Source organism: Camellia sinensis, chromosome 10, assembly GCF_055761805.1.
Source record: "Camellia sinensis isolate YWXY chromosome 10, ASM5576180v1, whole genome shotgun sequence".
Classification (NCBI taxonomy): Eukaryota; Viridiplantae; Streptophyta; class Magnoliopsida; order Ericales; family Theaceae; genus Camellia; species Camellia sinensis.
In genome coordinates, this window is record NC_138970.1 from 179,961,919 (window position 1) to 180,034,007 (window position 72,089).

General features: G+C 35.3%; 2 protein-coding genes and 2 long non-coding RNA genes across 53 annotated transcripts; 2 read left to right on the forward strand and 2 right to left on the reverse strand.

Annotated features, from left to right (window-relative positions):
• Positions 1-1,867: 1,867 nt before the first annotated feature.
• Positions 1,868-3,435, reverse strand: LOC145801459 (uncharacterized). The gene is made up of 2 exons (XR_014343004.1): positions 3,352-3,435; positions 1,868-2,400 (listed from the first exon to the last, which is right to left on the reverse strand). It is a non-coding gene; the product is annotated as an uncharacterized LOC145801459 (long non-coding RNA).
• A 15,397-nt stretch (positions 3,436-18,832) lies between these two features.
• LOC114277029 (uncharacterized) lies at positions 18,833-37,121 on the reverse strand. Of its 50 annotated transcripts, none has more exons than XM_082893036.1 (13): positions 36,782-37,091; positions 27,680-27,777; positions 26,114-26,150; positions 24,995-25,164; positions 24,858-24,877; positions 23,515-23,725; positions 23,182-23,247; positions 22,980-23,038; positions 22,570-22,850; positions 21,737-21,824; positions 21,476-21,630; positions 19,335-19,406; positions 18,833-19,250 (listed from the first exon to the last, which is right to left on the reverse strand). In XM_082893036.1, exons 10-13 carry the CDS (start codon positions 21,794-21,796, stop codon positions 19,160-19,162), a joined length of 378 nt encoding a protein of 125 aa, XP_082749162.1. In that variant the 5' UTR covers positions 21,797-21,824; positions 22,570-22,850; positions 22,980-23,038; positions 23,182-23,247; positions 23,515-23,725; positions 24,858-24,877; positions 24,995-25,164; positions 26,114-26,150; positions 27,680-27,777; positions 36,782-37,091; the 3' UTR covers positions 18,833-19,159. The 50 variants fall into 45 exon arrangements, 38 of the variants coding, with proteins under 38 accessions (XP_082749162.1, XP_082749165.1, XP_082749146.1 ...); XM_082893039.1 differs by lacking the exon at positions 22,980-23,038 and adding an exon at positions 29,922-29,956 and having other exon boundaries at positions 36,782-37,043; XM_082893020.1 differs by lacking the exon at positions 22,980-23,038 and adding an exon at positions 30,446-30,629 and having other exon boundaries at positions 21,737-21,835; positions 36,782-37,034.
• LOC145800915 (uncharacterized) lies at positions 31,238-33,230 on the forward strand. Its single transcript, XM_082890670.1, has 4 exons — positions 31,238-31,256; positions 32,439-32,527; positions 32,944-33,030; positions 33,111-33,230. The coding sequence occupies exons 1-4, from the start codon at positions 31,238-31,240 to the stop codon at positions 33,228-33,230; spliced, it is 315 nt and encodes a 104-aa protein (XP_082746796.1).
• LOC114255910 (uncharacterized) lies at positions 33,794-34,103 on the forward strand. Its single transcript, XR_003627009.2, has 2 exons — positions 33,794-33,931; positions 34,010-34,103. It is a non-coding gene; the product is annotated as an uncharacterized LOC114255910 (long non-coding RNA).
• Positions 37,122-72,089: the final 34,968 nt, after the last annotated feature.

A 72,089-nucleotide genomic window follows, 5' to 3' on the forward strand; every position in this document is an offset into this window, starting at 1 on the left:
TTTCATTCTCTCTCTACAAATCCCTCATGAGTTGGAAAGAGATTTATAGAGGGAAATGTAATAAAATCAATTAAATTTTTTGTTACTTTTCTTCTCTTTTTTCTTTCATTTTCTCTCTACAAATCCCTCATGAGTTGGAAAGAGATTTATAGAGGGAAATGTAAATAAAATCAACTAAATTTTTCTTTCTACAAATCCCGCATGAGTTGGAAGGAGATTTATAGAGGGAAATGTAAATAAAATCAACTAAATTTTTTGTTACTTTTCTTCCCTTTTTTCTTTCATTTTCTCTCTACAAATCCCTCATTGAATCTTAAATTCATAGGTTTGTTCAAAAAAAAAAAAGACAAAAAAAAAAACACTTAATAGTCTTATGTAATCTGGTTCATTTTCTCTCTACAATAAACCCTCCTTAAATTAATAGTCTTACGTAATCTGGTCCAACAAAACAAACGTGGCCTCCAATACTAAAAGCATTTCAGTGGATTGGAAACTTCAATCACATGAAACATTTCAACACTCTTTCATGTGATTGAAGTTTCCAATCCACTGAAATGTTTTTAATGTGTTGCATTGTAGTGTTACGTTATTAGAGTATTACATTGGAGTTTTATGTTTTTATTCATAATATAGGATTTGTTCTAGGAGGAGGAAAATTTGAAAACCTCTATAGTGCCAATTGTCCAAATGTGTAGTTTTACATTTGGAGGAATCCACTTTTATCCTTCAAAAATTAAACCCAAACGTATAATTAACTACCATTTTGTGTAATTTCCACTTTAATGAGACTTTTGAGTTCATAAAAAAAAATTAAAAGATTAAACAATTCACAATATTACATTTTAAGATTTATTGGTGTTTCATCTATAAATTTAATGATTAATATTATTTTTCAAATAATGATATTGTTGGAACGCACACAAATTTGCAAGCGAAATCCATAATTGGACGTGTAACACTTACCATGTACGTCCCTAATTGGCACTTTAGCCACATGAGTCAATATAGACATTTTCTTCTTTATATGTTTTCTTATTTGTTTTTAATTTTTTCCTAGCTTGAATAATTATACAAACAGAAAGTTTGCACACGACTTATACACAATGCGTTGGCATATTGTGGTCATTTTATTTTCTAATAAAAAATTCACTATTATCACTGTAATTTTGCAAATACAATTGATACATTATTTCAAAAAAAAAAAATTATTTATAAATCACTTTTCGAACATTTATTATCAACAGCAAAGTTAAGATTCTTCTAGAGAAACTAATATTCAACATACAATTATCTTGCTAGTAATTGGTGAGGATTTCATATGGGTTCCACATAAAGAGAGAGTGGAGCACAAATGTCACGTTTGGAACACAAATTATCTATCACGTGTTGTCTTATCTTATATTCTGTCTCATATTGTTGGGTGATCGAGGGTAAAGGTTATGTTATAACAAATTTAAATTTTAGAAACAAAACATTCAGAAACAAAATTATTTTTAGAGAAAAAATATTTTTATTATTAAAAATGTCATTGTTATATTTTTAGAAATAAAATTGGACATTTAGATATGAATTACTATCCGGACCAAAATTTATCTCAAAAAATAAACTTTTGTAATCAAATTATTTTGTCCTTGCATTCTCAAAATTGTCCCTATTTTTTTTATTCTTACTTTTTGACCTAACATTTTAGCAACTATATATGCTCGCCACAACAGGATTTGGTCTCTAAATTTTTTTTATAACAAAATTTTTACTTTTGAGAACAATTTTGAATCATAAAACTCTTAATTGTTGGAGTGTTAAAAATATTTTTGACAATGAAAAATATATAGAATGGGACAGAGATAATCTCATCACACCACAATCATTTTAAGAGAAAATTACAATTTAGTCTATTTGCCATAAATATTTATAAAATTATGAATGGTCAAATACTATGAAGAATCACCCAGATTAGTCTTTGAAAAAACAAAAGCAACACCAACTAACTAATTATTAGGAATAGTCAAAATCCAACTAACTAACTATTAGGAATACTCAAAATCTATCCAAAGAGAACGTAGATTCTGTTCTGTTCTTCTTTTAGTCTAACAACTGTGATCTTGGAATCTTCATCAGCTGAGGATATGTCTTCGCTGAATGTTTCCCAAGAGAGAAGCTCAGCATTGGTTGGCAACATTTGCATTTGGGATGTTTGAACTCCGACCTGCAACATTTGCATTTCTCATTCAAACAACCTTGGCGGTGTTGAAGACAACATTTTTGCAATTGGGAAGAATGCTGATGGACCAAGGCAGGAGATCATAGTGCGTGCCTCTAAATGTCACCCTTGAAGTTGTCTAAATGGTAGTTTGAAAGAAAAGCCGCACAATCTCCCGACTTGGAAGAGAATACATGTGCCTGAAAAAAATAAAAAACAGAAATCGTCCAATTATCAGAAATAGCAAAGCAATTTCAAGAAATAATTGGCAACTATAATTATTTTTCATTTTCGCACGATAAACTAAAGCTCGCTCGCATAGCTTAATACAGCTATGTAGTTCCTTCAAATGACCATACTTGGGTTGCCTAATCAAGCCTATCCATTTCGCACGATAAAATAATTTAGCTCTTTTTTTTTTGAAAATCTTTCAAAACAGAAAAAAAAAAAAAAAAAAAAGTTTAAATTCAACCAAACATGGTCTTAATCTTTGGCATTGTGGAAGACTATGGCATTGGTTGATACAATAATTGCATTCTGCAATTCCTACCAATTAAACACACTGTCAAACATATTCATTGATGATTATTATGATAAGAAATCTTTGAAGACCTTGGAGAGAAGATTTAAAATTTAAAAAAAAAATGTCAAAAAACTCAATCAAATCGGATCAACAAAATTACATTGCTAATCAATTGAAGACAGAGAACAACATGCATGACAAATATCAATTGAAGAGAGAGAGAACATACAAAGAAACAGGCTGTTGATCAGGAGTTTCAATTAACTGATCCATTAATTTAGCTCTTTTTTTTTTGAAAATCTTTCAAAACAGAAAAAAAAAAAAAAAAAAAAAGTTTAAATTCAACCAAACATGGTCTTAATCTTTGGCATTGTGGAAGACTATGGCATTGGTTGATACAATAATTGCATTCTGCAATTCCTACCAATTAAACACATTGTCAAACATATTCATTGATGATTATTATGATAAGAAATCTTTGAAGACCTTCGAGAGAAGATTTAAAATTTTAAAAAAAAATGTCAAAAAACTCAATCAGATCGGATCAACAAAATTACATTGCTAATCAATTGAAGACAGAGAACAACATGCATGACAAATATCAATTGAAGAGAGAGAGAGAACATACAAAGAAACAAGCTGTTGATCAGGAGTTTCAATTAACTGATCCATTACTCAAACACCCCCCCCCCCCCCCGCCCCCCCCCCCCCCCCCAACCCCCCGCCCCGCCCCCCAGCCCCCCCCCCCCCAACCCCCCCGCCCCGCCCCCCAACCCCCTCCCCTCACGTCACTCCCCTCCCCTCACTCCCCTCCCTCCCCCCTTCGGCCCGCCCTTCCCTCCCCTCGCTAAGAGTGATGTGGAGAAATGAAAGGTTCAACGAAGGTGCTTCAACGGGTGATCATCAAAGCACCTATGAGGTGGGTTTCAGAGAAAGAATAGGATTTACCGGTGGAATCGATGATGAGACAGGGTCTGTCTAGGAATTAAGAGAGGTTTTGGAAGCAGTAAATGTGGAGGTAGGTGGTTGGAGATGGGAATGTTAGGAAGCTTTGATTGGAAAACATGGGTTTCGGAAGATGAAGACGATTGGTGATGAGACAGGGTCTGTCTAAGAATTAAGAGAGGTTTTGGAAGCAGTAAATGTGGAGGTAGGTGGTTGGAGATGGGAATGTTAGGAAGCTTTGATTGGAAAACATGGGTTTCGGAAGATGAAGACGATTGGTTGTGCGGCGGAGGAGGAGAATGAGAAAGGTTTGGTTTTTGTGTTTCAGCAGAAGCTTTTCAACGAGAAGAAAAAGCAAGGAGAAGAAAAAGCGCGAAGAAAAGAAAAAGCGAGAAGAGAAGAAAAGCGAGACCGCTCCCTCCATCCCCCTCCGCTCGCCTCCCTCCCTCCCTCCCCTCCCCTCGCCTCCCTCCCTCCCCTCCCCTCCCCTCCCTCGGCATAGGTGGTGGTAGTGGTGTTGGTGGTGGTATAGGTGGTGGCGGGGGTATTGGTGGTGGTGGTGGTGGAATAGGGGAAGGTGTTGGTGGTGGTATAGGTGGTGGCGGGGGTATTGGTGGTGGTGGTGGAATAGGGGGAGCTGTTGGTGGTGTTGGAGGAGGTATTGGTGGTGGCGGTGGTGGGAGTATTGGTGGGGGCATAGGTGGTAGTGGTGGTGTTGGAGGAGGCGTTGGTGGTGGTATAGGTGGTGGTGGTCCCTCCCTCCCCTCCCCTCCCCTCCCCTCGCCTCCCTCCCTCCCCCTCCCCCTCCCCTCCCCTCCTCCCCCTCCCCCTCCCCCTCCCCCTCCCCTCCCCTCCCCTCCCTCGGTATAGGTGGTGGTAGTGGTGTTGGTGGTGGTATAGGTGGTGGCGGGGGTATTGGTGGTGGTGGTGGTGGTGGTGGAATAGGGGAAGGTGTTGGTGGTGGTATAGGTGGTGGTATAGGTGGTGGCGGGGGTATTGGTGGTGGTGGTGGAATAGGAGGAGCTGTTGGTGGTGGTGGTGGTGGTGTTGGAGGAGGTATTGGTGGTGGCGGTGGTGGGAGTATTGGTGGGGGCATAGGTGGTAGTGGTGGTGTTGGAGGAGGCGTTGGTGGTGGTATAGGTGGTGGTGGTGTTGGAGGAGGTATTGGTGGTGGCAGTGGGGGTATTGGTGGGGGCATAGGTGGCAGTGGTGGTGTTGGAGGAGGCGGTTGGTGGTGGCATAGGTACCGGCGGGGGTATCGGTGGCGGTGTAGGTAGTGGTGGTGCTATTGGAGGAGGTGGTGGTATAGGTGGTGTTGGAGGAGGTATTGGTGGTCTGCCCCTCCCCTCCCCTCCCCTATATATATATATATATATATGTGTATAGGCGGGAAGCTACGGAAATAAAACTCAGAAAAAAATAAATAAAGAAATAAATAAATTTCACTATTTAAAATTCCCTCCCTATGCTAACTATTCCTTTTTAACATTATTCCCTCCCTACGCTCAACTATTCATTTTTAACATTCTTTCTTTCTTTTTTGTTGGTGCTGGTGATGTTGGAGGAGGTATTTCTTTTTTTGTTTTCATTATTTCCTTTTAACGTTATTTCTTTTTTCCTCAGTCATTTTTTATTTTGATTCTTTTCCTTAATGGCTGTGGTGACCCACCATTCAAATTTATTTACTCTAAATGATTAAAATTAAAAATAATATTATTGATTTAGAATTTTTTTTATATAAATTAAATTTATTATAAATACGTCTCACACTACATCAAGTTAAATTTATATTAGGTACGTTTGAGAAGCCGATTGTGGGTTAATTTAGCCAAAACACGACAAAATTGGCTAAATTAGCCACAAGGCGACAAAATATGAATCAGCCTCCATTTGAACGGTAGCTCACATACAACAAGGGGTTAAATTACCAAAATGCCCCACGTTGGAAATGTTGAACCAATTAGTCACTACCGTCCACGTGTCCTACTCAGTTGCACTAAAGTATTACCTCAACCAGCCAAGTCATGTCAACAGCAAAAAGGAAAACGTTTTTTTAATATTTTTAAATATCTTAATTTCAAAATATTACAATTTGAATTTTTTAAATTTTAAAATTTTTTATAAAAAAAATTCAAACTCTATTTTATAAAAATATTTTTAAATATTTTAATTTTTTTGTTAGGTATTTGGTTATGATTTGAGTGTAGAGCTATGAAAGTAGTATGGAGTTTCAAATTATGTGTTTGGTTATAAGTTTTAAAAATAATTTCTTAATTAAGTTTTGTTTTATGTATTTAGTTACGATTTGAGTGTAGAGTTGTTTTTAAATTTAAAATATTAACATTTTAAATTATTTAAATTTTTTGAATATTTAAATTATTTAAATTTTTTTGTTAAAATAATTTTTTGAATATTTAAATTATTTAAATTTTTACGCTTTAAATTTTTTGAATATTTATTTTAAATTTTTGCTTATTAAATTTTTTAGATCATTTACATTATTTAAATATTTAAAATAAAAATAAAAATTAAATTAAAATTAAAATTAAATATTTAAAATTAAATTAAAATTAAATTATTTAAATTACACAGGACAATAAAATAAAACCTCACTTTTTATCATTTCACGGAAAATGGAAAAAAATAAAAAAATTTAAACAAAATATTACAAAAAACGTAAATTAAAGAACAAGAACTAATTTCAATGTATAAAAAAATAAAAATGACAAAAACATAAATTTAAAAAAAATTATAAAAATTAAGCAAAATACGTCAAATCAAAATCCAAAATAAACAACTAAACAAATAAATATTTTACCAAAATACCCCAAAATAAAACCCAAAAATAAAAAATAAAAAAATTTAAACAAAATATGCCAAATGCAAACCTAAAATAAAAAAAATAAAAAAAAAGGTTAGCAAAAAACGGCAACTCCAAACCGAAAATATATTAAAAAAAAATTAAAAAAGAACAACAACTATTTCGGACAGTTGGCTTGCTGACGTGGACGACATGGCCCTTGCAATTAAGGTAAATGTGTTTTGGGAAGGGCACTTTGGTAAATTAACAGGAACACACCTCACCAAAAAGTCAAAAAGTCAAAAAAGTCAAAAAATCCTTCCCAAACTAGGCTTTTTAGCCCCAGGCTAAAATAGCTAAAAAAGTCAAAAAGCCAAAAAGTCAACCCACTTCCCAAATGGAGGCATAGTCACTTTCTAAGTAAAATTTGTAAAAAAATCTTCAAAAAGAATCACACAATTATTGGACATACATCCTTCATGTATTTTATATGTTAATGATTGGACATACTTCCTGTTCAAATAAAATTCATTCACAATGTAATTTACCAAACACATCAGAATATTAAAACCAAACATTTTTTAAGAAGATATGATAATATAAATTTGAATCTCAGTTACACACATTATAAACTTAACCAACATTAATGTTTCAAATATTCGTGTTCAGTTGCCGTCTTAGTTGGTACGTAATGTTCCCTCTTACAGCTGCCATTGCGGGGTCGAAGTCCCCTTCCTCAATCACATCGGTAACCTGTGTGTATTCATCGTGGTCGAGCATTTCGGGGGCCACATATTCGGTGCTGTTTGGGATAGCCAGCGTGACCTCATCAATTTCACTGTGTCAGAATATGAAGTTATGTAACGCCATCGACGCACATACAAAGGTCACTTGATTAGAGAAACTCAACTTCTGAATATTCCGCAATGCCTCCCACCTCAACTTCCACGCACCGAATGTCCGCTCAATACAACTACGCAATGACGAATGTACCTTATTGAACAGTTTGAACTCATTCTGTGGTGTTCGATTCCGATGAGCATTTTGGTGATACCTATACCCCTTGTATGGGGCTAGGTACCTTGTCTTGTTGCTATAGTCGCTGTCCACCAAATAGTATTTTCCTGCAACGAACACAAAGATGTTATTCACTGTTGCCTAGTTGGTGACCATTTGGTTGTCACTTTGCAGTTTATAACTACAAAACTCAAAATTACTGCCAATAAGACATCGTTCGAAAAGTGTTTTTTTTGTTTATAAATGGTTGTCACCTACAATAATTTTAGGAAAAATCGTAATGTCTAATCAAAAGTTTATATTGTTTTTAAACTGACATTTCAGATTGTTAGTAACAAATAATTTTTTTTCAAGTCAGTTTTTTGTTTCAAATAATTTTTCTTGCAAGTAATTGTTTTTCAATTAATTTTGATTTTCATATACTGATTTTCCACCTACAATTTTTTTGGGTGAAATAAATACAAGTGGCCATTCTGTTTTTTTTGTTTTTTTTCCAAAAAAATAAATTTGCTATTTTTGTATTACTAATTTTTTTTTTCTAATTTTGTTTTGAAATACTTTTTTTGTCAATACATTGTCTTGTCAAATACAACAATTTTGAATTACATTTCTGTTTTTTGTAAATAGTATTTTTAAATATTTTGTTTCGACGTAGAAATTTTTCAAATTAATTTATTTCATAAATTTGTTTATTTACAATTTTTTTAAAAATGATATTGTGTATGTTCGTAGTATCATGTGGACATGTTTGCATTATCACAATATTTTGAAAAATTATTATTTTTTAAAATCAATTACCAACTGTAAATAGTAATTTAGAAAGATTTTTGTGTTCAAGAGCAAGTTTGATGCCGTTTTTGTGTTCAAGAGCAAGTATGATGTCGTAATTTGTCTTCTATTATTTTAAAATTATACTACTTTGTTAAATGTTTAAAAATTTTACCAGGTGTGGGATGCGGGAAGCGATGTTTAGGCTCGGTTGTCACGTAGTGCAACACCCTACTATCGTGCATGTTCCCGTCCCAATCGGTTGACACAAAGGTGAAGCACAAATCAAAGTCGCATAGGGCCAGTATATTCTGTGTTGGCACGCCTTTCCGGCCATAGTACGAAATGGCGTACTCCATGCGAGACACAAGCCATCACATGTGTGCCGTCTAGTGCACCGATGCAGCCCTACGCAACACAACATTATTCAGAAAGTATAAATACAAAATTCAGGGTATATGTCGCCACTGTGATATTTAAAATTTTATGGAAAGTGTCACCTTGAATGGCCGGTACCGCCATTGCGGTTGTAAATGTGGGTGGCCCCCTTGTTGCACTTGCTCGGGCGTAAGACTCCTACTATGAACCGATGTGAACGGTATCATAGCTTGCAAAACCTCATGGAAATTGCGTGACAAAGTCTCCTTCGAGTGTTGGAACCGTTCTTGCAAATCTTTCCAATCCATTCCCTGCAATGCACAAATGAAAATGGCTACCTTCTCTTCCAGTGGAACGCCATGCTCCCGCTGTGGCAGTGTCAATCCAAAACTATGAAGCGTGTCGCATAACAACAAGAACACTGGTTTGGACATACTGACAGCATCTTCAAACTGGCCTTGGTGCCCGTTAAACAACTCATACATCCATAAACGTCCCGAAAGTATTGATGTATTTCGAGGGACTTTGTGATAATGGTTGTAATACTATCTAGCTGCATTGTTCCATGCCTCTATCAAGTTGTGATCAGTTTCGACCACCATTTCTTGCGCAATTTCACCGACAGCTTCCCGGGATGTAATACTTTGCACGTGACTATGACCATCGTCATTCGCCATTTCTAAAAAATGGAACGCAAAATATGCAAAAATAAAATGGGTGCTATGTACAAATTTAAGCACACAACTTCTGCAAAAACTATGGAAAATGAAAGAGTTTAAGGGAGATGGAGTGTGCGAGAGAACCACACTGTCAACATATGATTATATAGACATATCCATGATACGAGGAGAGATGAGCTTTGGTGGTGGTGGGTACACTTTCCTACATTTGAAGAAGTTCACTTGCTTGTGATAGTTGGGACAAGGACGGAGGGGCCTACGTCTATGATTCCCTCTTTTTTGGTTCACCCAAAAAAATTATTTGTGTTCAAGAAAGTGTATGTTGTGCATCCAAAAAAATAAAAGACACCTTGTTTTGGTATAATTTTTTTAAAAACAGTGTTCAGAAAATTCTATTTTGTTCCCATGCGTAATTTTTGTGTTATCTACCTTTTGTTCATATTTTATAGTCAAGTTTTTAAATTGATAGAACACGTGACATGAATTTACAAAAACAATAAGACAGTGTAACGGAAAAACGAAAATTGTATAAAAAATTAACACTAATCGAGAACAAAGTTATGCTTGAAAACAAAGGTTATGGCAAGAAGGAAAATTTTAAACTGCGAAAATAGGGAATCAAAGGAAAGTGTACGTGTGTCATCAACACAACAATGGGTTTCCTAATAAATTTTACAATTTTAACCGTTTCAGTAATTTTTAAAAAATAAGTACATATAATAATATTTATTTGTAATGATCATTGAAAAAATTTGCAGGACTCCAGCAGTGTGGCCAACTCTAGTTTTTTTGTTGTCTTTTTTTTTTTAATCTTTAATGATCTTTTTTTTAAAAATTATATCAAACTTTTTTTAAATTTTCAGCTCTGTTGCAAATGTGGAAAATAAAAAATAATAAAATATAAAAACGAAAAAAATCACAACAAAAAATGCTAAACAAAACAGAGGAGTTTGGCACACAATATTTTTTTGTTAGCTAAAAATGATGTGAAATGGATTTAAAAAATTTAACAAATCTTCTATCATAAGTAAAAAATCTACAAGAATATGTACAAACCTGTTGAAAGTATGCATGATGAAAAAAGTATTCACTGACAAAGCATTCATTGAAAAAAGTAGTAACACAGGTCAAGATTCCCATAATGAAATGTGCGGCATGCTGGGTTCTCTCAAGGCAATCTGCAACACCTACATCCATCTCTCTAAGGCTAGTATGTACTTTATTTGACACATCAAACCATCCCCCAACTAGAAGACAAACTACCAATTGCCACACTTTAATGTTTTCTGTATTTATAACCTATACCATTTGTCCTCCACAGCCCAATCCCGGGCTATAACCAGCAGTCCTCCACAAATAAAATTGAGGCAGAAAATCATGAAGTATATGAATGTCTACTACTCACTCACAACACCTAAAGATGCATACCAGAATTATAGGCATCAGATAATACAAAATACACAGCTGTGAATTCATTAATCACAGTTGTTCCAGAGTTTCATGCACAAATTGCTAATATAATTCATTAAAGATACAGGCATGAGATACACAGCTGTTTCAGAAAAGCATCCTTGTTGCATGTAATTCATTAATCCAACTGCTAATATAAATTATATGCATGAGATAATGCAAGCTACACACCTGTTTCAAGTGGCCAAAGATACACAAATTGCAAAATACACAGTTGTTCCATAATGCATAACTGTTCCATAATGCAAAATACACTAATTGCAACTCAAGAATAACCTATTTCACCAAATCAAGTACATGTTCCAAGTGGCCAAAGATACACAAATTTGAGGATACACAGCTGTTTCATAATGCACAGCTATTCCATAATGCGAAACACACAAAATTATGCAACTCGAGAATTTAGATAACTTGTTTCACCAAATCAAGTACATGTATCAAGTGGCCAAAGATACACAAATTGAAAAATTTGCAGCTGTTCCATAATGCACAGCTGTTCCATAATACAAATTACACAAATAGCAACTCAATAATTTAGATAACCTGTTTCACCAAAACAGCTACAAGCATGTACTTGATAATAACATCAACATCATCAAACAAACCAAGCGATAGATAAAGTCTTAAAAATTCCATGCACAATGTCACAGTTTTTGGGAAGGAAGAAAAAATGGCACACTGTTTGTTCGAAAGGAAAAAAAAAAACAACACACAAACAAGTTCCAGCATGACAGAATTACTGGACAGTCTCAGAACCAGCCACCACCCATTCCGGAGTTTGCTGCTGATTGGCAACCCATACTTTGGGACTTCTTCATTCGCAGCCAGCTAATGATAGCCTCGTCTGTCAAAATCCGCACCATTATGGCTTGATTTGCCAGGTTGTCCAGTACCATCAAACCAAAAACAATTAGCGGGTCTTGCGAATCCAGTCCTTCCAGCGAGTACAAGCTTCTCATACACTTGTCAATGAGGTCCTATGTCGAATCTCTATAATCATGACGCACGCAGACTTTTCATTTTGTAATTTAACTGAAGATGCAAGGTTTTCCATGCTACTCGCCAACAGCGAAGCTCCCTCACTCTGTCCTTTTTTTCGTTGTGGGAGTGTTGTGTGAATAAATTTGCGTTTGCTCTCGCCACTTGTTGGTGTGTCGTCAGCGTTAATTGCCGACGACGCAGCGTGTACGGTCGTCGGCGTGTCATCCTCTGGTGCAATAGGTTGGTGGACAGTGTCATCACGCTGTGCGGCAGGCTAGAAAGGGGGCAAACCGCTACTGTCCTCGCAATCTTCTTCATCCATCGGCGAAGTACCGTCATTGGTTGCAATAGGTTCGAACGTTGCACCTAGTGTCCATGCATATTTTCCGGTTGCCGTAGCGCCTTCGTACACCCTTCGTAGGAGGTCCATGTGCTCCAACGGTTTCGTTTTGAACTTGATTGCATTCTTGTTAACCAGGGAAAAAATGACATTAGCCTGTTTGTAACATAATTCAACAGGAACATAATTCAACTTCCTAAGTTTGAAATTAATGTAAAATGACAACAGCTTGTTTGTTTCATTTTCAAAATATTTTTTTCTCAAAAAATCAAAACAAGATTCATGGGGGGAGAGGAGGAGAAAAAGTAGTTATTTTGATTTTTATTTATGCTAACTGCTTCAGAACTTTCTATGAAATAGTTTTTCAAACATGATCAGTCAACTTTGCTTCCTAAGATTTTTCCAAAAATCAGTAAAACAAATTTTTTTAAGTCAATTATGGACTCTGCAATGTTTGAATTGGTGTTTGGAAAGTTGATAGTACAGCAGTTGCTTTTGTTCATCTTATTCAATATTTGAAATTATACATTAGCGGTTGGGGGGCAAGTTTAGCCCTCAAATTTTATATTCTCATGTCTCGTAATATTTATAGTCATTGAATTACATACAAATGTGAAGGTATGAATATTTGAAGACATAAATTAAGAACCGTGAATGTTTTTCAATAGAGAAATTGAAAATTTTAAAGATAAAAAGATGTTGGGTCTCATCAGTAGGTTTTGAAATATATTGAAAATTCAAATCATAAAGTTAGAAGATCATATCCTGAGAAGTTAAGAGTGATCCTACGTGTATAGAAAGAAATACATAGAGAAAGATCAAGGTATGACGTAGATTTTACGTGTAGAAGGAACTAAATTCAACATAAAATTGAGATACATATTGATTTTTTTTTTTTCGTGCACGTAGCATTGTTGGAAAAGTTAAGGTCAAGAACGTTAAATTAAATTTTTTGTCATCCAATTAATTCATGAAAGTGACATCATTTTAAGTAACAAATATTGTGTTCAAGATTATATAGTTTCGATTTGTGATGTAATTGTCATTGAGAGGTTGTCATTGTCATTTTTATTCAGGGTGTTCTTCTAAGAGATATCTCATTGCTAAGAACTTCAAACTAATACCCTTAACCATATCCATATCATCCACACCTAACACCACAATTTACTCCTCAAAGCTTTCTTCAATTCGCAAACTTTCTTCAATGTGTGGGGAAAGGACTTGATAGATTCAAGCTGACCCATATGAATCCCAGCAAAGAGGATCTTCATACTAACCGTTCTACCATAGTATTGTAACCCAACGTACCCCCTACTAGAATGATAATCCAAACCCAACATTCTACTATTTTCATTTCAACTCAATCAAAATATTTACAGCAGGTTGTTCAAGTCTACAACGATTTGATACCCATTCCAAGACCAATGAGTAGACTGTTCACGAGATGCTAAACCTTGCTATTAAATATAACAAGGCAATGCAAGAAGAGGATGAGTTGCCACCAGAAAAAAATGGAATTTGCGAATGTGGGAAGACAGGATGCCAAAAAACATCTCGAAGAACATGTCTCCAACTTGATGTCTTCAAACATAATTCAGACTTTGGGCACCATGGTCGACGTAGTTGTGTTCTAGGGTTCAGTGTTTGATTCTCCACAGGATTGCATTTTAGTGGCACTTAAAAAGTTGAAAACACTATGGGTATGATCAGAACTCCTTGAACTGCTACAAATGTTTCATTATTTACGTAGAATCATAGGTGGAACAAAGCTTATGTGGGTAAGAAATGCTATCATTAAATAGTTTTTGATCTTACTCAGTTGTCTCTTCTTGATTTGTTTTTCTAGTTAGGTTTGATTTGAATATTCTCCTAAGCTACATTCTGTTGAATGTTCTCTGTATATTCAATTGTGTATCAATACAATATGTACATCTAATATATATATAGCAATTCTTGACCTAATCCTAAACAGTAATAGGAAACAAGAATAATGCTTCTAATATCAATAATGCTTGAGGTCGCGAATACCATTTTAATTTTTTTTTTTTTTTTTTTTTTTGTGGCTGTGTTAGTCTGGTCTTTTTTTTATAAAATAAAAATATATATATAAAAAAAAAATTGCCTTTCTTTTCTTTTTGCAAAATTGGTTCTGTGAAGAAGTATACTGCAAAACTAGACATCACGTACTAACTGAACTTGTATAGTTTGATAAGGTGAGTGAGTTGGGTTGGACTGATTGAGTGATAAAAAATTTTAGCTCTCAACCAGTCCAACCCAACTCACTCATCTTATTAAACCACATAGGTTGAGTTGTTTTGTTTTTCTTCTATTTGTTGGGCTGTATTGGTTTTTTTTTTTTTAATGTAATTAAATTTTATTTGTTGGCCTGTGTTGGTTTGGTTGTTTTTTTTTAAGGTGGTTATGTGTAGGGGTGTGCCAAATAATTAGACATCCCGCACCAACTCATCGTATAAAATTAGATGAAATTAACAAATTTTAACCAGCAGCCTAACTGATCGGTCAATTAGGTTGGACTAGTTGAGCGATGAAATTGACTGATCAGTTAGATTGTTGGTTTTCGTTTTCTTAATTTCATATAATTTTGTACGATGAGTTGGTGTGAAATGTCAAATTTTTTGGCACAACACATAACCACTCTTAAAAAAAAATTTAAAAAAAAACTACAAAAAAAAGAAAAAGTAATTAACACAGCAACAATTTCCAAAAAAATAAAAATAAAAACAGGGGCAAGCCAAATTCGAGGCCTCTAGCATTGTCGTTCTAATATATCCATCATTATCATGTTGAATGTAAGTAAAAGTCATTGGAAATGTTACCTTTTCGTAATGCGCCCACCAGTCATCAGATGTTTGTATCAAACCCGTCGCTTCATTGTAACTTATGCCGATTGGCCCATGCCTGCTGTCCGTCAGTTTAGACCACGACTGCCAATCCTTTTTTAGCAACGCGTACTTGTTTTACAGTTGCTTGACGTCATGCACCTTATTTGTACGCTCCTGGAAGCCCTTGCAGACAGCTCTATATCTATGCATTGTCATTGTATGGAAGCTCCTCTTAAAACCAGCGTCCAACTCTTTGATAACAAGTTCCAAGAAAATCCGCACCGTGTCGAAGTCCCAAGCTGCTTTATGCACGCTTGCGGACTGCTGCTGCGTCTGTTTACTACCGCGCTTGTGCAAAGTTTTGAAAGGCGTCGACTGCGTTTGGGACTGCTCCATTTGTGTACTACAATGCAACAGCAATTCTGGTGTGCGTGGAAAAATTGAAAAAATGAAAAACAAATTGGGAAAAAATAAAAAACATAAAAACCATTCTCGAACGAAGCTAATTTAGACAGAAGGCCAAAAAATTAAACTACAAACGTTCTTCCGAAACTAACCTTAGATATTATATCCTTTTTTTGACTAAAATGTAAAAACAACAATAAAAAATGATAACAAAAAAATACCCAATTCAAGTACAGTTACATACAGACAAACATGAGCTATGTATGAGAAATTTATGACCCAACATCGATTGCAATGAAATTAAGGAAGAACACTCAATTGCAGACGAAATGAACAAGTCGTCCGATCAAATATCGAAGAAAAAAACACAGACATTGCAAAACAGAAAGTACGAAAAACTTTGGAGACAATAAAGATTCCAAGCTTCGAATAAGGGGAACTAGAAATGTAGGTCTTCAGGCCTCAAAAGTCATCCAGATGCCCTGGCCCAAAGCTTGTGCCAAGGAGGGTCGGACCATTCTCGCAACACTGACCACTTGCCATAGAAATTTTCACTCTCCAAACAACGATTTAGAAAATCACAGCTAGTGTACGTACACTGTATGGGTGTTAGTGTGTGCATACATATATATATAAACTACCCGTGGCTACAACTTAAGTTTATACATATATACACTACAAGAAAAAAGGGATATTGAGGCATTTTTTTAAACGTCACTGTTATTAGTATTTAACGACGTTTTATAAACGTCGCATATTCTATTAAACAAAACGGCACCGTTTTATAGTGGGAGGCATTTAAAAACGCCTCCAAATGCGGTAGCCACACGTGCCTCCTTTGTGAAACTTTATTTGAATCAGAACCCTCTCTAAGCATATTACACAATGATTTCGATCGAAGATTCAGAGCTCTCTCTCTCTCTCTCAACCCTTAAACGCACACATCTCTATCTCCCTCTCAACCCTCTCTAAGCTCCATCGACGATTCAGATCGAAGCTCCATCGAAGATTCATATCTAAGCTCTATTGAAGATTCAAATCGAAGCTCCATCGAAGGGATTTCGAAGCTGCACCAGCGAGGTAGCAAGCTCCACCATCTCATTTGCAAAGATTCAGAGATTCAGTGATTTCCAGAAGCTCAAATCTGAACTTTGAGCCCTCGATTACTCGTATTTCAAGCTCCAATGGCAGCGAATAGTCTACTTTGTTTCTGAACTTTAATCGGTACTCTCTCTCTCTCTCTCTCTCTCTCTCTCTCTCTCTTCTCGATTTGTTCATGTAGACAAATTGTCCTTTCATTTGACTGCATTTGTACATGCTGTTAGTCGGCTGTAGTTTCTCTCTAGCTCGAAACTGGTGTTTGATTTGGATGTCCCGTGGAGTTGAATATGTACATTTTGAGTTTTTGATCACATTAGTACTGTTTCAATATCAAGGAACTTATCATTCTTACTCCTTGGAATTATTGTTAGATGAATTTGATTCTTGGTGGTGGTGGTGGTGGTGGTGGTGGTTGAATTATTGAAACTTTCTAATATGCTATTACTGTTCTGCTCACCATTGGATTTGGCTTTTGGAAATCAGCTCATTGAAAGAAAATCAGGGAGGTCAACTATCTGTCGTAGCATTTGAGTTCACCGTTTGATGCATTGTCTAATCTGATGACTTATAGGTTGACCGATCCACAGCTGGAATTGTGACACCAAGAAATAACTAATACTGAAATATGCAAAACTTAATTGTTGCTATTTTAATTCAGTAGATTATGAGTTGATGGAATTTCTAGGTTGATTATTGATCTTTGAGCTAGTAATTCCAACTGCTAGAGGACTGGGGAATTTGATGGGATAACTAATTTGCGATATGGTTAAGTATTTAAAATGATTGAAGATAACAGTATTACTAACCTCAGTTGGTTAAAAATGTTTTAGCATATAGTATTTCTAACCCCTACACCAAGGTCACATAGACCAACTACAATCATTGCCATGATATTACACAAGGTTCTGAATGAGGTAATCTCTAAACATCCAATCACATTTTAGCTAACATCTAGTGTTCTTTGTGTCTTTGTATGAAAAAAAGAAAAAGAAAGTGAAGTATAGGTTCCTTGTTCGTGGAACTGTCGTTGATTGTTTGTGGAGCTGTCGTTGATTGCATTGGTTATTATTGATATGGGTAATTTCCTAGGTCCTTGTGGAACACTCATCTGGTAGTGATTGACTGAATGAAACGTACATCGATTACATTTTTTTTCCCTTCTTTTTTGCCCATAGTGGTCCTCATTTTGATTGGGTGTGTAAAACATTTAATTGAATGTGAATATTGGTGGTTGCTTGTGTTAATTAGTTAAGAGTACCATTTTTTCTCGAAGGAAAATCTTGCTACTTGCATCTTTGAATGTCTTATCAGCATGACTCCTGCAAATACTACTTAGATCCTAATTTTATCGGCAATGTCGGATCTAAAATTCTTCTTGGAAAGGTTGATTTAATTACAAATTTTATGTTGCATCTTTGGTGTTTCAGCTTATAAATCCTTAATTGTGTAAGCTTTTTACGATTTTCTGGCTTTATCTTGAGGACGATAATTACACTTCTTTTTTTGTACTTTGACATGGCCAAAAGAATAAACAAATCAGAAGAGGACATTCCTATGCCACCTCTATTTCAAAGTGCTGCTCTTTGGGGTATGTCTAATTGTTTATTCTCACTACAAGAAAAAATTGGTCGCTAAAAGTCTATTTTTGGTCGGCAAAAGTTATCCGCGACCAAATTTTTTGGTCGCTTCTTTGGTCGCCAATTGAGGGTCGGCAAAAGTAATTCGCGACCAAAATTTTGGTTGGTCGGCAAAAGTCAGATTTGCCGACTAAATTTTTGGTCGCGAAAATATATCATTACCGCGACTAATTCATTTAGTCGCTAAAACACTTTGGTCGCGAAAAGTGATGTTTTCCCGACCAAAAAGTTTGGTCGCCAATTATCACATTCAACGACCAAAAAGTTTGGTCGCCAATTGTGCCATTCCGCGACCAAAAATTTTGGTCGCCAATCATGACATTCCGCGACCAAAAAGTTTGGTCGCCAATTGTGACATTCCGCGACCAAAAATTTTGATCGCCAATCGTGACATTCCACGACCAAAAAGTTTGGTCGCCAATTGTGACATTCCACAACCAAAAAAGGTTTTGGTCGCCATTTGTTACTTTTCGCGACCAAAACTTTTGGTCGGCAAAAGTGAGTTTCCACGACCAAGAGCTATTTTGGTCGGCAATAGATGTATTTTTTGCGACCAAAACTCTTGGTCGGCAATTGTCATTTTTTGCGAAAAAAAATTATTTATTTGTCGCGACTAATAAATTGGTCGCCAAAGCAGGAAAACAATACACTTGTAATTCCTAATAATTTATTCAATCCATAATAAACCTATAATTTTAAAGCATCACTCAAATTAACTGAATCATTAACATTCGACACAATACATAATTCATTAACATTCGATTTATTAAATTTCTGTCAAACAACCAGACATTGTTCCAATTCAAACTGAAACAACCAGACATCCCCACCCCACCATGGTGTTCCACCAGACATTGTTCACACAAAATAATGACAACCAAAGAATCCAACAACACCTTTCTAAACTGTCAAACAACCTACTTCCAAAATTTCTTAAATTTCCCAAAACACTAGTGTACATTATATACATCCTATTTATAGAACTACATTCCAATTCAAACTGAAACACCCTAGTTTTAGCAAGAACAAAAAGAAACAATTCTACGAGTAAATAATATGTGGAAGCTTTGACTAAAACAAGAACTCTGTGTCAGAAACTTCAAGGACATTGTGGACGCCAATAGGATTCACACCTGGCCGGAAAGCATTTCCTTCAATATACCTGTGACAACATTTAATCAATTAGCATTTCACCTAGTGTTGGGTAATTGCAATTTGCTTGTACTGATTGAAGACAGAAACTCACATTTCTTTCAAGAAAGTGTGCTTATAGAATGCATCCGGGATGCTCCCAGTAAATTGATTATGATCCAGGTACCTGCAATGAAAGAAAGCTTAAGATGCTGTCCCATGCCTACCCAAAAAAAAGATGCTGTCCCAGATACACAAAAGCACAAAGATGCAAAAAAAGGGGAAAAGCAAATTAAAGAAGGGAAAAAAAAGGCATTAATTGTGATAAAAAAGTAACACTTTTTCCTTACTAATAACAAACAATGCTATGCTTCCTATAACAAAGATCTCATCCGTATGCTGTAGTATGCTAACAGTTTTTCATCAACAACAACAAATGAGTATATTTGCAGGTACATTAATAGGATTTTAATCAAATAATCGAAGTATTTGGTTGGTTACTACCCTTGTAGGGAAAAAACCTAAGAAATTTCATAGACAACACAAAGTCGAGTAAAGAATTACAATCTCTCTATCTTTCTGTTTTTCCTCTTTGACGTGCATGTTCAACACTTCATCAATGGCATCACAGGACAGAGACACATTTCAGTAGATCTATTGTGTAGTCAATAGCTTAAACATGCAATTAACAAATGATCTTCCTTGAAGAAAATTAACCTCATCAAATTTCTTTTCCCCTCACCTCTTAAAGTTTGAATGGTATCTTACTACAATACAAAAGAGGTACCAGGAACCATATATACAAACATCTCTCTGTTTGTTTCTCCAATAGCTGCTTAATTGTGTCACATCACTCTCTTTTTCATCTAATTCGTCCTTTGCTCTCATCATCTAATAAAATGCATGATAACTCTTTTCTCCTCACCAGGCAGATAGGTCGGATTTCAATATTTGATCTTTCACAACAACGAGACAAATATTTAATTTCAAAGAAACCAATTGAATGTGCTTAGGACATCTAACATGCATACCAATTGACGTTTCTACAATCAACAACAAAATTTTCCCAAAAAGAACACAAAAACAAGCTCCATCCTTGTTAGCTTTTCCCACATGATAATATTTCATAAGGTCAGGAGCCTTTGCAAAGTTTGATCAATTCAAAAACTCTTTGGCCAGCCTAACCAAGAGAGGCTTGTGAATATCTGAACATTTTTGGTCCACACAAAGATCTAGAACTGAGTTTGCTTATGGCCATACAAACATTAATTTGCAAGGAATGCTAAAACTCGAAAATTTGAAAAGATCTCTACTAGAACCATACGTGACAGTTTCAGCAGATCTATCAAATTCAATCTGTTGATTACAGAAGAGATGAATTCCCTTAGCTCTTTCATATGCAAGCAACAAATTACTTACAAGATGACGAGTTAGGATGAATAAACGATTAGCTATTCATGGAAAAGGATTGAGCTTTAAATGATGGGGACATGGAAGAGGGAACGTATTTGTTTATAGAAATAACAATGATGAGAAGGAGGAGACAGTGATTGTGGTAGTAGTGGTGGTGGTGGTGATATCATGATCTAATGAACTAAGCCATCGAAGGTAATGATTCAACAAAAATGTCACCCTTCTCAAAAAGTGGATGGATGTTAAGTAACTAATATTCACTAGAAATGTCATCTTTGTTCTATTAATTTAAAAGCCAATCTAATTGGCCAATAGACAATTCCTCAGTAATTCATAGAATGTCTAGAATAATTTGAAGAACCAAAAAAGTGGACCAATTTATTTTATCAAAAGCAGCTCATATTCTATAGGCTTTCTATTCTATGAAACTCATGACGAAAGAATCGTAATAACTTTAAGTTACAGCGATTGAGTTTGGTGTGTACTCTAAATCAAGTATATTTGGGTTTCAAATTACTCAAGTTGCCACCTTGTTACACAGCAACATGCAGACCACTAACAATCCCCAGACAAGGCAAGTTTTTTTCTTTTGAATTGGTATTGATTATTAAAAACATTTATGAAGCATTTGGACTACTAACAATCCCCAGACATCTATCCCTACAAACGTCAACAAGACTTAATGATCACAAGTATTTTATGCTTCACTGTTATATTATAAGAATCAAGACATTTGATTCTTCATTGTTAATGCCATAAAATCTAAACTCGACCATTCACAACTTTGTAGGGATACAGAAATGGCCATTAATGGATGAAATTATGCCTGACATGGTAACCAACCTGCGAGGATCGTAGACGGTAACAGTACAATCAGCTCCTCCCACTGCAATACTAGTTGAAGAACTACAGACTGCATAGAAGATATCTCCAACAGAACCATATATCCTATGCACACAACCACCATTTTCTTTCATTCTCAAGTCCCATATGGAAAGCTGCAGTAATTCAAAAAGATGGAAAAATGCCAAAATGGGTAAACAAAGAAATAAGCTCAAATGTTAATTTTTTTTTAAAAATGTATACAAAATGAAAAGGCAAAACCTGGCAGCCTTCTGTGACGGCTAATATAGAACTATCATTTCCACTACACAAACTCTGCATAAAGCTTAATGAAGATGGATACCATAATCTGCAACACAGCTACATCAATGGCAATCAATGTTCTGAAAAAACTTACATATTCAAGCAATTCATAGGCAATTCAATGACAAGGTTTTTAGAGAATCAGAAGCTTTGAGATTGACTAGTGTCAAGAAATATGAATCACCACTGCTAAAAATTTCACATTTGCTGGCGTTTAAAAAACGCCGCTATAGGTATAAAAAACGCTGCTAATTCTTTTTGCGGCGTTTAGTACAAACGTCGAAGACGCGACCGTCGCTATAACATTATGACACTTTAAAAACGTCGTTATATTAGTATAGACGGCGTTTTTAAAAACTCCGTTAAATGTGGTAAATAACAATAAAATGACGTCACTTAGTATTTAGAGACGTTTTAAAAACGCCGTAATAGATTTTTTATTATTTTAAAAATATAACCGTTGGTACTGTAGTGGCGTTTGGGAAAACGCCGTTATAGCTTCTTTTTTTTTTTTTTTGAAATTGTGCTAATTCTATTAGATTTAACTAAAAAAAATACCTATAATAAAGCTAAAAATAACAATAATATGGCTACAGCATTGCTGCTATTTCAATATATTAACTAAATTTACATAAACATTGCATAATTATTCTAAACCAAAATCAAGTAACAAACACAACCAAAAAATAAAAGGAAAAAAAATATTATATCACACAAATATAATGCAAATCTGTCAAATAACAAATTCAACGAGACCATGATTTCAAAAACTACAATTGCGGATGACACACCTTCAAGATCTCCATGTTAACACATTCAGTGGTTTTGGGTTGAATCTCAACTGGGTTGGGATGGATTTTCTCAATGTCGCACTCTGCCTCTTCCGTGGCATCACTGCTGTCTTCCGATGATGGGACATTGTTGCCAAAATCAATGATAGGTTAGTGGTTGTGGGTGGGATTTTCAGTGGAGAAGACACCAATGGATCTAAATCTGCAAACTTTGGCAAATTTGCAGACAATGTCTGATATATTTGAAGGTGGTTTTGTTGCATATTCCATTTCTTGACTCTCTGATGAAAAAAAAAAAAAAAAAAACCCACAAAAACAAACTGATATGGGAATGAATAAATAAAGGAACAGAGTTGATTTTTCTTCTTATAGAATAAAGTAGGAAAATCTTAGAAAAGTGATCTGAGTACAATAATATAGCATAGAGGAAACAAAAGCAGGGGGACAGAGAGGAGAAACACTGCGATTCCTGCAGAAATGCCAATGAGATAATGAACAAGGGTTTTAAAGAAAGAAAGACACTAGCTAGTTTGAGAATATCAAATTGTTTAGTACATAAACTATGAAATCCCTAAAAATAACAACTATACAATAAATGAAAAAATAATTTACCTGCAGAATGGTCTTTGCTGTCCATGGCACTGTCCAAGGTTCTGCACTAAAAACTGCATCTGCAGCCTGTAACATAAATGGCCGATTAACCACTAATTATGAAGGATTAATTGACAATGATTATGTCTCCAATTACTAAGCTCTTCTTAGAAACTATTTCTTCCACAAAAAATGTCTCCAGCAGTTAAACATGTTCATGTCTCTAATTACAAACATGTAAACCTACCATATTCCCTCTAGCAAAGAGAAATGAAAAGAACTGGGTTAAGAAAAAAAATACTTTAAATGGGGAAAAAAATTAAATTGATTTTGAGTTCCAAAACTAGGAATTACTGTGTATTTGGGGTTCGAATTTATAGGCGTCATTGGCATCTTGGCTAGGAGGGGATTCGGCAAGCCAACCCTACATGCCGCTCGAGCTCTGCCTCTGTTTTGCACTCAAGGCAGCTTGTTCAGAGGCAGCCTTTTGTCTTTGAAGAAGTTCAAGTTCTTTTTGTTAGGTCTCCATAGTTTGCAGCTTTTGCCGTAGCTCTGCCACATCAACCTGGTGAGATAGTAAGTGTTAGAACTAAACTTCTTTCCAATGAAGACATTTTAAAAGAAACCACCAAAATTAATCAGATATCATTCAAACCAACAAAATTAATTATTCAATACATAAATCAAAAGTTTGATGTTAGTATTAATTTGTGCTCCGTTAACATAATGAAGAAACCAAAAGTTTTTGCTCTCTTAAATCAATCAATAAAGACCAAACTATTATGCCTTCAAATGAAAGCAACCACAAAGAAAGTCAAATTTAAAAAAGGAAAAAAAGAAAAGAAAAGAGAGGGGTCATAGTAAACTGCACCAAACAGAGCCACCAACCTACTTGATTTCAACTAATGCATGCAAATACAAGAAAATATGCTGCCAAGAATATGCATGTAAATACAAATTTCAAGACAATAAACTTGTAGTTGTAGACATTCCAGTCCAAAGAACATAGAAGAAAACCATGTCATATGACTTCATGGTTTTAATTACACTAAAAAAATGGGATCTAAGTCTTGTAGACTTGTGTAATTATGTCAATGATCCAATTAAAACACTATAGACCATAAACAGAGAAATATATGGACCAAAAGTACATTTATATCTCCATAAAGCGATCAAATCTCATTGAAAGAAAACTGAGAAATTGAATCGCCAAGTTACCAACAAAAACATACAGTACACTTAATTGAAGATAATTGCATTTCAACAGTACACTTAATTGTCACTTGTAACCTTTAAGCAATGGATTGATATCTTTTTTTTCTTAAAGGAACTTAATTGTTTTATAATTTAGTGAATTGTTGATCAAAATTGGTAGGTATAATTCTTTGTATTTCATCTATTGCATGGAGAAAAGAGTAGAAATGGAGGAGAAGAGTAATGGGGAAGAATAAGTAGAAAAAGGCTATAAGAGAAGTAAGCAAAGCCATATTGTTTTTTATTACTCTTGTTTCACACTTTGATGGTCATTCTAGAAAAACAAAATGTATTATTTTCTTCATATCACTACACTAAAATTATTTCTGATATGAACATCAAAAGAAAAAAATTGAGTGTTTTTTCCATTCACAAATCCTATAGTGTAAAGTGTAAACATAATATGGCAGAGTTAAGTTGATCAAACAAATGCAGGACATTACCATTTGGGTGGCGTAGACAGCTGTGTATGAAAAGGAGAAAAGAAAAGAAAAGAAAAAGTCAATCGCATGGACAAGAACAAAGTGGAGGAGGGGAAATATGAGAAGCTACGATTGCAAATAGATCAATTAAGACAAACCTTAGAATAGATATCTCATTGAAGAAGTCTTCGATGTTCTCAACAGTTAAATCTTGTTCAAGAAAAACTTTAATGGCAACATCTGTCCCATTCCAAATGCCACAAAAAACTTCTCCAAAAAACCCTTGAAGATTCAGGAATTTTTTTTTTTTTTTCTGAAAGTCAAGTACCTAACACAAATGTCGCATTTTGATGTTTATAGGTTGCCAAAAATCTATTTATGGGGTTAATGTGGCAGCCGCCAGGCTGTCTTAATATATATGATGTACAAGTATTCTAGAATAAAAACATGGACAAAACTAGAATACAAACATGGACATAAATGTGAAGTTCTCCATTAAATTTACTTGGTATAGTATGATTACAACTTTATTAACAGAAGGTGATTTAAAATTGAAATGTGAAGTGGAAAGGTGGTCTTCGTAAAAATAATGCATGAGTTTCTAAAATGCATTTTTGTGTGCAATATGAAGTATAATGTAGTCTCATCAGTTGTACACTATACAATAATAACAAAAACAGTGTATTTAATATAAGTGTTTTCTCAAATTTTAGATTTTCTTTGTAGACTTTTGATAGGCAGTGCATACCAAATTTTTGAGTCTGATAAATAATGAATAAGTGGCATTTGAAGCACATACATGCTATTAGCAATGAACTGCTCACACTGGAGAACCAAAACAAAGTAAATAACATGATAGTATTTATAATCATTGAGAACACATATAAATGGTTGCTGTAGGTTTTAGCATGGAATATATCCAAGAAAAGCTATTCTTACTAGTATAACATATCATTTTCTTTGGGCCAAAACTTATTCTGTTTTCATAGCATTATCCAAAATGAACCACCTCATCTATAATGTACATTTCTGAATCATACTAGGAATTTAACATATATAGCAATGAACTGTTTAGGTGCATAGAAAACCAATCAATAATTTATAATTTGTTTAGGTGCATAGAAAACCACCTCATCTATAATGTACATTTCTTAATTTCTGTTTTCATAGTATTCAGTTTCAGCTTTAGGCACAAAGAGATGAGAAAGCGAGAAGGACTAATTGTCATAGTGTAAATTTATAATTTAAGGCATAAAACTCTTATATTGACAGCATACCTCTTCACAACCTGATTCCATCATCACTTTAATAGATCTGGTCACAAGTTAGACAGACAAAATAACATTCAGAAAAAAGGGGAGAAAAAACAAACCCCAAAAATAAATCCAATGCCCCGACAATTATCATAAATGTGCCCAAAAAATAAATCAACAGTAGCCGTCATGATATGTGAAACCTTCTCCAGTTCAAGTTTATTACCAATGATATCTTCAAAGGTGGTCAACAGTTTCAATGCCACAACTTTGTTGAACTTCCTAATTACAATATACTTCTAGGAACAACATGCCCAAAATTACCTGTACTTTACAGCAAAGGTGTTCTAACACCATGATGCTGCCATGGCATCAAAGAGGGAGGGGCAGGCTTGCAGGTTCAATTCTTAAAAGAAGAACCATGCAATACATACATACATACATAGACATGTACACACACGCACACAAAAGAGAAACACTTAGATCTTTTTGAAGAGAAAAAAATCATGCAAACATAGTTGCCCACATATAACAGATCTTGTCAGATAACCTCTCTGTGTCAACTCTTGACACCAAACCCCCTATATCCATAGCACAACCACCTTAACCATTTTATCACAAAATGCAACAAACAAATAGGAATATCAATATCTGAGAGTTCTGCAATATGTGCCACAACCTGCAAAGAAAATGCCTCACACAAAACAACAACCGATAGATAAACTGCAATAACTTATCTAATAAGGACAAAAAAAAAAAAAATAGCCCCATTTAGTAGCACTTATAGATCAACTTATTTAGCTTATTTGCTTAAAAAAAGTTGACTAATGGTGTTTGGTTGCAATATTACATTATATCTTTTATAAAAAAAAAAATTGAAAATTTCTTAAACTACAATTTGTAACTTTTTTTAATTACTTAAAACCCTTAGATTACGAAATGGTAATATGCTAATTTTTTTAGATTACCAGCAATTTGTAACTTTTATTTGGGCCCCAATATGGTAATTTGATTATAAGATGACTTGAATTGAAAGTTTCCCAGCCACGAATTATGACATGCTAATTTTTCAAAAAATCTCTAAACAAAAAAAAGAGAAATAAACTTTGAACCAACTCAATTGTTTTTCTCTAATTAACTCATTCCATTACAAAATTGCTGGCCTTATTAGTTTAGGCCTCCTTGAGATGATATTTGACGGATTATTCTAGCTCATTTTCAATCAAAGTTTGGGTTCAAAACAACAATGATACATCCCTCTAAAATTAGAGCTCTAATTGAGCTCTAGTGAGGTCAAAAGTCAAAAAAAAAAAAGAAAAAAAAGGCCAAACATCACATCAAATGGGCCTCACATACACATTAGAGCTATTAGAGCTCACAAATTAGAGCTCCAAAACATTTTTTGATTGAAGAAATAGAAGATAAACAAAAGAAGAATGGACAATGGAAACAACATAACTTAGCACACAGATATCAGCTACTTATGTTACTTCCAGCTTGTTAGTCATGGACAAACATCATGACTCTCTGACATTAACAAATTGTCATACCACATAAGTTGAAGTAATACATATGAAAGCGATTAGATACCATGGACCATTGACTTGGACTGAAGCAAAGCCCTGCCCAACCACGCTCTCCAACACCACAATCTTGAGGTGATACTGAAAATGTAAGCCTATCAACATCTGAAATAAGTAGGGAGAAGTGCAAATCAAACGTTAACCCAGAAAAGAAATCTGAGGGAAGCTACTAAGGCACAAAACTTTAGCTATTGTGTTGTAATTCAATTTCTAACATGGTACAGATGTCCATGAATATACATTAGATATTGAAAGATGAAGGTAATACAGGACAAAGGTAGTCGGCTTATTAGCTGTGTCCCTAGTGGACTAATGGAGACATATATTGAATGAGCATTACATTTCTTTTGAAAATGCAAAATAGTATAGGTAGAAAATCAATGCATTTAAAAATGTGGAGCACGTGGCTGTTACATAAAAGTATCAATTACAAACTCAGGCCCCTCCTAGGGGGAAGCAGAAAGTGTGACCCACCTTTAGACAGGTCTGCACTGTTAGATTTGTCTCCAAAATTCTATTGGAAATGAAACTAGGACTATTGGAAAGAAATATAATAAAATCACAGCCCAAAGGAATATACACAACCAAAAAGGAGGGTACCTTTACCACTAGTATCCAACTTAGAAACAATAAGGTGACCATAAGAGTCCACACTTCCCAAAATCAAGTAACAATAAGGTGCAAATATACTCAAATCAGTTAAAAACTCTAAAACAAAACCAAGATCATGTCTTTTTCTTTTCAGTTTGTTAGTTTCACGTGAATTTGAAATTTAATTCAGTACACATTTTAGAATCATGTTTATAATATCAACATATAGGCTATAGCAATAAGAATGAGTGACAATTGCTACCTGGAAAGATGACACTAATCTTAGGAATGATAAGACACTCAATTTGTTTCATTCTTCCAAGAATTGAGCATTGAACTCTGTTTTTAGCTTCAAGCCTTCTTTCCTAGTTTTACTCTACATTTACCATATCACTACATAATCAACCCAATTTCAAAATTTAAAAGAATTCAACCTCAATCATAACAAGTGTCTACAAGCATAATTGCTTAGTGAACCTTTGTATTGGTTGATACAAGCATACATGAAAATATAGACCATCAAACATGTATATAGATAATTGTGGCAAGATATATGCATTTAGCACTTGTCTAATTCCCCTATATAGCTTTTCAAATTCTAGATTTCAAGAAACAAACATGATGGTTTAAACACTGGTAAGATAGGCAATTTATGCCCTCTGAAGATAATACTAAAAATGATAATTATAATGAACAACTCACTCCACTCCTCATCACGGTGAAATCACACTAAAGTAGTAAAGTACTAGTATTTCAGCCTCTAGGCACTGTTATCTATTCTATGCTAATTAAAATTTCTACCAATTCTGTTCATGCAAAGTAATGATCCTAAACAAGACAACCCGAAGTCAGAACCAAAAGCGATCAATTCCTTGACCAGTGTTGTCACTTGTCAGAATGCAAATTTAGCATACTGCAGTCATCATCAATTCCTCAAGAGCTCAGTATCGAATAAAAGATCAAATTCCCAATCCACCAATCAGAGATTCCCATGTGGGTTTTGGATTTCAATTTGAAGATACCACCTTAACTCATAAGCTTAAGAAAAAACCCAAAAGAACTCCATATATACAATCAATTTGTCAAACCTCTTCAAACCTCTTAAAAAGAACATGATGGATTTGAAATCTGTCAAACCTGCGCTACAAAACATGAGAAAATTCCATATATACAGTTAACCAACAAGAGATTAAATTGTAAACAGGATGTTCCTTAGAACTCCTCATCTGCGGTATAAACAATTAAATATGACCAACTCATCTCAATTGTGTGCCTTAACAAAAATTTATCACTCAAGTATATAGAACCTCAAAAATTTAGCTGAAACGACAAAAATGGACATAAAAAGATTTATCACTCAAGTATATCACAAAAATTCCATTCTAAACACAAAAATTTATCACTCAAGTATATAGAACCTCAAAAATTTAGCTGAAACGACAAAAATGGACATAAAAAGATTTATCACTCAAGTATATCACAAAAATTCCATTCTAAACACAAAAATTTATCACTCAAGTATATAGAACCTTCGCCATATCCAAGTCTATCCTAGCCGACTCATTCAGCTGAAAAGATTTGATTCAGATTCAAAAACAATTGAACACGCTTGTATAATTACTAACATACATACATGCAGAGAAGACATAATTACCAACATTTACATAATAAATGCGGAGAGCCAATTACACACCTGCATATTTAAAAAATATAGCCATCAATTTAGTTGCTTTGTAATCAATATCTAAGTATATGATGCATAGACAATGTGAAGTATAATTGTGAGTTGTGGGAATGAAATAAAATCCATTTGTTCATTTTCTTTCCTCCTCTGGATTGAAAAAAAAAATCTAAACATCTTGAATTGTACAATAGAAATATATATCATTATCCTGTAACGGTTGGGAATGGTGGACTTATTTGTAGCATAGAAATATTATCCTGAACACTCACTATCTTTGAAGAACTGAGTGAAAGTGAACTGGATCAAGAAGCCCCAAATGGAAAAAAAAAAACACAAGCAACAAACAAACCATGAAACAAAAAATTGAGATGTGTGTAAAAAACAATTATATTATCAAGAGTTAAAAGAAATCAAACACACTGCAATTAAAGCACCAAAATGAAATCTTAGTGTGTTGAATCAAGCATAAATAAAATTCCAATCAAAGATCCACCATACCTCACAACAAGTTTGCAACATGTTGTAACATATTGTTTTCATGAACAGGGAGGGCATCAATCACTTCACATCTTTCTTCTTCAGCTTTGAATATTGCTCTGATAATGCTCGTGGGGCTCACAACACCAAATATTAATTCACATCATTTTTGCGTGAGAGATCTAAGAACTCACTCCTGCCCTGCCTTTTATACCAATACCACTATACCCACCAATTAGCAACCTAAATACATATATATATATATATATACACATATATATAGACATATGATTAATTTAGAGTCGAATTAGGATTCACAATTTTGATAAACTATATCAAAATTTTTGAGGGATTGTCTCGAATTAGATTGTCAGTCTCTTTTTTCACTCGTACGTACCAAGCTGTATTGAACCTAAATCTCAAAAAACATCGAAACCCAGAAGAGGTTATCAATACCAGAAACCTAAGAGCAGAGAATAAGATGACAAACCCAAAAGAACTCAATAAAAAATGGACCAAAAATGCAATCAAATTTCCCCCTCACCGCATTATATATATATATATATAGAGAGAGAGAGAGAGACAGAGACAGAGAGAGACCGAGGGCAAAGGCTAGAGAGGGAGAGAGTGAGAGAGAACCTGTGAGGATGCGGCGGCGGCGGCGGCGGCGGCGGCGGCGGCGCTAGCAGTGGCGTGCGACGCTGGTCAGCGATGAGGTGAGATTGGGTGAGGATCCCCCAGAAATGAGGAGTCCATTAGACAGAGGGCGAGGGCGAGGGCGAGGGCGATGGCGAAGTGCGACGGACGTTCGCAATGGTGGTAAGGGACATCGGTGAGCTAGACAGAGTGGGCACCGATTGAGAGAGAGAACACAGAGAGAGGGAGAGGGCGGATGAATATACTACACAGATACACAGAGAGCGAGTTGGAGACAGAGAGGAGATCAGGGCCTTTTTTTAAAAATTTTTTTCTGTTTTCCTTGTACAAAACGACGTCGTTTTGTAATTGGCGACCAAATTTTTTTTGTCGCCAAAAAATTCCATTTCCCCCCTCCATGTTTCAAATTTCCCTCCCCAACTTTTGGCGACCAAAACACCATATTAGTCGCAAAAAAGGTACCTTCGCCAACAAACTTTTTTAGTCGCCAAATCTCGATCAACGGCGACTAAAATATTAGTCGCTAAAAGTATTAATTTGGCGACTAATTTTTTTTGGTCGCCAAAATGTAACCTTTCGCGACCAAATTTGTTGTTGGTCGCCAAAAGCATACCAATTTCTGCGACTAACTAATTTTTGGTCGCCAAAATTTGACCTTCTGCGACCAACTCATATTTGGTCGCCAAAAATATTGATTATTCGCGACAAATTAAAATTTGGTCGCCAAATGTTATTTTTTTGCGACCAAAATTTTTTTTGTCGGCAAAAGTGGTCGGCAAATGTGTAAATTCTTGTAGTGTCTGATTCATGTTTTTGGCCGCTATTCATGTCTTAATATGAACTTTATGGTAAATTGACTAGATTATTATTGTCATTTTTACTCCTTTGAACTATCATTTAATATCATTATATTTCCTCTAACTAAAATATATTACATTTTGTCACATTGCACTGTCAATTTGTACAAATTTAAAAATTATATTAATAATCCGTTACATAATTGGATCAAACATTGACATGTAACTTACACACGGTATCTAAAATGTTATGAAATAATTTATTATTAGTAATTGTGTCCTCGACCAATGTTTATACTGGAATAACAAAGGTAATCATTCTAGTATTTGGAAGGAGAGGCATAATTTATATTTTCATTGTTCTGAAATCTGAATTTGGGTTTAAAGATCTGCGAAAAGTATTGGGGCTCAACGTGCTGATTTGTTTCCCTTTGAAAAAATGTTCTTATAAACAATAATTTATTTGTATTTCTTTAAAAGTATATTCAATCTCTCTTTTTCTGTTTTATAAGTTAGACTTGGTCTAGCTTAATTGTGGTCTTTTTCCCTTTCCATTTCAGTAAATGTGTATGTTCCCAAAGATAGAGTCACTAATCTTCATCAAGGATATGGCTTTGTGGAATTCCGAAGCGAGGACGATGCAGATTATGTAAGCTATGCTTCATTGCTCGTGTCATTGGTTATGCTTTTTGTACTTTCTTTATTGTTCATCAGTTATGCTCTTTGTATTTATTTTACTGTTCTCTTGAGTTTTGCTTTCCTTACTTGCTGGTGGCTGTATGATCAGTTCTTTTTTATAATTTTATTTATCTATTATTTTTTAAATCCACAATGCAGGCAATAAAAGTTCTGAATATGATTAAACCTTATGGGAAGCCAATAAGAGTGAATAAGATGTGAATGTTTATCCTCGTCATGCATCATTTTCTGTTTCTTTATGCTTATGCTTAGGATATTGCCACAGGAGCCATCATTAATGATTTCATGGTTTGACTTTCAAAGCCTTTGTTTGAATTAGATTTAAAATCTGATCAATAGTTTTATCTTGTTGTTTTTGGGTTCCAGGCATCTCAAGATAAAAAGAGCTTGGGTGTTGGAGCTAACCTTTTTGTGGGAAACCTCAATCCTGGAAGAAATTTGATACACTCGAATGTATTTTCATGCCTTATAAACTGTTACATGCCTATGACACAGTTTTTCAATTTCGAACCTGGCTTTGATTTTCTTTGCAGGATGTGGATGAGAAACTTTTGTATGATACTTTCAGTGCATTTGGAGTCATTGCTACAAATCCCAAGGTCAAACTTCTTTTCTCTTGCTCACGTATAGTTGTGTTGTTTGTTTCTTATTGATATATATAATAGAACTGAGGACATGCACTGCTCTTCCATCCTTAAAATCTTATCACTATGTTTTCATTCGTGCATATTATTATTTTTAGTCCTTTGGTTATGAAACTTAGTTTACATTATAGAGATTGTTCTTTGTTTTGCCCGTGTGTGCTTTCTTATCATACGTTCTTTGACTAGGGCATGAACAAATTGACAATGTTTTAATTTTTTTGGTATGGACTAACACAGTAGTTTGAGATAATATGTGGATTAAGAGGATTAGTCTTTACCATTTTCTGTTGGATTGGGGGAATGGGTAACGTAGGTATATTAGACAGTTGAGAACTTGAACGTTAAGAGAAACAAGAAGAAGACAATAGGAGGAAAATTCTTGTCAGTTGCATCCAAATTCGTAGGCGCGCGCACACACACACACATACACTAAAGAGAGTACGTGCAGATTTTCAGTCACGAATTGAGATTTTGGAATCTCAATTGCAAGCTGCGGGCGTGCCCGTTGCACCAGTTGTTGCACCCTTGAACCCAATACATAGGCAGCAGGTATTTTCATTATTTTTACTAGTTATTACTTTAAATTGTCCAGAGCTACTACACAACTTAAGCCTCTTATTCAATGATAGGTTGTTGATTCACTTAGTAGTCGTCCCACTGTTCGGCCAATGTCACATCAACAACAATCTCATGCATTTTCATCCCAAGAGGTGAGCAATCATTTAATCAAAGCTTTTTTGACAATACAATATCTTATTAATTACAATACTTGTCCTTATTAAATATAGGTTCACCTTTCAAAGAAAGGGAAGAAGAAGAAGAAGAACTAACAAGGTAAAAGTACTAAACATCACTAGTTTTTAATTTTTCACTTTTCTAATTCTATTAAGACATGATGTGATTTGGTGTTGGAAATTAGTGAGTAAGCCAAATCAACCACATAGTTTTATATATTAAGCTTTTAAATATGGCATGGAATTAATTCTATTTCATTTCTTGTACTTGTGATTTGGCTGCAACTGAAACGGAGCCTGATTTTGTCATGGACCTAGTCAGGTCTTTCTTATCAGCCATTGTGTAGTTGGTTAGAACATTATGAGTCTAGTATGTAGACTTGACGAGTCTTCATATGAATTCTGTAAGTGGGTTAATGTATAATGTCCCATTACATCATGGTTATGTCCGTCTGACCCTTCCATATTTAATGGAGACCCTTACCTCATGGTTAAGTTACAATTCTTTTTTTGTTGGCAATCAAAAAAAAAAAAAAAGAGAAGAGCATAGGCCTTGTTGATTCATGTTCAATTTGAAAGTTAAGGATCTTGTTTAATGTGTGTTTTCCAGATAACATTATAACCTGTAGCTTTTCTAGTTCCATTTGAAAGTTGAAGTCTCATATACACTGAAGAAGGGAGAAGTGTTTTGAAATGATTTTAAGCACTGCAGAATTATTGGCATCTTTTCATTTAGCTGATTTTTAGTTGTCATGGAAGTAGTGTTTTCATTTATGCTACTTTCCTATTCTATGAATCCAATTGTTAGAAAGATATGTTGGCCACTTAGTTAGGCAGATTTTTATAGTAGATGGAGCTTTGTGATTTAAAGTTGCCAGATGTAGAGAGGGAGTGTATTACTTCACATCAAACTTCTTTCAAAGTGCATGGGAAGGATGTCATTAGTGGTGTTGGGGAGTTGATTCCAACTAATAGTTAAGCATAAATATTGAGGATGAAAGAGTTATCCATATTTGAATGTCTCCTAGTGTCATTAGATATTTATGGGTTTCACTTGTATTGGCAATGCTCTTTTTCTCTGAAAATGTGCATAGGATAGATTAGGGACTTTTGAATTCTAAAGGAGAAGTAACTCCAAAATATTTTGGCTCATCTTTGGTGTTTGTGAATTGGGTTTTGCTATATCTTTTCTAGTTCAAACTTTGAAATTCTGATTGCTGGTTTGGGTGTGTAATTGAATATATTGATTGGATGAAACCATTTATTTGCATCACTTTTATTAATTTGCTTTGCAAGTTCTGATTCATATTTCCCAGTAATTGAATCACTTTGGTTGGATGAAACCATTTATTAATTACATTTTTTGGTCCAAGTAGAATGCAGGTTGTTTTTGACTTTATTCTACTGCTGGGACATTTGCTGCTATTTTGGGAACAGTCGGAGCTGATTTTTTTGCTGAATTAATGGGTTCTTTCTAGGAATTTTTGTATTTTTCTACTGCCCTATTATGGAACTTATATTCTACAGGAGAGAGAGAGTCAATTTGTGTTTAAAGACAATTCTAATTGCCTTCTATATTAGATTGTTGTTGGATGATTGAGACCCCAGTTGCTTTTCTTTTGGAGTGGTAAAATGGCATGCTTTTTGGCCTTTCTGGCTGCTGTTTGTTTAATGAGAAATCAATAAACATGTTGGGAAAACAACTATTTGTTCCTGCACTTCTTCCTAATTTACTTTTATTATTTTTTCAGCACTCAATTGAGAATTTGTATCTCTGGAGATCATATGATATGCTTGTTTTAATTCCTCTGGTTTTGGGCATTTCTTGTGGATATGTATGTTGGGTGAATGGCAATGTTAAGTTGGGAGTCTTGCACCGCTCACTTTTATGTACATTAATGTAATAGGAAGGCTTTTAAACATAGCAACTTCATATTAGTGTTAGTTTTCAGTTTTGTTACAGGAATTTTTTAGTTCAATTATATAAAATTAGCACAATTAAAAAAAAAAAAAACAAGGCTATCCCGGCATTTCTAAAACGTCGCTAAATACCACACCAACGGTTGTATTTCTTTTGAAAAAAGAGATACGACGGCATTTTAAAACGTCACTAAATAGCACGGTGATGTCATGTTAACCTTAGTAGAACTTTTAGAAGCATTTTTAGAAAACGCCACCTATAGTCATATAGCGACGTTTCTAAAGCGCCATAAAGTTATAACGACGGCCGCGTCTTCGGCGTTTGGTACCAAACGTCACAAAAGATTTTGACGGCGTTTTTAAGACCTATCGCGGCGTTTTTTAAACGCCTCTAAATGTTTGATTTCCAGCAGTGATACTACCATAGCTTCCCCAACTTTGTGAGGTTGATTTTCATCAACACTCCATACTTGGAGATTCTCTACCTAATTGGTACAAGGATCCTAGTCATGTTAATGAATGTTTGAGGAATAAGATTTAAAAAAGTAATGTTTACTTGAATTGCATTATCCTCAGAATGTCAAATATGCTCTAATAAAAATCTATATTTCAGTTTCTAATCCTGTATTTTTTATGTACCTTTGTATATCTTATCAAATTTCTTCTGCAATACCAAACATTCTATGCAGAAAATAAACCGTGAGTTGGGGACAGGGGACATCTGGTCATGTTCCTGTCTCTCAAACTCTGGTATCTGTTGATGGTGCTTCAAAGGTATGTTATAAAAGTAAACAAAAATAACAGGTTATTTTGTCACGCGATCTGATTTGCTTTGCTTAGACAAAAGGGGGATCTATACGGTAGTGGTTTAAATGCAAAAATGCATTTGCGTAGAAGAGATGTTACCTTGTACTTAGGGGGAAACGGGCCGACGTGGTGTAGATCTGGTCAGCAGTGGTGCAGATCTGGGCGACGGATGGTCCGATAGCCGTCGGTTACTGTTGTCACGCGATCGAGTCGATGTCACACTTTTCCACAGCTGTGGCGGTACTGCACGGTGAAGGGTGCGACGGATCTCCGGCAGTCGTTGGTGTGAGCGTGACATAGTGGACTTGATTCTCCGTCTAAGGGACTGTGTTGGTTGTTCGAGGACGAATACAGGTTGGAGAAGGAAAGGGAACTTCGTGTGAGAGGATAATTGTGATACATCTGTGTTAGAGGAAGGAATACAAGCAGGGGCAAAATTGTATTTTTACCCTCTACAGCTTCAGACACAATTTTGCCACCCAATGCATGAAGGTAGGATAACTTTTTGGCTTTTTATCTTTTTCTGGAGATGCCAAACTAGCCCTTAGAGAGGGATTTTTAAAAAGAATGAGAAAAATGGTGTAAAATTATATGAAATATAAATATATTTTATTCATATTTTATCTTCTTTTTTTTTTTTGTTTGTTTTTCTTTTTTAAATTTCTTCTTAAATTCTCAAATCAAACTCACAGTATTAGGGTACAATTGGAAATTGGAATTGGAATGGGTCTCCTCCCCAACCAAGGACTAAGGCCAAGTTTGGCATGAGGCAAAAAAGACAAAAAGTTAAAAAGTCACTATCCTATTTAAGTCACATCATCTTATTTAAGTCACATCACCTCTCTAACACATCACTTCAAACCCAACCCAAACCCAACCCATATTTTATAAAAAGTCAAAAAGTACACTTATTTAGTCTTCCCAAACTAGGCCTAAGTCCCAAACTGGAGTCCACAGACATCCAAACCTTTTCAAAATGAAAATTAGATAACGTCAAAATATAAAAAGGGTAAATCATATATATATATATGATATATATATACTAGCTTATGGTTTCGGGCACGATGTAAATAATGTTAAGATTATAATATAATTGTAATCTCAACACTATTTAAATTTATTTTTTAATTTGATAAAATCACAAATTTATTATAAAATTTTGGAGTTCTGACAAATCTCCTCACGAAAACTCGTTTTTGCTTATATAATATATAGCTAAATAGGACCAAAACAATTTGAACAGATCTAAGCCATCCAAATGTCCTAATAGGACAAAAATATGTTGAAGATTCAAAAACTATCTTGGTTTAATAAAATATGTTGAAGATTCATATGAAATCTAAATTTATGAAGTCTATCAGGTATTTAATATATTTAAAAATAATAATTAATTGTTCAAATTCATTTAATTTGTGGACTATAAAATTAGTTAATTTAATCTCCACTACACACAGTAATATTTGGCTCCTAATTATGGGATCGCAGACGTTTCCATAAAATATAATTGAAAAATAAGTGAACAAAAAGGAAAATATGTATATATATATATACAAATAGAGAGAAAAGCAAAAATGAGAGAAAATAAAAAAATAAAAAGAAAAGAGAGAGAAGGTGGGATCATAGAAAAATGGGTGAGAAACGGAAAAAGTAAGAGAGAAAAACGAAATTAGTTAATTTAATCTCCACTACACACAGTAATATTTGGCTCCTAATTATGGGATCACAGACGTTTCCATAAAATATAATTAAAAAATAAGTGAACAAAAAGGAAAAAAAAAATACATATATATATATATATATACAAATAGAGAGAAAAATAAAAATGGGAGAAAATAAAAAAAATAAAAAGAAAAGAGAGAGGAAGGTGGGATCATAGAAGGATGGGTGAGAAATGGAAAAAGTAAGAGAGAAAAATGGGAAAATAAAAAATTTACATATAGGATATTTTTTGAAAAATATATCTCAGCTGTTATTTTATAATTTAAATAGATCTGAGCCATCCAAATGTCCTAGTAGGACAAATGTGTGTAGGATAAATTCAAAAATCATCATGCTTTATTATATAGATGTTGAAGATTCATATGAGATCTAAATTTATGAAGTCTATCATGTATTCAATATATTTAAAAATAATAATTAATTGTTCAAATTCATTTAATTTGTGGACTAAAAAATTTATTAATCTAATCTCCACTACATACAGTAAAATCTGTCTCATAATTCTGGGATTTTTCCATATAATATGAATAAAAAAATAAGTGAACAAAAAGAAGAAAATAAAAAAATTAACAAATAGAGACAAAAATAAAAATGGGAGAAAATAAAAAAATAAAAAGTAAAGAAAAAGGAATGTGAGATCATGGGATCATAGAATGATGGGTGAAAATTGAAAAAGTAAGAGAGAAAAGCGGGAAAATAGGAAATGTACATGTAGGAAATTTTTTTTAAAATATATCTCAGTCGTTGTTTTATAATTTAAATAGATCTGAGCCGTCCAAATGTCCTAATAGGACAAATTTGTATAGAACAAAGTTAAAAACAATCCTGCTTTATTATATAGATGTTAAAGATTCATATGAGATCTAAATTTATGAAGTCTATCATGTATTCAATATATTTAAAAATAATAATTGATTGTTCAAATTCATTTAATTTGTAGACTAAAAAATTCATTAATCTAATCTCCACTACGTACAGTAAAATCTGATTTCTAATTCTAGGATCTCAGATTTTTCCATATAATATGAATAAAAAATAAGTTAACAAAAAGGAGAAAATAAAAAATAAACAAATAGAGACAAAAATAAAAATGGAAGAAAATAAAAAAATAAAAATAAAAGAGAAAGGAAGGTGGAATCATGGAATCATAGAAGGATATGTGAGAAAAGAAAAAAGTAAGAGAGAGAAAAGCGGGAAAATAAAAAATATATATGTAGGATATTTTTTGAAAAATATATCTCAACCGTTGTTTTATAATTTGAATAAATCTAAGCCGTTCAAATGTCCTAGTAGGACAAATGTGTATAGGATAAATTCAAAAACCATCCTGCGTTATTACATAGATGTTGAGGATTCATATGAGGTCTAAATTTATGAAGTCTATCACGTATTCAATATATTTAAAAATAATACTCCCTCCATCTCAAAATAATGGTCACTTTTGGGGAATCCAACTTTTTTTTATAGTACAATTATTGCATTTGAAAAAAGTTAATTTTCCAAAATTATCCTTTTGATAGTATATTTTTTGGGAATATCAATGTGATAATTGTACTTTTTATATTGTTTATTAATTTAAAAAAAGGGCAAAAGATGAAATTTATATTATTTTTGTACTTGATTTTTGAAGAGGAACAAATATTTTGGGACAATAAAAAATGGAATAAGGGACTAATATTTTGGGACGGAGGGAGTAATTAATTGTTCAAATTCATTTAATTTGTGGACTATAAAATTCATTAATTTAATCACTACTACACATAGTAAAATCTGGCTCCTAATTCTGAGATAGCAGACTTTTTCATATAATATGAATAAAAATAAGTGAATAAAAATGAGGGGGGAAAAAATAGAGAGACAAATAAAAATGGTAGAAAATAAAAAAAATAAAAAAATAAAAGAGAGAGAGAGAGAGAGAGAAAGGTGGGATCTTGGGATCATAAAATGATAGGTGAGAAACGGAAAAAGTAAAAGAGAGAAACGGGAAAATAGAAAATGTACATTTAGGATATTTTTTGGAAAATATATCTCAGCCGTTGATTTATAATTTGAATAGATCTGAGCCGTCCAAATGTCTTAGTAGGACAAATGTGTGTAGGACAAATTCAAAAACATCCTACTTTATTATATAGATTATTAAAATTAGTGGTTCTTTTATGCTTAAATGGCACATTATAAGAGTTTACTTTTTTTTTTCTAAGAGAGTAATTTTTTTAATTACATATAGAGTTCTACACAAACTCAACCTAATTTAAATTATACTAACTTAATTACATGTAGAGTTCTACACAAACCCAACCTAATTTAAATTATATTAACTTTATCTATTTTGTATGTACTCAATTTAACATATATTTTTTTTTCATATATTTTTCATGATAAATTGAAAAAATTCATAAACCCAATACTAATTTGCGTTTCACGTTTTTCTTTTTAAAACTTTTAAGGATATTAGGATTTTTTTTTTAAATGCTAAATTGTCTTTCTTTTCTTTCTTTTCTTATTTTCCCGTGCATTATTCTATATCATATACCAATTCTATATTATGAATTTGTCGTTTAAATTTTACTGTGATTCTATATATAAAATTATACTTCATTTCTTATATTATTTTATATAATCACAATTCACAGAAGGAGAAACTCGCATAACAATGATACTCTCGAAGAACCTTTAAAGTTTGGATTTACTACTTGAGTTATTTTTTCAATTGTTCAACAATAAATTCTTTTACGTTTTGACATCACTTTCACATATTAAGATGTATCTATCGTTTAAATGTTTTCATTGTTTTTTCTTTTTGGGTTTAGATATTGTTATGTGATTCTTTCTTGGTTAGTTGTTGTTGAATTTCTTTTGTATTGTTGATATTTTAATTTAATTAAGAGTGTTTATTTTTCAATTTTATAATTTAATATATGTTTATATATATCATATAAAATCATTATACGATAATTCAATTACAACATATTTATATTTAATTTTTTTTAATAAATTTTATATGATTTATATTTCTATATATTTTTATTTTCCAAATGAATATAAAAGAAAATTAAATTGTTAGAATTAATTTTAATTTTATGTTACTAATTCTTCTTCTCATTTAACTATTATTTTTAATATCAAAATGAGTATTTATTTTACTATTTTATAATTTAATATATATCATACAAAATTATTATACGACAATTATACTTTTATAATATGATAGAACAAAAATTATCAGAATACAAAAATAATTTAACTAAAATTAATATATATAAGTATTCAATTAACAATTTTATAAAACTATAAAATATTATCAAAATAAATAATTATAGTTATACTTTAATTTTAATTTAAAATTAAAATTAAAATTATTCTTTTATAACATACATTGTACCATCAGATACTTTTAAAAAATAGTACGTGCATTGCACGGATTAACTGCTAGTATATTATTAAAAGTAGTTTTTTCTCATGCTTAGGTGGTACGTTAGAAGGGCTTACTTTTTCTAAGAGAGCCATGTTACCATGTATTTTCTAAGTTACATATAGAATTCTACACAAACTTAAACATAATTTAAATTATACTAACTTTACCTAAACTCTATTTGACAAATATTTATTTTCCGTATATTTTTCATGATAAATTGAGATAATCCACAAACCCAATACCAATTTTGTGCTTCACGTTTTTCTTCTTAATTCTTTCAAGGATTTTTTTTAATGTTAAATTACTTTTTTTTTTTCTTATTTTCCATGCATTATTCTATACTTAATACAAATTCTATATTATGGATTTGTTGTTTAAATTTTATAGTGATTATATATATAAAATTATACTTCATTTCCTACATTATTTTATATAATCACAACTCACAGGAGGAAAAACATGCATAACAATGATACTCTCGAAAAACCTCTAAAGTTCAAATTTATTACTTGAGTTACTTTTTCAATTATTAAGCAGTAGATTCTTTTATGTTTTGACATCACATTTCAGATGATTAATCATTTCACACACTAAAATGTATCTATCATTTGGATGTTTTTATTATTATTTTTTTTTTTGGTTTTAAATGTTGTTATGTGATTCTTTATTGGTTAGTCGTTGTTAAATTTCTTTTATATAGTTGATATTTTAATTTAATTAAAATTGTTTATTTTACAATCTTATAATTTAATATATATATATATATATATTTCATATAAAATCATTATATGATAATCCAACTACAACATATTTATATTTATTTTTTTATATAATTTTTATTTCTACATATTTTATTTTCCAAGTAAATATAAAAGAAAATTAAATAGTTAGAATTACTTTTAATTTTATATTATTAATTCTTCTTCTAATTTAACTATTATTTTTAATATCAAATGAGTATTTATTTTACTATTTTATAATTTAATATATATCATATAAAATTATTATAAGATAATTATACTTTTATAATACGATAGAACTAAAATTATCAAAATATACAAAAATTTAACTAAAATTAATATATATATATATATATATAAGTATTCAAGTAATAATTTTATAGAACGATAGTGCCAATATTATCAAAATAAATAATTAAAATCATAATTATTTTTTTATAACACACATTGTACTATCAAATATTTTTTGAAAAAAAAAATAACACGTGCATTGCACAGGTCAACTACTAGTTCCAAATACAAAATTTTGAGATTTTAAAATGATTTGGCAATACCACAAATAAATAGCTTATTTGTTTATTTATTTATTTTTTTGTCACATACTTTTATTTTTTTATACGTTTTTTTTTTAATAAAAAGTAAAAAATTTATTAAGCCTTCGTTAGGCATGTCAAACTTTTTGGTTTTTTGGCTATTTTAACTACAAAAAAAACAAAATAGGCTTTTTAGCCCAATAAGATAAAATATCACATCCAAACCATAATTATTTCATTTTTTCTTTTACAAAAGTAAAAAAAAATGAGACTTTTTAACCCCAGGCTAAAATAGCTAAAAATTCAAAAAGTCAAAAAGTCAACCGACATCCCAAACGAATCTTATATAAGTCATACTCAAACAATCTCTTAAAATATGAGTTGTTCTTATGATTTAAGAAATTATATCTTATCAAATTTTGAATCACATAACAATTTACCTTTTTTATTAATACTTTATTAAGTCAATTAACATGATGTTAGAAATATATTTTAATTAACAATTCTGATAATTTTATTATTGTATAGATGAGAGGGTAATTTGTAAAACAAATTGGGCCGAGCTAGGAAGAGTCTTTTTTGGGAGTTGGACCGCGTAATGGGTCGAGATAAGGGATGGTGTAGCTCGGTCTTAGGCCAAGAAGACATCTCATTTTTTGGGTTTGGGCCGAACTATGGACCGAGGTATCGATAGAAAGAGGACCGAGCTAAACGATAGCTCTACAGGGCGTCATCTCGAAGTCAAGACTGATAGTAGTACTTAAAGTATCACAGAGCCGAAGTAACTTGGCTGACCGCAATGTTAGCCGAGGTAAAGATGTCAGCCGAAATAAATGAGCCTGGTGGTTAGCCGAGGTATTGGCGAGAAAGGATGTCGGGCTTGGTATAGCTCGGCCGGGCGCCATCTACATCATTACTTAAGCGTGTGACCGAGGTAACTTAGCTCAGTGTGGTTGCAGCAGCTTATTTAAAGGAGGTAGCATCAATGGCGAAAGTCGAGCTGTGTATAGCTCGGCAGGGTGGCATCCGTTAGATCGGCTTTCGATCGCACGGTCCGAAGGGCAGGGGACCGAGATAAATCAGTTCGGGCAGGAATGTATAACCGAGGTAAAAAGCTCAGCCATCTCACTTGGCTTGCAGTGATGAGACTCCTAGTAGGACTCTGCTAAGGAGAGTTAGAGTCCTACCGGGATTGTGTAAACCATCTCACTTGGTTGGTAGTGAGTAGGAGTATGACTCCTAGGAGGACTCTGCTAAGGAGAGTATAGTTCTACTAGGATTATGCAAAACCATCTCACTTGGTTGGTAGTGAGTAGGGTGTGTGATTCCTAGGAGGACTCTTATAGGGAGAGTTGGAATCCTATTAGGATTATGCCAAAGTAAAGTCTATAAAAGCTCATGACCAGACCTTTGTACAGGTATCCCAATTCTTACTCTAGAATACACAGAGCTTAGAGCTTATTGTCTATTGTCTTGTTGCTGACTTAGGCATCGGAGGGATTTCCGGCACACACCCGCCGGCTAGCTCACGTTTGTGTTTTCAGGGAGTAAAGCGACGACGTTTGGAGGAGCACAGACTTGATCAACAGGATTATACGAGAAGGTTTATTTATTTCCCGTACAATAGGAGAATAGTTAAAATTTTTATTTTGTCTACTAATTCTGTTAAATAAAAAAAATTTAACAAAAAATATTTGTAATTGTTAAAATTATAAGAGTAATTTATATTTTAATCAAATTCTAAAGGTGTATTTATAATTTATTAAAAAAAATAAAAGATAAAAGATTTATAGATTAGATTGCTAGTCACGGAGCTAAGCTAAGGTCACCCTTAACTAAGGTCACCCTTAATTGCATCTACTATATATATATATATATATTCATATTCATATACTTTATATTTTTAAATCAGATATATATATTTTTGACATGTCATATATCTGACATGAGCTCAAAATGAAACAACATGAGTTTGTTCAGTGCAATTTATTATAAATTAAAAATTGATAATAAAAAAATAAAAATTAAAGTAATCATTTCTTAGTTTAAATTATTTTTACATAATAAATTATAAGCAAAAGTTGAATCAAATAATTTGTCAAAAATTTTTAGAATAAAAAAAAATTATAATCAATTAAGACAAACCGCATTAAACAGTCCCGATTACATGTAATAATAAACAAATGGAGTTCTAAAATCGATCATTGAATGAGAAGTTTATAAATACAATTTTTTCACAACTAAATCACATAGAAGGAGATTGGGCTGCAAATATGGCCCAATTATAGATCAGCCTATTGAACTTGAGCTTCCGGCCCATATTGTAAGCTTGTTTTGTTAGCAGAAATATCAATAATCAACAGCAAATCATTCTATACATGTTGGAGTTAAATTTGAGCGAATCTAACCCGTGCAACTCACACACAGATGGAATGTTTTTAAAATTTAAATCACATATTTTCAAATTTTGTGTATAATTGGAGAAAAATTTAAAAGTCCGTATTAAATTTGAGATGAACTTAGGCAAATGCATACAATTTCATACAATTTGAAGCTCAAAATAATTGGCCATCCTAAGTCCGAGTACAAAAAAAAAAAAAAAAAAAAAGAAGGTGCAAAAATTTGTATTTTTCACAATTTTACGTAAATACTAAATTTAAGAGCATCTCTAAAGATAAATGTTATTATAGCATCTCCAAAAACATGCTATAATAGCAAATTGTTAAATTATAACAATAGTGCTCCAATAATGCAAAGCCATTTTGGCAAATCCCAACCGAAGTCGAGGTTGGACAACTATCTTAGCTGGTCAATCAACCGAACGACCGGGTGATCGACTGGTGGATGAAATTTTGTTGAGTTATGCAGAAACAGAGAGCTTGTCAACCGCAATTGGTTTGCTGAGAATGATGAAAAAGGAAGGTAAGAAAGAAAGAAATGAAGGAAGGAAGGAAGGGAGGAAGAAAACAGTCGGTTTTGGATAAATTGACACATTTGGTATTTGCCAAATTTAACAGCTCCAATGATAAATCATTAGAGAATCACTTTTGCACCAAAATTGTTATATTATAGCTTTGGCAACTCTAATAACAAACTATTGAAGACTCTATTTAAAGCAATAAAATTTAGGAACATTAATTTGGCTTTAAAAAATTTATGACTTTTCCCAAATCAATTGTATTACAAAATTAACGAGATTAGCATATTGATCCAAAGTAAAAATAACAAAAGAATAAAAAATGTTTTTGATCTATTGATTTCTTTACGTGAAATTTAAAATTAGCCTTACAATTTCGATTTTATTAATAATTTTGGATTGTCCATTTTTACTGTCTCATTTTTTATATATTAAGCGAATGCAAAATTTTAGAAGAGAAAAAATCTATTGTTATAGAAAATTCATAAAGAATCTTTCACTAAAATAATATAGGGGTAATATTTTTACAATTAACAAGATATATTATTTATTTTGATAAATTTGCATTTCACCACATTAGTTTTTGAATAATACTATATGCATTAATTAGTGTATTAATTAGTGTCTCAATTGATGATGTAGCATAATTTAAGAGATTTTTGGTATTTATAATTTATATAATGAGTGAGGCTAATAATAATGTCATAACTAGTGTTGGTACACTAATTGATACATGTAGTACCACTGTTTGGATAAATTACAAATACATCTCCTGAGATTTGCTTAAAATATAGATTGTCCCCTGTGGTTTGAAAAATTACATATATCTCCTTATTAGAATTTTTTATTTAACAGAATTAACTAAAAAAATAAAATTTATAATTACTCTCCTATATAATAATAAAATTACCTAAATTATTAATTGAAACATATTTTTAACATCATTAAAAACTGTTAATTGACTAAATAATTTATTAATAAAATGAGTGATTTCTTATGAAATTAGAAATCTCAGGGATGAAATGTAATTTTTAAAATTATAGGGGCGATTCATATTTTAATCAAATTTCAATGGTGTATTTATAATTTATCCTCCTTTTTTTTTTTCTTTTCTTTTTTTTCTTTTTTTCTGAAAAGCATGTGTGGCCTTTCCTGCTGTCAAGGATTTCTCAATGATAAAACTGCTGAGTTGGACAACGGGAAGTTTGTTTCAACGGATACTGGCAAATCTGGGCCCATCCACCGGCCCAATTCCATAAGTTAAGTTTACATCAAGAATTTGAATGGAAATTTTAAAAATAACAATGATAGAATGCTATAATTTTGAAGTTTTAAAGAAAGTTTTAATAATGTGGTAGGAGAAAAAATGAAAACATAGGTATACATATTACATTACATGTGGATCTTACTCTTTGCTACATCACTAAAACTCTTTTTAGAATTTCAAAATTAAAATTTTCAATATTTATTCTTTAAAAAGTCTCAAATCTTTAAACCTAACACAATTAGATAAAAAAAATTGAAGGAAAATTTGTGCAAGGAAAAGAAAAAAAGAAAGAATGAAAAAGTGAAAAACATTTATCTTATATTTAAGATAATTATTGGATAGTATTGAAGTTTCATGTGACATTATTCATGTGAAACTTTCAAAATGCAGTGAAAATTTTTATAGATAAAACAATATTAACATACCGTGTTAAGTAGTTAAGAGATAAAAAAATAATCCACTTATGTGTTATAATTTTTCATTAGTCTAAAACACTGTATAAATAATATTACATAATTAATATTCTTAAACTATTTAATAATAATTTTCTTATATTTCATTTACTTTGTTTCTTCTGTTTTCATTTCATAAATTCCTTCTAAGTCCCTAAATCAAGCTAGTACTTACTACTAAACTTGAGTGATTATTCCTTGGTGGTTGGATCAACCATTAAACCATGCATGTCGTGATTAGTTTATATATATTTTGGAAATCACACTAAAATTAGTGAGTTAATGTTTTCCAATAAAACTATACACACCAATTGGTATATCAATTAGTATACTAACAGATGATATGATATAATTTTGTTAATTTTAAGTCTTTGTAATTTATATAATAGATGATTTTTTTCTTACCTTGACATATATTGTTTTCCCCTTTCAACTACCCAGCAAAGACAAATCAATTGGACTAGTCCGATTGGTTAAAACTCTTATATCTCATTACCAAGAATTCTTTAAGTTTAGTTGTTTGAAAAAAAAAAATGCACTTACAAAAGTATCAAAAAAAAATACCAATCCATTCCATAGGCAGAATTGGTAGTTTTTGTCGATAATTTAGTTTAGTATTTTTATTAATCCCTTAGTTTAAACAAAGTCTCATTTTAATTCTCAAAGTTTTAATTTAAATAATTCAAACCTCATATTTTAGTTTTGTTGTAATGTTGGGTCATTAACATTTTGATTGACAAACTACACATGGAAAATTAAAACAACCAAAAGACACCAGTACTATTAATATTATACATCCAACTAACCTTGTAAGCCTAATCAAGCTTTATTTCTTTACAGTCATATGAGGAGCCTATAAAATTTTACTCAAAAATATATGTTAAGAAGATAATATGGGGTGGAGATCCATTTTAAATTTGAATCTCACTTTTTTTATAATATTTTTTTTAAATTTCTGTCTTAAGCAATGTTACATGTTCGAAAAAAAATTCTACACATATATAAAAATTTCACATAAAAATGGAATCCATACATGTAAGATGCACTCTCAATTAAAAATTTGTATGCATAGTGTGTACAAATTTTTTTATTTAAATATATCGACTTCACAAAAATCAATGGTTAAGTTTATTTATTTTTTCAGTGGTTTGGTTGTTTACTCTGCCGTGGTTAGGTTGCCAAAGAGATTGCCATCAACCACATGGATGAATTGTTATCACAAGCACTTCAATGATTGTGGTGACCCACCATCCAAAGTAAATTTATTTACCCTAAATGATTAAAATTAGGATAAATTACAAATACATCATTTGAAATTTACTTAAAATACAGATTATCTCTTGTAATTTGAAAAATTACAAATATCCCTTATTAAAATTTTTTATTTAACAGAATTAATTAAATAAATGAAATTCATAATTGTACTATTATATAATAATAAATTACCTAAATTATTAATTGAAACATATTTTTAATATCATTAAAAATTATTAATTGACTTGATGATTTATTAATAAAATGAGCGATTTGTTATAAAATTAGAAACCCCAACGGGTGGAATGTAATTTTTAAAATCATAGGGGGCAATTCGTATTTTAATTAAATCTCAGAGGGTGTATTTATAATTTATCCTTAAAATTAACAATAATATTATCAATTTAGAATTTTTTTTCATAAATTTTATTTTATGTAAATTGAATTTATTATAAATACAACTCACAATACATCAAGTTAAATTTATATTATATAGTGGTGTTTTGAAAAATTGAAAAAAAAATTGATTTTTTAACTTTTTTAATGATTTTTTTCAGCAAAAAATTTTGATTAAAAAAATTAATTTTTTTGATTTAAAAAAAACTAAAAAGTCAAAGCACTCACTTTTTTAGCTTCTACCCTGAGTGTCTCAGAGTCACTTTCTAAGTAAAATTTGTAGAAAAATTTCTGAATCTGTTTCTTTTTGCAACAGAAGGATTGTTTGGGAGTTTAAACATCATTTCATCGAATGAGATTATTCCACGTTGACATTCATCGGACGGTCCATAAAAATTGTGATGTCAGGTGTCGGCGGCGATAATATAATGGCACGAACCATTTAGACATGGGGCTTGCATGTCAATTTGTCGAGATGACAAAGGACTTAAAAAACTAAAAAATAAATAAAAATTACATTAAACTCTACAAATTTAATATAATTACACTAGGTTCTTATGAAATTTTAATTCACATACTATTTATTACTATTTTTATTAGCAATTTGTTAATTGTATGGTTAAAAAATTGATAAGATCATCATTTTTACATTGAATTATATATTTTACAATAAACTTTTTTATCGAGGAATATATATTTTACAATAATTTATGTTAAGAATTGATACATTTAACCAAGTTTGGAAAGACTTGAAATACGAAGAGAAACAAAATAAGAATTTAAGTCAAGCACAAAATAAGAGGGTTGCTAAATGTCCATACATTTTTATTTTAGATTTTTTTTTAATTTTTTATTACAATTTTGTCCTAACATTAAATTTCAATTTTGTCCCTATCCTTATCCTTCCAAGTCTAACCCTAACCCTAATCCCACCACCACTTTCACTCTCGCTGATACCCTCTAGTGACCAATCGACCATCATACTTCCGCTTCCGCTGAAAACCTCCAGTTATGATCAATGGTTTTTGAACTCTGAAATTATTGCTCTAATTGATCACGATCTGTTTACTTCGACATTGCTAGAATCCATGACGAAGTCGACCATTACATACATAAAACATACAAATATCTACATCTTTTACTCTCCAATGACCTTTGTTGGTGTATCTCTACTTTATCTGTTGCTAGCTACAGCCATAACGTTGTGCATGGCATTTGTCGGAACTCATTACCGGAAAAGTCTAGCACTTTTGGTGAGAATTAACACAAGTACTCACACCATTGTGAACACTCACACCACCGAGCAACCTAGATCGACTCTCTTTCACGATCTTCATCCTCTAGAACTTACTCTTTTTTCTCTCTTTCGTGTGCGACTCTCTCTTTCTCTCTCTCTCTTTCTCTCTCCTCGTTGATTTCTCTCTCTACCTTGCAGTTTGGTCAATTTCTTGTCATTCGGTTATACAGAGCCGAACTTGTTGACTATGTTCGATGCTCCACAACCGAACATATGGCTTTTTTTCGGCTACACACTATCGAACATCAGGCTTTTGTTCAAAATTGATTTTCCGAACGATGGCAATCGTGGTTGAGGTACCTACCGAAATGTGAGAGAGGTCTTAGAAGTGCGAGGATAGAGATTGGAAGAAGGAGTATGAAATTATTGGCGAGGGAAGAATGTTGAGAGAGGATTGTTGGAGGAGAAGGGTCGTCGAAGTGAGAGGAGAACTACTGAAGAAAGAATGAGGAGTTGTAGGTGGAAAGTGTAGAGGTGGGATTCAAAAGGTATATTTGGAATTATGGTAGGGGTACAAACAAAAATAAAGAAGGTAACAATTTTGGTGGTAGAGGGTTCAAAGTAGAAAGGTGGGGGTATTTAGTAGCCCTCCAGAAGAATACAAAAAATTACGTGGTTTACTCCAAAATAAAATTACATTTTCGAACAAATGATAACTTGAAAGAGTTAAAATAAATGTGACATTTAGGCTTCGTTTGGGAAGCAAAAGTTAGGGCTTTTTTTTTTGTGGCTATTTTAGCCACAAAAAACAAAATATGCTTTTTAGCCTAATAAGATAAGATATTACATCCAACCCATAATCATTACATTCTTTCTCTCACAAAAAAAAAAAGAAGCCAAAAAAGCCAAAAAAGCCTAAGGGTTGGTTTGGGAAGTGGGTTGGCTTTTTAGCTTTTTTGACTATTTTAGCTTGGGCTAAAAAGCTTAGTTTGGGAAGGTTTTTTGGCTTTTTTGATTTTTTTTTTTGTGAGAGAAGAGTGTAATGATTATGGGTTTGATGTGATGTTTTGTTTGTTGTGGCTAAAATAGCCTATTTTGTCTTTTGTGCCTATTTTAGCTACAAACCATCTTCCCAAACGGAAAGCCCTTCCCAAACCAGCCTTTTTAGCCCTAGGCTAAAATAGTCAAAAAATTTAAAAAGCCAAAAAGTCAACCCACTTCCCAAACGAATCCTTAAATTAGGATCTAGCTTCTCTCCAGGAAAGGGCTATTCGGCATTGGTGGGCTCTAATCTGAGCCCATGTCAATAACCCAAACCGTGTAATGTGTAAAATTCATCAAGTACATCATCTCTATAAAAAAAATCATATTGATCGGATATCGATAATCACTTGATTATATCATATTTTTTCAAATATAATTTTTGAGTAAATTGCGATAGAAATGCGATCTGATTAAGTGGTTATTGATTAATGTGATTTTTTGTAAGGGTAATGTACTTGACGGGTTTTACACATTGAACAATTTGAATTATCGACATGGGTTTGGATTAGGATCCACCAATGCAGAACAACCCTCTTCAATAATTGGAGAGGAGCTAGGTCCTTTATGAGGTTGTCAAATTTTTTGTAATGGTAAATTACACTTTTTTTTCCCTTTATGTTTAGTCATTTTTTTACTTTGACTTTTTTTTTTCTTCCTCACTTTGGCTTTTCATATTTTAAATTTTTCTTAATTTACTCCTAAAGCTAATTTGTATTCAAATTAGACAGAAAATGTCACATTAATTGTTACATAACATAAAAATATGCTATTATATTAGAGTTTAAATTTTTGTAAGAAATGTAAATTATAAATAATAAAATATTTTTATACCACGTAACTGTTAATGTATCATTTTCTATTTAATTTTGAATGTAAATTAACTTTTAAAATAAATTAAAATATAAAAAATCAAAATAAAAAAAATAGTCAAATATAGATAGAACAAAGGTAATTTACCCTTTTTTTAAAAAAAAATTATAAGTCTGTAATTTGCCATGTTATTATTTGTAAGAGTTTGTTCGAGTTGATGTCAGCATTTCATCAATAATGCCCATGCTTGTTGCCGTGTTGGGTGGAATGTCGTAATCTGTTGCCCTTTGGTTGGTTTGTTTGAAAAATGATGGAGACCACTAATTAGTGGTTGCTCTAATGATGTGGTAGTGGGTTCCACATGTATTTTGTGTCTTAGTTTTATTTTGTTTTTTGTTTTTTTTGCTTTCCACATCATTAGTAATGGTGTTAGTGGTAAGAATTTAGTGGTCTGTAGCATTGTTGAGTTTGTTTTATATAATTTTAATTTTGCAATCCAAACCCTGTAAAAAAAATTTATTCTTTGTCGGGACACTAAACAATCCTCGGTTAATGTCCTTTTCTTTCCATCTTTTATGCTCAAAATTCCTCCTCTCCCCCTGCTCTCTCACTAGATATTTGTATTCATAATTTAAAACTTATTTCTCTAATTTTAGAATAATTAATTTTTCAAATTTATTTTTACAATGTAAACTACAAACATAAGCCACAACAAACGGTTTGATAGTAAAATTCAACAGTATGGAGAATATTATTGTTATTGAGCTTTTGAAGTTAGATTTGTTTAAATTTGGAAGTTCAAGTTCACTAACCTTTTCTACAACTCTCTTTCTAATATTTGTGTATGAAGATAAATCTTTTCTACAACTCACTTTCTAACCTTCTTTTAGCATTTTCATTAATTAAATTGACTTATGAGCAATAGCAAGTGGTATAGTGAACAAAAAAAATTAGAACAAACTTTACTTTATTTCTGTGATTTGGGTCATATGCAGTTTATCTTTTTAATGTCTGGAAATGACCACATAACTCACCTTTGGTTTGTAAACTGAAGTGCACTGTTAAACATTCTGTCCGACTTAACAGTAAATGTGAAACATGGTTATATGTTCATTTTTAAATTTCAAGATGGTAAATTGCACAAGAAATAAAGCACTAAGGGTTAAAGTGCAAATACATAGATATATTTTAGTCTTTTTCATTAAATTGTTAATGAAAATGCACTTCAGTCTCTAAACCATAAGGGGATTATATAGTCATTTCCAAACGTTTAAAGGGCAAACTGTACCTAACGCAAACTGTAAGGAAATAAAGTAAAATTTGCCCTATTCTTTCATATTGATAACTCATTTGTTAAAGTCGTGGCATGATATCGCTTCTCCATCCCTCCTCTCCTCTCCTGGCTAAAAAAAAAAATTATTGACCTTATAATTGTTGTTAACAATTTCCACAATGTTTGAAGTTCTCCCGAGGTGGCTTGGACAAACTTTTTTTAATGACTTTATAGTATTGTTGCTTCTTACTTATTTCAAAATTGGAGGCTAAAAAAAATTGTCAAACTAAAGAGAAAATTGATATTTAAGCCACTACATTTCAAAATATTCCAACCTTAGAACACCTTACTAAGGGGACAAAATGTCACAAATGAGTTACCATTATCTAATATGAATCCAACAAGAATTGGACAGCCACCTTAACTCTTGGAACTTGAAACTTGAAAGGGTGCCAAATCAAGTCAAGCAAACTTCTGTCCCAATTAATTAAAGTCACATAAATATTTTTTTCATTAATATATATTTAATTAAATTAAATAAATTCATATGCTGAAACTTGTAAGAGTGTTTGTAAAAAATAAAGGACTACTATATCTTTTTGGATAGATATTACATTACATCTATTAGGGCTTTCAGATTTTATTATGTTTGTCTACAATTGTAAGATATTAATGTAAAGCAAAATTAATCATACAAATAATTGATTGAAGTATTTGTCATATAAAACATCATGTTAAGTCACTAATTGTCCAAAAGATTTAAGCCATTAGGAAACATATCCAAATGTATATCAAATTTACAATTCGTCTCATGTGCAATCCCATCTTGCACGTGGAGACATAAATAGATTGAGAGAATAAGGTGAATAAAGACAGATAAAACCTAATAATAGATATAATAGGGGGTGAAAAAAATTTGATTTCAAGACCTCTTGAAATTAAAATTCTCATAACATATTAGATTAATATAAGAAACAGGAAAAAAACAAAAGAGAGAGAAAGAGAGAAGGAAAATAAAATACGTGACACATCCTTTGATTATCATGTTCAGTTCACATGCTGAACTTATCTATTTGTTTGCATATAATTTAACATGTTTTAAATTTTGTAGTCACCAATATTGAATTTTGAGTCACTTGATTAGGTTGTGATAAAAAAAATTTGAGGAGTGGAAGATCATTGGATTGCTAAATTGTAATGTCAATTCATAGAACCCTTTGCATTGATTAATATGTTTAGTGTGTGCCCTAGTTTGGCACAACGTCATGCTTGAATAAATTAAATTAATATGACTCCACCTAACTGCCTACCATTGAACCCCACAAAAGCCGTAAAATAAGCTATCAACTGTTTCAATATTATTCTCTCCATCTTTTTCTCATTGAAAACTTGCCTAACTTTAATATAGTTAAGGAATAATTACATCCCATGCCCCTTTACTTCGTCAGTTGTGTTGTGTCAATATAATCTTTATAGTTTTAATTATATCAATTTTATTTTTGTATTATGTTAATTTAGTTCAATTGATAACATTTATTTAGAAATTAAACTAAATTAAGGGGTAAAATATTCTATTCACATTTAAAATGGTTCATTCCCATTTGAAAAGATTATTTTAGCCTTGATTTTTATCTAATTTTTTAACGAATGTTATTAATTAAATTAAATTGACATAGTGTAAAAAATTAAAGCGCAAAATTAATATAATTAGAACTGCAAGAATTAAATTAATATAAGAAGTAAGTTACAGGAACCATTAGTATAATTTATCCTATAGTTTCCAAAGGAAGACGGAGAAGTATATAAAGATCATCCGTGCTATTTTTGTTTGTCCATATTGATAGATAGACGTAAGATTTTAATTTCAAATAATCAAGATTAATAAAGGGACATGTATTGAATTTTAAAATAATCTTAAAGGACAAATTTATATAATTTGATAATATTTATGAATGATACTATTACAATAATAAGAAATTTTTTTTTATAAAAAATATAACTTTGAGAGACAAGTTCCCATGGACTTTTATCTAGCTCAACGGTAAAGACAAAAGTAGACTTATGGATTGGTGAAATAACGTTCCAACAATATGAACAAAAATTACTCAAAAAAATAAATTTGTAAATCATATTTATTGTAAGTGTGATTTATATTTTATTTTAACTTTACATCATACACTTTATCATCAAATCATAATTTTTTTAAAAGATTTGCTAAATTTTAACTTTAATTAAATTATAACATGCCATTAAAGATGTTATGAACTGATTAAACTATAAAAATTAGATTGCAACAAATAACTTCTATCAGATTTTTCAAAGTATAATCCAAATAATCTGAAGTTAAAAGTTGTGGCCAAAAGGGTTTCCTTGTTGGCAGTGCCTTTGGTCCAGTCCACGATCGGACTGGACCGTGCTGTTGGGTCCGTGGAGACCCACTATGGATTCCGTTTTAATAATCCGAATCGTGCAATATGTAAAACTCGTCGAGTATTATATGTCTATAAAAAATCATGTTAATCAGATATCGATAGCTATGTGAACAAAACATTTTTTTATCAACCGTTAATTGTTTCACCATCCATTTTTTTTTATAGAAAGCTGATTTGATCACATAGCTATTGATATCCGATCAACGTGATTTTTTACAGGCATATAGTACTCGACGAGTTCTACACATTGCACGGTTCAGATTATCAAAACGGATCCAAAAAATAGATCTCATAAATCGAACTGAACGAATCCAATCTTAATCTCAACTTGAGACAAGCTTAACCTTTCGTATTTGTGCCCGGTTGTATTTTCTTGTTCATGTAAGGGTACTTTTGTCATCTGCAAGAACTTTTTTTTAAAATTATTTATTTATTATTTTTTTTGTGTGTGTGCACCAAATCCATACTTTAATGACTAGCGTGTAAAAGTTGTCCAAGGATGGATAGAGATATGTGAAAGCAAAAGGAAGTTTCAAATAAAATAAAAAATAAATTGAAAAAAATAAAAAATATTTATCATTTTCGTTTAATTTTCTTGAAATAGACTGTTTTTTATATTTATTTTTATCAGTTTTAAAAACCAATTTTAACAGTTATTTTTATTATTTTTTATTTGGAAGTATATATTTTTGTTTGGTTTATTTTTGAGAGAGTTGTTTTTGAAAAAAAATTTGAAGAAAGAGTTTAGAAATTTTTTTGGTTTCTTTGGTTGTATATTTTGGAAGAGTTGTTTTTTTTGGAGTTTGAGATGATTTGATATTTTGGGAGAATTTGACTAGATGTGTGTGAGAGAAAAAGTGATTGAGAAGGGGAGAGAAGAGAGAAAAAGTGATTGATTGATGTGTAAGAGAGAGAAAGTAATTTTAGAAATTTTTTGAGAAAAACTCAAACCAAACAATTTTTTAGAAATTTTTTTCTAAAACTCATCTCCCAAATGCAAGCCAAACATACCCTATATTTTTCTATCCTTTATCACATTATTTTGCATTTCTGTGTACATTGAAAGTACAGGGTGGTTTGAGATGATCTATATAAGTGCACTTTTTGACTTTTTATAAAATATAGGTTGGGTTTGAAGTGATGTGGTAAAGAAGTGATGTGACTTAAATAGGATAGTAACTTTTTTGACTTTTTTTGAAGATGTCAAACCAAGCCTAAATAATCTAAAAGTAAAAATTAAAAATTAGAAGCATTCCTCTCTCTCAATTTTTAAATAATCAGCTTATTCAAATCATTTTTACCTTACAAGTCATAAATAGGAATTGCACTAAATAGTGTAACTCAAACTGTTAAAATAAATAAATAAAAAAATTGATATAAATTTTAGCAAATAATCCTATTATAACATACATATATAATTTTAAAAAAGTACATGACATGGGTAGGCCCGTAAAGGTTACAGTTTACTATGAACAACCCAGGCCCACCACTTAGGGCCAATACATAATCCAATTAATGAAACCCAGCACTACTAAAACCCCACATAGCAATAAAAATCAATGACATCAAGACACGTGGCGAGAGAAAGGCAAGCCACATCAGCAGACAAAGATCTGCAAAGTTATTGCCACGGCACATCACCATTAATGAGGCTCCTTACATCGTTTATTGCGATAACCCCTCTCTGTCGGGATAGCATGCCCTCACCCTGAACAATGTAAGTTACAGCATAGACTTTCAAACAAGGTGACAGGTCAGAAGGGACAACGAAATGATTACCAGAGGATATAAGCAGACGTTGAAGACAAGAAAAAGGTTAAGCTTTTCTATCTCTAGTCTATCTCTATAACCCACTTCTCTTTCTAACTTGCTCGTTGGAGGGTTCACTGGGGGACTCTCCGTTTCCCGTTGAACTCTTGTGCAGGTTCCCTCGTGGGCTTGGTCATTCGGACATAGGCTTGAGGAGTGTAGATCAGTTTGACCCGTTCTATCATCACGAACTGTATCATCAGTTGGCGCCATCTGTGGGAACGCTTTGCTCCGCGGGCCAGTTGTGCTCATTGTTGCCAGAAACCCTGTCCCAACAACCCTTTCTTGCTACCCATCAAAGTGTATGGTCACGACTAGATCCATGGCTTCTCACCATAATGCTGTTGACCACCAAGCCGACCTCTCCAATCCAAACAACCCACTACAGTATTTCATCGAGTTTACCAACAGCATTAACCGCATGGCCGAGCAAAACCAAACCCTGATAAATGCTCTACTCTAAAGAAACCTTCTTATGCCTCCTCCACCACCTCTAGATATTCCCCCCAACCAAGAACGAGCCCCGAGCCATATTATCTTGTAGCCTAATCCACCCAACTTGGAAGGCTTACAACCTCTTTCCCCAAATATAAATCCACCACCCCAACCCCCACATCCATCGGTCCCAGCATCAACCCGTGAAGGAGAGGCCAGTAGCGTCCAGCCCCCGCTGTCCTCCTGTGGTAACAACATTCCTCTCTGGGACACAGAACTCCGAGCCATGAAGCTCCAACTCCAAAGGGTCATGCAGAACATCCAACATAAACCCTCTACCACAGCCAACTAGCCATTCGTTGCCTCCATCCAGGCTAAACCTCTACCCCCAAGTTCAAAATGCCCACCATCGACTCTTTTGACGGTACGACGGACCCAGTCGACCACTTGGAGACCTACAGGACCCTCATGATCCTCCATGCTTTTCCTGACGAAATCATGTGTGGGGCTTTCTCCGTGACACTCAAGGGGTCAACTCGACTTTGATTTAGTCAACTGCCAGCAGACTTTGTCTCCACTTTCCAGTACCTCAGTGACTCTTTTCTCAGTCATTTCATTGGAGCCCAGCGCCAGCAGCGTCCAGCGACCCAACTCCTCAACATCCGTCAGACCGAGGGGGAGTCTCTACGCAGCTTCGTTACCCACTACAACACCGAAGCCCTGCAAGTAGCGAAAAACGATGACAAGGTCATCCTTACGGCTTTCATGGCCGGTCTGCGATCGTCTGACTTCCTTTTCTCTCTCTCTAAAACTCCCCCGACCTCCATGGCAGCCCTACTCTCCAAAGCCCAAAAATACATGAATGTTGAAGATTCCCTAGTCGCCCGGCAAGATCCTATAACCAAAAACCCGACCCCCAGAGAAAAGAGAAAAGATTCAGAAACCAGAAATACCCAGTACAATAACCAAACATCTCAATACACTGACCGACCCCCCAGAATCGACCGATCAGCCCCAGCCTGACCGCCCGGCCGATTCGAGCGGTACACCCCCTTAAACTCCCCTATGGAACAAGTCCTCCATCAGATCCAGCGGGACTACCTCCTAAAATGGCCCCAACCATCACAGAATCCTTCTAATCGGAAAAACCAGTCTAAATATTACCGTTTTCACCAGGATCACGACCATAATACCGAGGAGTGTGTTAACCTCAAAGATCAGGTTGAGGGCTTGATTCATCAAGGACGCCTCAGCCGATTCACGGATACTCGCCCTCAGTAGAGGCAGCGGACTGAACCCATCAGAAACAACTGCCGGCGCACCCCTCCCCGACAGCCAGCACAACCTAACCAAGGTCATGATCACCCTCCACAGCAACCTCGGGCACAAGGTAACCCCGCCCCACCTGTTGGGAAAATCAGAGTCATCTCCGAAGGGCTTGCTTGTGGAGGACCATCCTGGTTGGCTCAGCAGGCAGAACTCAGGAAAATAAGGCAGGGCTCAGACAAAGAAGTTGCCACGTTGGACCAACCCTCCAAACACCCTAGGCAGTGGACCGAGCCTATCACCTTTACGGACGCCGACTACACAGGCATCTGTTATCCTCATGACGATCCTCTCGTCATTTCTGCCCTCCTCTCTAATTACAAGGTCAGACGGGTTCTCGTTGACAACGGCAGTTTTTCAGACATCATCTTCTTCAATTGCTTCCGCCAGCTCAAGATTGGGGAAGAAAGTCTAACTCCCCTCCAAACCCCTTTGGTCGGTTTCACTGGCGACCGGGTGAGCTCCATCGGCTCCATTGATCTTCCTATCACAATTGGTGAGTACCTGCGACAGACCACAAAGTTGCTCACCTTCCTCGTTGTTGACTGCCCCTCTGCCTACAACATCATCCTTGACCGCACTGCCCTAAATGCTTTCCAAGCTATCACATCCACTTACCACCTTGCCATCAAGTTCCCCACCGATCTTGGGGTCGAAACAATAAGTGGAGAGCAGACCGTGGCTAGAGAATATTATGTCGCCTCACTTAAAGAAGTCAAGCTGAAGGAGGTTATGATCATTGAAGGACTCGATGTCAGAGATGAAGACGAGCTAGTCAGAGGGAAACCAGTAGAGGAGCTCGTCGAAGTCCTCGTCGACCCCACCAACCCGGCCAAAACTGCTAAGATCGGCAGCCAACTATCCCCCTAAGCCAAGGCCGACCTCACTGCCCTCCTAGTTGAACACAACGACGTGTTTGCCTGGACTCACTCCGATATGCCGGGTATTGATCCTTCCTTCATCAGCCACCGTCTCAGTGTTGAGCCCCATTTTCGACCTATCTGCCAAAAGCAGCGCATTTTTTACCCGAAACGCAATAACCTTATTGCTTCTGAAGTAGACAAACTCTTTGAGGCACAGTTCATCGCTAATGTGGACTACCCCAGATGGCTGTCGAATGTGGTTCTGGTTCGTAAAAATAATGGTAAATGGCAACTCTGTGTCGACTACTCAGACCTCAACCGAGCTTGCCCCAAGGACAGCTACCCTCTCCCTTGCATAGATCTGTTGGTCGACGCCACGGCCGGTCATCAAATGCTCAGTTTCATGGATGCCTTCTCTGGATACAACCAAATCTCGATGCACCCATCTGACCAAGAGCACATCTCCTTCATCACCGACCGAGGCACCTACCATTACCATGTGATGCCATATGGGTTGAAGAATGCCGGGGCCACTTACCAATGGTTGGTCAATGCCGTTTTCCATCATCAGATAAGCCAGAACATGGAAGTATATGTCGATGACATGCTGCTCAAGAGCAAGCTCTCCACTGATCACCTGGCTGACCTGCGAGAAACCTTCGCCACTTTATAAAAGTACCAGATGAAGCTCAATCCGAAAAAATGTACCTTCGGCGTAGAATCTGGGAAGTTCTTGGGATTCATGGTCAGTCAGCGGGGCATTGAGGCCAACCCCGAAAAGATCAAGGCCTTAATTGAAATGCAGTCACCCAAAACGGTTAAGGAGGTTTAGAGGCTTACTGGCCGAGTGGCCGCCCTTAACCGCTTCATTTCCCGAGCAACGGATAAGTGTCTCCCCTTCTTCAAAGTCATTCGGCAAACTTTTGAATAAACAGCAGAATCTGAAGAGGCTTTTCAACAGTTGAAACAGTGCATGGCTAACCGCCCATACTTTCTCAAGCCATCACGGGCGAACCCCTCTTCCTCTATCTAGCCGTGTCACACACTGCAGTTAGTGCAGCACTCGTCAGGGAAGACAGCTCTGTCCAGCGACCGGTCTACTACATCAGTCGGGCTCTTCGGGGGGCGGAATAGAACTACCCATTGTTAGAAAAAATGTCCTTAGCCTTGGTCACCGCCTCCAGACGACTCCGCCCTTACTTCTAAGCCCATTCCATAGTGGTCCTCACTGACCAACCGTTGAAGAAGATAATGCAACAACCAGAGCTTTTCGGTAGGCTTATGCAATGCTCGGTCGAACTCAGTCAGTTTGATATCTCCTACCGGCCTCGGACAATAATTAAGGGACAGGCTGTTGCCGACTTCATCCTGGAATTCACTAACCTCACCCCAGCCACAACTCCTCCACCCCTACCAACCCCTACCGAGCCAGAAGACCCCCATTCTTGGACCCTTAACATCGACAGATCATCCCGCAAAGAAGGTAGTGGGGCTGGTCTCATCCTCACCGCCCCTAACGGTGGTTATTTCAAATGTGCTCTCCGTTTCCTGTTCGATGCAAGCAATAATGAGGCCGAATATGAGACATTGATAGCAGGTCTCCGCCTAGCCAGAGGCATCGGTGTCAGCCACATCCGAGTGTTCAGCGATTCCCAACTTATCATCGGGCAAATTACGGGAGAATTCAACGCCAAGGAGGATACTATGCGGGCATATAGGGATATTGCTCTCCCCCTTGCTCGCCTCTTGTAGACGCGCCCTTGGGCCTTACTACAGTTCGGACTCAAATGTCACGGTCATGTATCTAATCTCGCAGAGTGCAATGCAAGACTGATGAATTATCAAAGAGTCCAAATCCGGTAAATCGTTTTTGAAAATAGATTTTTTTGAAAGAAGTGCCAAACATGGACTGCTTTGCCAGATACAGAGTCGCCACCTAAATATTTATTTTGGGGGAATTTAGGAAAGCCTGACTCGTTGCCTAAGGCCACGTGTCCGTCATTACCAAAGTTGCTTCGGCTCGAGAACTTGGGTACGATTGGGGAAAGTCACTTCGTGAGCACCCCCGCTCGTCCGATCAAAGATCGGCCTCTACTAACCATGATATCTCGTTTTTGAAAACACATGCGTTCTTATTCCGATTAATTAACTAGAATTACTATGTGATGCACACAGCAAAATAAGTATAGACTAGATCGCCTAATTTGGAACAAAGCATTGCATATCCGTTTGTTTGGAAATGTTTAAAGTTTACTACTCGCAAGTAGGCTAAAATGCGGATTTCAATGAATTATCCCAATTCAAGTAATCCAACCTTCACCCACAAGCATTCAGGCAGTTAATCACATAAGCATATAGCCACGTGGTAAGCATGCCGTCATGTTAACATTCACACTCATGCGAGATGCTAAAGCATAAACACTTACCGAGTACTCCGAGCCAAAACAGAAACTAGTTAGTAATCACATACATGATCCTAGTTCATGTTATGATGGCTAATCCAACACATGCAGGAATGCAACTACAGTAGGCTTGGCTGTTCTAAGATGGCATATGAGATGCTACAACTAACACGTATTTAACTTGAAATTGAAATACAATGCAGTTAGTATGATGCGCCGAGCTTGGTGCATGCAAGACATATGAATGATGCAAACATGCATAGCATAAGGATGCTAATTGAAACATGCCCTAATCTAACCATCGTAAGCTGGTAAATAAAAAAGAGAAAGACGTGGGGTTGGAAGACATACATCACACACACGCACACTTATTACAATTGTGCCCTCGCTCGGAGGGTCCAAATAAATAATACAAGCCGCCTAATTTAACTAACTAACAAGCTATTATTACAAAACCAAATGGATAACTGGCTACAACTAATTATTACACAACTTAATTAATTAACAAATTAATTAATTACAACAAATGAAAAGCAACAAATAAAGATGCTCCAGCTCTGTTCGAAGAAGAAAGGTATGCATGCTCGCTTCGGTTCCTCGCCTCGAAACGCCTTCCTGTTGCTCTTTAGAGGCTCTGTTTGCAGGGTGTCTTCTAGTGTTTGTTGCTGAAACTTACCAAAACACTACTAGAGAGCTCACCAGTGGCCTGCCGGCCATGAAAGGAGAGATGCCGAACAACAACAGGGCACTGCCGGCCAAGGGTGTGACACTGCCGGCCATCAGTGGTGCACTGCCGGCCACTAGTGTGCTGTGACACCAAACTGCAACAAAGCACAAAATAAAGGAATGGGAGGGTCTCCCAAGGGTATATACGCACGATGCCACCCCAAATCACCTCAAAACATCAAGGGAAAGGCCTAGTCGGATCCACGACCATCAATCACGCATCCCGATGCATGATGGCCAAAGATCCAACTTGTGCAAATCAATATGGAAATGAATGCACAAATAAAGCAAGTAAAGCCTAGAACTCTATCATGAATCATCAAGAGCTTCAGCGACCGAGAATTGAGACACGTTCCATCACTCGGAGTATGAAACGCCCATCGTTTCTCGTGTTTGGATTAACACTTAATCCAAACAATGCAACGTGTAAGGATGGCAAACATACAATGTAAATAACCTAACAAGGCTAATGACATGCAACAAGCACATAGGCATGATGTGAGGTGACAACCTTGAACAACATGGCAAAATGCAACATGGATATGCAAACATGCAAGGCACGCAAAGGTGGACAAGTATGCAACAACATACAAGATGAAACAAGCATGCGACCACATGGTAAGATGGGCTTACACCAAAGATGGACAGCTCTCAAATAGGTCCAAATCAGTAGCCAAAAGTGATGAATTAAGCCACACAACACACACCAAGCATGCAAAATGCGAAAAGTTCATCAAAGGGGCCTAAAAGGGCAACTCTCAAAAGTGCCTAAGAAGTGACAAATGTGCAAGTGTAACAACACTATATGCACTGAAATGAGATGATAAATGATGCCAAATCATTTAAATAGCTCAAGGATAGCATGAGTGAATCACCGAAACACGAAGCTTGCAAGGCCAATTACACTACAGCTATACGAAGCATGAAGGATATGGCAAGGGCAACCCAAAACAGTCCTAGTACATACTGATATGAGACTAAAACATGCATGAAAGTAGGCCAAAGCAAGCTAGCATACAATGCTAAGGCCTCGTTTGGGGAGTGGCTATTTTAGCCAAAAAGCCAACTAAAACCAGTCACATCACCTCTCTACTTTTCTGCACATCTTTTCGTAAAAAGTCAAAAAGTTACTAAAATAGCCTGTTCCCAAACGAGGCCTAAAACATAGGTCAATGCAAGGCTACAAAAGAGGCAATGCACTACACCTATGAGGACCAATCATGGCATGACTTAGACAACCAAAAACAGAGTTACATCATGGTATAATAAGACCCAAAATGCACTGAAATGATGAGCCAAAGGCTTAGGCTTAATGGCATGCACAAAAGCTCATTCTTGAGGCATAAAGCACAAGCTATACAAAGCATTTAAGGCATGTCAAATGCAAGTGTATAACAACATTTCATGGCTTGAAATAGCATGTGGAATGAGGGCAAGACATGCGAACATCACATGTATGGCATGATAGAGGCCTCAAAACCCAAGACTAGCCTAAGCATTTACACTATAGCTATACAAAGCATGAGTGATATGGCCATGGCAGCCCAAAACAGTCCTAGAACACTTCAAAATAAGCATAAAATCATGTTTAAGCGAAGCCAAAATAAGTTAGTATGATGAGTCAAAACATCATGCACAAAGGGCTAGTAAACAAAATTTATTCTACACCTATATGGAGCATGCAAAGGACGATCAAACCAAATATGGATAGGGTCATAACATGCCAAATGATAACCAAATACATGCTGAAATGTAAACCAAACAAGCTAACATGGCATGGTATGGAGCATATGAAGCTAGTTTAGGGGATTTACATTACAAGTGTATCATGCAAGTATGGAGTGACAAAACCGACCCAAAACAGATTCATGGCATGGTAAAACATCACCAAAAATGGACTGAAATGAACTCAACAAAGACTATGCACACATGCTACTTTGATGAGCTATAAATAGAGTTACACCACACATGCTAGATGCAAGCAAGACATGACCAAACCAGCCTCGGACAGGGCCAAGGAAGGTCCTAGAAGTCACAAAAAAAGGCCTGGACCAAGCCTCAAAAATGCATAGAGGGATGGTCCTTTGGAAGGCCAAAAATGCAAGCAAAGAGGAACACAAAGAGAGGGGACTACCCCCTCTGATTTAGGACCTCAAAACCACACCTTTACCACTGAAAATCTACTGGATTTCAGTGGTAGGGAGGCCAAACCAAGGCTAGCTCGGAGGCTCCAAGATATAGCTTAAAACAAAGCCAAACAAAGCAAGGAAGGGGGTTACACACCCCTAACAGCAAAGTGGCCTTAACCAAACTTAAAAAAGACTTAAATACAAGACTTTTTTTAGTTATAAGCAAAGCCTAAATCAATATGCAAAGAGGGCTAAAGCAAGGTGCAAGAAAATGCAAAAATGGGAAAAATACTTACCCTTGAAGACCCTCTTCGAAACCATCAACTTCAGGGGGTGGAAACTAGTTTTCAGAGCTCAAGAATCCCTCCCAAGAAGCTTAGTCCAATGGTGGTGGTGTATCTCTATGTGTTGTAGTGTAAAAGTGCAAGGAAATCCAATTTCTAAGCACAAAATACAAACAATATAGAGAGAATGAGAGGTTTTTCTCTTCAAAATGGCTGAACCCCTAGCAAAGAAGGATGCCTCTTGCTTATATAGAGGAATGTAAAGCCAAAGCTTCTTCAAGAAGCTTTGCGAGGGCTTCATCCCTCCATACACGTGTATGGAGGGGAGCAAACAAAAATCCAGCTGGCTCAAAAGATCTAGAGGAAAACCAGCTAAGACAGGGGGGTGCCGGCCATCATCAATGGCCGGCAGTGGCTCACTGATGACTGGCAGGGCATCACCAATGGCCGGCAGTGCCATGCCATGGACGGCAGTGAACCAAAAAGTCCACTAAGAGAGGACCTAGCCAAGGTCCAAGAAAGGGGCAGAAAGGATACGAGGTCCGGGAAGCTCGAACCGGTGACGTTTTGCTGCGACAGTCGAGTACTCAGCGAGCAATCGAACTAGTTGTTGGGTGTACCTACAAGCACAACCAAGTCTTGAGGACGGTCAAAAATGGGGTGTCTACACCTCTTCAATACCTTCCACATCAAACACATCCCTCGGGCTGAAAACTCCAAGGCAGATGAGATGGCCCAATTGGCTTCTGCAGACCAGTCAGACCTTAACCACGGTGTCCGCCTCGAATACCTGTCCCACCCGGCCATCTCCCCCAACCTGCAGAAAGTCCACTTCCTCAAAGATGAACCTATCCCATAGGCGACAAACATCTTTCTGTATTTGACAATAGGGGAACTTCCATACGACAAACAGCAGGCCGCCAAAGTCAAGGCCCGATCGTCCAACTACATTCTTGTCGGCGACCTCTTATACAAACATGGTTTTTCACGCCCATACCTCAGATGCATCAATTATGCTCAAGCAACCTACGTGATGAGGGAAATCCATGAGGGTATCTGTGGTAATCATTCGGGCGCCCGGTCTCTTGCCCACAAAATACTTCGCACTGGTTATTTCTGGCCTACTCTTAATCAGGATGCGACTGACTTCGTGCTCAAATGTGATAAGTGCCAGCGTTTTGCCAACATTCTACATGCTCCTCCTACAGAATTGATCACGCTTTGCAGCCCCTACCCATTCGCCAAATGGGGGATCGACCTAGTTGGCCCATTGCCCATTGGCCGAGGCCAAACCAAATTCGCAATTATCGCCATCGACTATTTCACTAAATAGGTGGAAGCAGAACCCCTTGCTACCATTACTGAGCGGAACACAACCCGATTCATCTGGCAGTCAATCGTATGTAGGTTCGACATCCCTCAAGCCATCGTCTCCGACAACGACAAACAATTCGACAACGCTAAGTTCAAGAAATTCTATGCAGAACTCCAAATCCAGCCATATTTCTCTTCCCCAGGTCATCCCCAAGCCAATGGCCAAGTCGAGGTCACCAACCGTTCTCTCCTGAAGATCATCAAAACCAAGCTGGAAGCTGCTAAGGGACTTTGGGCTGAGGAATTACCCAATGTACTCTGGGCTTACCGCACCACCGCTCGAACTCCCACTGGGGAGAACCCCTTTCGCCTAACAGACGACGTTGAGGCGGTCATCCCAGTGGAAGTCGGTCTGCCAACCCCAAGGGTTTTACACCTGAATCCAGAACTAACCGAAGAGCTGCGTCGGGCAGACCTAAATCTGATCGAAGAACTCCGAGAAACCACCGCTATCAGACGGGCCTCATACCAATAGAAAATGAGAACACACTACAACCGCAAAGTCAGACCGAGGGAATTCGCCGTGGGGGACCTTGTTTTGCGAGAAGTAACTCTTGCCACCAAAAATTCGACTGAGGGCAAACTGGCAGCCAAGTGGGAGGGACCTTACGTTGTGAAAGCCAGACCACGTTCGGGCACTTACCGACTTCAGGACATGGAAGGTCGAGACCTCCCCCATCCTTGGAACGCTGAGCATTTGAAGCGCTATTTTCAATAAAAGTTGTACTTTTGTATTCTCTAATTGCTGTATGTTCTTTTTGACAATCTACATACTTGAATGTTCTCATTTTCTCCTCATATAGTGTAAATTTATGATCCAATGGGCTACACTTTGTATGACAACAAGCTTGTATCTCAGTTATCTGTGGTATTCCAATAACGCTTTGATTGTAGCCTCAGCCAGATTGAGCACAAAAAGCCTCAGCCAGACTGAGCATGAAGGGCTCAACTAGAATGAGTCACTAAAAGCCTCAGCTAGACTAAGCACAACAAGCCTCAGCCAGACTGAGCATGAAGAGCTCGGCCAGACCGAGTCACTAAAAGCCTCAGCCAGATTGAGCATGAAAAGCCTCAGCCAGACTGAGCATTAAGAGCTCGACCAAACCGAATCACTAAAAGCCTCAGCCAGACTGAGCATTAAGAGCTCGGCCAAACCGAGTCACTTAAAACTTCAGCCAGACTAAACATGAAAAGCACGTCCAAACCGAGTTACTTCAAGCCTCAGCCAGTCTGAGCCACCATTGCAACTTCATAATCATAAGCATAGCGGCCATACGTGCTCCGCCAGACTGAGTTACTTCAAGCCCCAGCTTCATGATCATAAGCATAATAGCCATACTTAGTCAAATTCTAGTCCAACGTTTTCCAAATCAAACCGGTTCCTTGCTGGGTTAGGATTCACAAACTTCGCATCTTTAACACTCTTACAAGTTAAACTTCACTCTGCATTGAATTTTTCTGACGTTTTAAACTTCATTTTACATTGAGTTTTCCTTACAGTCACTCTGCATTGAGGTCACCTTATGTTTTAAACTTCACTTTACATTGAGTTTTCCTTACATTTTGCACTTCACAATGATTTATATACAAGCCTTATACAAGTCACCATTTTCATTCATTTTAGAAGCACAAACAAAAGCAATAGCATGAAAACATGACTCAAAATTTTATTTATTCACAAACTTGCACATAAGTTTATTACAACCATTCCAAAAAAAAAACCAAAACTCTAAGTACATATTTTCTCCACTCCACTCACTCCTCTTCTTCACTTGAGACGAGATCTTTCTCTTCAATGCCCTCATCTAGAGGGGTCTGAGCCACGTCGTCTTCGTCTATTCTAACACTGCTGAAGTCTATGTCTGGAAACAACTCTTCTGCTTTACGCTTGAGCATCTTCCAGCCACTGTCCCAGAATTCAGCCATTTCGTGTTTGTAGAAGTTCGATTGCTGGAAGCTTTGGATCACTTCGTCTTCGCTCTTGCTCTCAGCGGTCATCCGTGACGGACCAGCCCCCCCAGCCCCCTCTCTCGCCAAGTTGCTGGCAATAGCAGCGTCGATGGCCATTTGAAAGTCAACAGACACCTTAAATTGCTCTACTGTTGCGACGTACAGATCAGGGTATGCTGTCCTTTCAGAGGCTGCCTTAGTTTTTTCTTCCTCAAACTCCTTCTCCAACCTCGCATTCTCCTTCATTGCTCTAGCACGCTCATTTTCTAGCTCCTTCTGCAGCCCAGCAATCTTCCGGTCTGCTTCATCCTTTTCTTTGATCTGCTGGGCGCGCAGTTCTTCATTGCTGGTCATAGCCTCTTCAAACCGCTCGATGGCGACCGTGCAGGCATTTTGAGCATCTCCCAACTTTTTTTGCTCACCAGCCAGCTAGAACTCGAGCGACACTACCTTGCGGCGTTCGTCCTCCAGCTCTAACTTGACCGCGAGCAACTCAGCATGGGCTCGAGCGGCAACGTTGCGCTGCATGATCGCCAACACCTCCATCTTTTTCGCCTTCTGAGCCTCTCCCAACCCCCTGGCACACGTGCTCCGCGCAGCCCTCCTCCAACCCACGCTCTCCTTCTTGAAATTTTCAAGTTGGGCCTCTACCTGCCCCAACCTCTCCCTCTCCCTCCTCAATTCGCCCTTCGCCATTGCCACCTTATTCAACAGGGCTCCTACTAAGGCAGCCGCCACCATCTAGGCTAAGCACAACCCCTTCATCAGCTCAACCTCAGTATAACCAGCCACCGAGCGAACGGCTGCGTCTTTCACCACTCCCAAGAGGCGGTCTGCAGCCATCCTGGTCTCTCTCACTTCCCCTTCCACTCATCCAGACACTGCAGGGACATGGTAGAAGGCGGTCTTCAACCTAGACCTCCCTTCTTCTCCTTGGGGTGCCAGACCCTCCTGCGGTTGTGGCTCTTCCCTTGGCTCTACCCTTGGCTCAGCGCCGACCCCACCACTTTGCATTTGCTTCCCAAGGCCAGTCGCCCCACTTTCTGCCTCTTTGGCCGCCCCTTCCAAGCCCATTTCAGGGGTCCCCTCTGCCTCCCCCGCCAGGGGGGTCTGCTCCGTCGTCGCCTCATTCCTCATCTTCAAGGCAGGCTCCTCTTCACTCCTCCTCACTCTCCTCTTCTTCTTCACTACACCCTCCATCTCCTTGTAGGCTCTCTCCTTCAAAGGATCATCTGGGGCGGTCGTGTCTCAAATCCACCTAAGTCCTTTTCCCCAAGGGTTTGGGGGACGGTCGGATCCTCTCCCTCGTGATCGGCTTCGGCAGTCGGTTTGCCTGGGACTCTTTGAACTTACTGGCTTTGGCGAGGATGGTCATATCCTCAGCTTCTTGCGTTTTCTTTCTCGCCTCTAACTCCGCCGGTCCCAGGTCTCCACCGATCGACTGAGGACCCAACCTTGCCGCAAACAAGGCTAACGACTGAACAAGCTTGTCCCATCTGGCGCCTCCTTCTCCCTACATTCCTTCACCTTCTTCACTCTCGCCTCTGCTGCTGCTCCCAATTTTGGCTCCACAGACTTGGTGGGCACTTTCCAAACTGTGTGCACTCTAACCCCTCCGTTGGCAGACACATAGAACCACCGTGGCCTCCACCCCTTTATCGATGACGGTAACCCCGCCACCAGGCCCTTCCCTGCCACCGTCTGCAAAGTGACCCAAGTCTCTTGCTGCCCCAACGCCTTGTAGTACGCAAAAAACTCATCCACCGTCATTTTAGCCCCCCCGTTTGCCTTCGGCCACGCGCTCGCACAGGCCAGCAAGATTTTCCACTCATTGGGCATCAGTTGGCCTAGAGCTACCTCCAACCGGTTCAACACCTCTACCACTATCTGGGGTAGGGGCAACCTCAAACCCCCCTTTAGCGCTTCCTCGTATAAGGCAAATTTCCCCGATCGAACATCAGATGCCCTCTCCTTTGATTCCAGTAGTCTCAACTCTATCTCTGCGGGAATCTGGTACTTCTCCCGCATACCCTCCAGCTCCTTCGTGGTAATGATCGACTTATCGGCCTTTGTATGCTAGTGATCTGGCTCCACCTAGCTGATTGGCGTCGGTGTCGCCATCATTGTGGATGAACGAGGTCGCCCCGACGACTCCCCCACTTCCCACTTGCCTCTCCGTCCTGTATTGCTCCGCCAAATCCACCGCATCATCGTCCCCCAATGGATCAACCCTGGTGTTTGTAGCTTCTTCTTGGGCCATTTTTATGGTGTGTCTACGGATAGCTTCGGATGCGGGCGCAAGGAAATTCAAAAAATATCGCAAGGGTGTATCACTTGCAACGAAAGAATCTACACTTGGAGTGTTTTGATTTTTTGAAAAAAGATAGGTAAAACGTATAATACCAAAAGCCTAAGGCTTGCCTGTATTCCAGGGGTCACAATTAATTTTCGCTAGTTTGAAAATTTTTCAACCATCCGCCAAGACTGTCTTTTCAACACCCATAATGACCTATCGTTTCACTTCTGGCTCAACGCCTAACCTTTCCCACCACGTGATTCTGTCACGTGTACAGCCACGATTCACTGTCCCCTTCCCCCACCCTGTCTTTTCTACTTCAAG

Coding starts and splice junctions, on each gene's coding strand:
- LOC114277029 (XM_082893016.1), bottom strand. Junction 21,631..21,736: donor CCGTCACAGAAGGCTGCCAG/GTTTTGCCTTTT, acceptor GAATTACTGCAG/CTTTCCATATGGGACTTGAG. Junction 19,251..19,334: donor CACACTTTCTTGAAAGAAAT/GTGAGTTTCTGT, acceptor ATGTTGTCACAG/GTATATTGAAGGAAATGCTT.
- LOC145800915 (XM_082890670.1), top strand. Junction 32,528..32,943: donor GCGAGGACGATGCAGATTAT/GTAAGCTATGCT, acceptor TTTGGGTTCCAG/GCATCTCAAGATAAAAAGAG. Junction 33,031..33,110: donor GAAATTTGATACACTCGAAT/GTATTTTCATGC, acceptor TTTTCTTTGCAG/GATGTGGATGAGAAACTTTT.